The 72,089-nt window shown below is 38.2% G+C and overlaps 1 protein-coding gene across 1 annotated transcript; it reads left to right on the top strand.

The window, feature by feature from the left end:
* Positions 1-46,326: 46,326 nt before the first annotated feature.
* Positions 46,327-49,959, top strand: LOC149239436 (laccase-4-like). The gene is made up of 6 exons (XM_089367143.1): positions 46,327-46,492; positions 46,612-46,763; positions 47,528-47,772; positions 47,906-48,031; positions 48,197-49,159; positions 49,391-49,959. The coding sequence occupies exons 1-6, from the start codon at positions 46,370-46,372 to the stop codon at positions 49,519-49,521; spliced, it is 1,740 nt and encodes a 579-aa protein (XP_089223269.1). The 5' UTR covers positions 46,327-46,369; the 3' UTR covers positions 49,522-49,959.
* The last annotated feature ends 22,130 nt before the right edge of the window (positions 49,960-72,089 follow it).

Here is a 72,089-nt window from a genome sequence, read left to right on the forward strand (position 1 = left end):
CGGAGAAAATGATTTTGTAGAGGTGAAGACGATCTGATGATACAAGGTTGAGAGTGGCAATCATGAAAGAATGAAGTGTGAAGGTATTACAGTGGATGAGACACAAGCTGGGTAGGTGAATTATCTGAGCGAATTCTCTTGAACATATCGGTGACACTAAAATGGATTGGTAGCATTAACCCCAAAAGTGGATGGTACGGTGGACCAATGGTGATATGACCAGTGAACGGAATAACCCAACCCGAATCAATCATGGTGATGGAGTGAAAGTGTCATGGTCAAGAATGACCTGCTACCAATAAAGTTTCTTCATGTTTTCTTCCTAATTTTCCCCAGTCATTTATGACCAGTACCTCTTTATTTTTGTCAAGCTTAAGGAGGATAACATATGCTTGTTCTATAATTTTCCCTTCGGGCAAACCCGTCGCTATGTTTTAACGAGCCTATCGACAGTGAAAATCGCTCTTATCTGAATGGATAAGTTTTTTGCTATTGTTTTAATGAGTTTAATGACAAGGATAACTTGGTCCTTTTCAATTTTAGAGAGTCTAAAAAGAGACAGAAAGGAAACTCCAATATTCCTTTTTCGTAGTATAATCCCTTAAGTCCGAAAAAGTATAAAACAATGTTAAAGGGATGACTTTTTGATACTTTTAACGAGTCGAACAAGACAAACACTTGATATTTTTGTGTAAAAATCCCTCAGGTCCAAAAAGATTAAAATCTACAGGAGGGATGGCACTTCCAATCACTTTAACAAGCTAGAGAGGCCAATTGCTCAACAATCTTTTCATATTTTACGAGTCAGATGAAAAGAGCTTCAAGGAGACTCGTTTTTGAGGAATGAGTGATATTTCGGGTAGAAGTTGGTTCCAGGTGAGGGTTGGAACTTTCCAATCATGGCAGTGTTAAGAAGATGGCTAACAGAATCACTCATCGCAACTGTTCCTCAAAAGGGGTAAACAATCAAATGGAGGAGAACGATCAGCTAAAACAAAGTGGAGGTGATAGTAAGAACACGACCAAGGCTCAAAAGCTGATGATAATTCGTTCACAATGGTTATTTACCAGAGGTGGGTTCATTTTTTAATGAGCTTGAACTCTATGGAAACATTTGCTCATTGCTAGGTTTATTTTTGACGAGCTTGAACTGCGTGTAAAACTGCTCATGGTGAGGTTTATTTTTTTAACGAGCTTGAACTTTGTGTAAAACTGCTCATGCTAGTCATATAATAAGGATGTCTCATCGATAGGTTCATTTTTTAGGGAGCTTGCACCATTCGAAATTTTGCTTCGACTCCTTTTATTATGTGAGCTAGGAACGACCAATCCTACGAGTTTAAAGGGTTAAGAACCTACAAACTAAGAAAATAAATGGTCACTTTTCACATTCATGCAAAAAGGTTTGCATGCCCCCAAGTATAGCGAAGTAGAGTTTCCAGGTTACCCTTCAATTTGCAGATAAAACACTTGCTCTGTCAGGGAAAGCATACCCAAGTTACCCTTTAATTTGCAGACAAAACAATCACTCTGTCGGGAAAGGCATACCTTCTGATGGAGGTATCTTATTCTAATCTAATCCCATTTTCCTAAATGGACGGGTGTGTCAGACTAGTCATATATCCTCCGCAGAAACCTACCCTATACCCAAAGTTTTTCTGCTGAAGCAAACCAGGGTGCAGCCCCCGGGTTTCAGTCACCACCACCAAATCACTCGCGCTCATCAGGTGGATAGACTAGAGATTGGTGAGACATTCCTTATGCAAAAAGACTAGTTATGGATGGCACTTGACTATTAGCTATGTGTGAACCAGGGAATGAAAGCTGGTCTACGAGCTGGACCACTCTGCCTTCATGTGGAAAACACATCACTCGAAAGAGTGAGGAAACAATAGCTCCCATGATATAAATTTAGTCATGCCCAAGGAGTAGATTCTAATCTAAAGGTCCTTGGACTACCATTACATTCAGATAAACGGTTTTCCTTCTCAAAGTTATAGGAAAATTTGGAAGGATCCCTAACGGTCGACTGGTTCCTTTGTCGAAGCCTGTCAGATTTCGCATCTCAGGCAAAAGCGATGGTGAACCAAGCACTTTCCAAGCAGTTGAGGAAAGGATACTCACATAAGCCCCTTCATCTATGATGGTACCAACCATGACCATTCTGTAAGTTTGCACTATAATTCAGAATCGTACATTAGATGGTCAACGAGGTCTGCCTAGTAGATTCCAATCGAAGGAGACAACTAGGTTGCTTGGAGGTGGGACCAAATGAATGGCTGGATACATCTCTGACAAACATCCTTCTTGCGGTAAAGGAATGGGTAGATTTCCCCCATGTTCATCGGAGTCTATCTTTATGAAAAGAATTTGAATGGTGTCGTTCTCATTCTCTTTGGTGATTGTATCATCTGAAGTTGAATCCTCTGAAGACAAGATGGGGTCGACTACTGTCTCGACCTGTTGACTTTGGTCCGATGTGGACTCAGAGGGTTTATCTTCAATGATAGGTGCTTCGACCGACAACAAAGGTGCGTCAGTCGTGTTTTCAACTAGCAATGGACTCGGCAAGAGTTTCTTGTATCTAGGAGGGAGTCGCTGCGGTGATGCAGGACGGTTATCCAAGACTCTTTTAGCTTCATCCAGGAAGGGACAACGGTGGAGGGAATGATCGACTTCACACATTCTGCAAGGAAATTTAGATTTTCCTTTCTATCCAGTGACTTCATTTTCACTAGTTGACGGTGTACTCTCAACATGATCGTCAGAGGTTGATGACACCGAATTGTGAAAGCGGGGAGACTAGTCCCTTAAGATCCATGCGATGCAAGGACAAGATCGATGATAGCTGTCCGCTTTGCAGATGACACATGGAGATTTAGATTTGGATGGTGGAGTGTGTGGATTTTCACTAGACGATGTATGGTTGCCCCTTTTTGCCATTGGCTCCTTCTTCTTCTTCTCCTTCCCTTTCTTCTTCTTCTCAATTAGTTGGCTTTTAGTATTACTATCTTCAACAAGCGAAGAGGAAGAAGGATAGGGAGAATCAAATGAAGTAGAAGGTTGGGGGGGTAACTCTACTATCCTCTAGTTGCTGATTTGATTGCTTAGGAATCACAGTGATTTGAACGACAGAGGTCGAGAAAAACCATACCGGCAGGCCAATTGTCAGTCCTGGAAGGGACAATGTGGCCATATGAGGTGCACCAACATCTCCCTAAGAGGATAAAGGACTAGGATTTCCCCCAAGGGGAAATCCTTGGTTGGTGGACTCCATTTTCTCAACCTAAGATCAACGAGAGAACAGTGATGTTATTTCAATTAAAATAAATTTTAGACACTTTGACACAAATTGCTTTTTCAATTTTTAAGAATCGAGAAAAAGCTAAAGATGACTCTAGTCACCTTCGAATTTTAATGAGCCTAAAGTGACAAGTGCTCAGATGGACCTTTTCTTTTAAGGAGTCTAAAAAGGAATGAAAGAGACTACTCTGGAAATCTAGACAGAGGGATTACCAAACCAATCGCAAAACTGAAGAATATTTTTTATGGTATGGCAGTCAATCTTCGTGAATGTTGTGCTCAGTGCATTGCAATCGATAGGGCGGCAAACACGGCTTCCTAAGGATAAAGGATATAGCCTATTATGGTCACCCAATATATACTTGACGGTACGTGGGAGCACAAGTCCGTACTAGCACTTATTCTCTCAAAGAGGAGGAATGACCTAACCTACGATGAAAGCGACAGTTACTAGGCTTTACGATGCCGGAATATGTCTCTAGCCTAGACTTCTAGATGTTGTACGTTAGGTTCCAAAGTGTTTTTATGTTCATTGAATTTATTTTACAGTTGATATTTCTTAAGAAGTTTTCCTCTAAGGTTCACTGCGTGATGTAGATATACAATTCATAAATATACAGCCTAAGATGATAAATAGCCGTTTACTCTTCTTTTTGCAATGAAAATCCTAGCTACTAAGGAAAAAGAAACGAAATCCTTTCAACATAGAGCAGAGAGCACACACTAGATGCACTATCTTAAATCAAAATCAACAAGTAGTCTAACTGAAAATGCACATGCATGTATTTGTTTTCCACTTTCTTAATGTGTGAAAGACAAAAAGAATGCTAAGTACAAATCTGAATTATATCTTCTTTCAAAGCGACAATATTAATGATTTTCTTTTCAAAAAACGAAAGGGAGACAAGATGACACTTAGCGATTTTGAATTGAAAATTTCTTTCGACACTTGAAATACTATTAATTTAGATCAAATATAATAGTAACAGTGTAATCGACTATCAAAAAGAGAAAGATTCTTTTCATTGACTGAAAATGACACTTGCGACACTTTCAAATCAAAAGACGACAATTCAATTAAGCTACTATTTTGTAAATGAGAACTGTGAATGGCGAAAAATACACAAAAACATTCACAAATCTTTATACAATGGAGGCTGGATGATGCAAAGGAAGGGGGTTTCAACAATGGTCTACTGATCACAGATAGCAAAACTTCTAAATAAAGTTGAAGAGAGTGAAGAAAAAACCAAAATCTAGAGGCAGAAAAAGTCTTATCTGATCATCACACCTGTAACACAGGGAAATAGGGATGCATCTCACCTACTGCACACAAGAGGTGTGATGCATCCAGATTGCCAAGAAAAGAAGGTGTGATGGTCCATGGACGAGACTTTAACTTGGTTTTTGGTCATAGTTTGCAGCTTAGTTCAGGGATTTAGGCCGAGCTAATGATAGTCAGTAACTACAAAGTATAGGGGCTAATATAATGAGGTTACTTGAGCTACCTATTGGGCACTTAGGATGTTTGCAAGTCAATTGTTCAGTTCATAAACAAACTTGGAGATTGACTAAAGCAGCATTGATCTACTTTGCACTTGCATAGAAAATGCAGTTCGAAGGCTAGCTGGCTTAACTTTAGGCTTTGTCTGTGGTTTATGAATCAAACAAATAGAGACAAGCAATCAAACTAATCACTCCCCAGTGAAGTCACCATTTTGTTACTGGGAAATCTAGTGTCTATTCAAAATGGTTAGTCCCACTAAGACAGGTGGCTATCTTAGAAACAAACAAACTAAAGTCACTTGTGTTTTCCTTTACGAGAGATAGATGAGAAAGAAGCAGAGAGTACCAACCTCAATCTTTCACTTGGCTCCTTGCTTGTTTCCTTTCCCATTCAACAGAATCTTGCCACTGCTTCCTTACTTGTCCCGCTTCAAATAGCACCTATAGAGTCATAGCAACATAATACCATCAAAGCATAGAGATCTATCACTGTAAACAATATAGGATCAGATATATATTGACCATACAAATGCATATATCAACACAATATTCATAGATACACAAGAATATGGAGGAAAAATCAAATAGCTTTATTGATAAAAGTAGTAGAAGAGAGGATTACAACCACTTGGTTTGACCCAACACCATCCTCCCAGCTTGAAAGCCCTCTTCACCTCATACAAAGAAACATCACCCAACAATGTCTTCAAAGAGAAACCAACAGCACCTCTTTGCAAATTACTAAATCCCAAACTTTGGATCTCTGGGATGAGGGATCCATATATAGATATTTGCAGGGGGGTGAGTCAGGTTCTGGGATTTTGATTAGTGTCATCTCTCTGATAGTTCTTGGTTCCACTTGGAGATTTCATGATCTCTTACTCATCCTTGGGTGAATTCAGGGAGGCAAGTGTCAAATGAGCAGCTTCTAGAAGATTCTTAGGGTCTCCACCTAGAAAATTGCTTATGCCATTTGTCTTCTCTCGTTCATCGCACCTTATAGAAGGGCTTTCCAGTATGCATCGCACTTTTTACATGTGGCAGGTGAGATGCATCGCACCCTTTGGACTGGGAAGTCTGTATGGTCATGCTTTGACCAGTTCTGAGTGGTTTTTCATGGAACACTTCTAGGAGATGATGTAATCAGCTGACCTTGCTCCTTTAGGGTATGAAACAACACTTTTAGGGACTTAGAAGCCCTTGGTTTATGGACATATGTGATTGGGTTTGCAGTGCCCAAATATGTCTATAACGGTTGGACCCACCAACATTCAGGGGATCACCCCGGTAAGTCCCAACTAGACCTCACACTGTTTGGTGTGGGAGTTCCATCCATTATGATGGCCTAGTTGCCATTATCTTAAGGATTTTTCTCAACTCTTGCTTGTCAACACAAGAGAGTGGTATGCTTTATCTTCAGGAAGTGAGGTTCACATGCCTGGTGAGTGTAAGTGTACTTCTGTCAATGGTTCTTTCACTGTGAAGGGAAGAGAGTGAAGGTGAGTTCTAGGTTCAAAGGGATCACTCCCAACTTGTCTAGGAACACACAACACAATAGGATGTACATAGCTTCCGGTGGAGCAACCCACACGGATGCAGCAGTCACAACATACAAGGTAAGATAACACGTACAACGCTCACGGATCAGTCCAAAGGAGTGAAACGGTTGTTACAACAAGGTTCATGTGAAAGGTTTGTTTGATGCTCGGCATAGAATTCGACATGGAAAGGACAAGATTAACAACATATACAACACATTTACATTAATAGATTATGCATTACAACAAATGAATTAGTTTAGATGTAGAACACAGGTTAAAGAAACATACATTACAAGTGTTAAAGATCAGTCTTACAACAAATACAATACATGTCTGAAAACTTGTTGGTCTGTTAACAAGCTTCTAAATTAAGCGAAAGTTCCAACACACATAATTACACCATACATCATTAACCCTGTCAGCGAGGCATTGGAGCCACTACTTACTCCTCAAAGAAAAGATTATAGACTCTCTTGGCTATGTGGGAGGAGCTGAGGTGAAAAAGTCCTTTCATGTACAAATGAGGGGGTATTTATAGCCAAGGGTGAAACTGACCCTTGTGGCTATTTGACTACCCTCATGATCATTTGACTTCCATGACTTTTTGTTTACATGACTCTATGTTCAAAAAGTGGGTCTCTTCGACTTCCACGTTATGTCACATTGATTGACAACATAGCCCATAGTGGAGAAGTGGGTGATATGACTCATGACATGACTCGACAACACTTGACATGACAGTGTTGGTCCACTCATGTTGCTGCTGGAGTGCATGTCGAGCTACAGTGTTGCTGAGTGATGGATGTCTTCATGGTGTATCATAGCTTCACCTCTGCATGGTGAAGCGCGCAGATTCTTCGATGGTCGTTGGTTCACTTGTTGAAGCTTTAGCATGTTCTTCCTCACTTGCAATGCTAGAAGGCCTGACAGGCTCGACTGTTCATGAAGGTGCATGTTTGTCACGTTCATCCACTTCATGTGCTTTGTTTTTTCATTCATTGGTGAACCTGTCATTCTTCATGTGCTCCTTTCATTCATCCAATTTTTCATCTTGCCATGTTCGTTGGTGTACCTATACCTGTAGTCACTCATGAGAAGATGACATCAAATCCAAAACCTCCTAGTCTACCATTACACATGGTCATTCGGATGCAGGTGATCAGGAGAGGCAGCAAGGCTATGATGTGGGATGATGGCTCCAAGCACTGCTGATGAAAATTATGCAAGAGTCACTGAGTAATGGAGACGAGAAAACTAAGTCGACAGTGACTGTCTGCAGAGTCTAGCTCGTCTAGGAGGCAAAATTGCGCAAATTTTGGAAGGAATAGTCTGGGCTACAGGAAGGCAAGGCAGACATGCTCTGAGCATTTTCTAGAATGAACAGTCAACAGCGGCTAGACAGTCATATTTGTGCAACTTTCCAGAGGAACAGGTCAAGCTGCATGAAGGATCAACAAGCAGGAATTGTGTAGTTTTCTAGGGGAACTGCCCAGCAGACTGGCAGCCAAAAATGTGTAATTCCTAGAGGGAACTGCCATTTTGGTATTGGGGTCACTGGCAGTGAAAACTGTGAAATTCCTAGAGAGAAATACTAGTTGGTTGTTGGGATCACTGGCAGCCAAAACTGCACAATTCCCATAGGGAACTAGCAGTTAGCCGCTAAGTCACTATCAGCAGAAACTGCGCAATTCCCAGAAGGAACTGGCAGTCTGCTGCTAGGAGTTGTTGGCGGGGACATTGCATTGAATCTAGGAAGTTAGCCTATTGATCACCTCTGCATAATATCTAAGCTGAGTGGAATGCTAGATAGCAGAAGGCCTTCTCATGAAAATTGTGCAATTTCTTGGATGAGCAGCCAGTCAACGGTCTGGATGATTGACTGGGAAAATTGCGCAATTTTCTGAAGGAGATAGGGATGAGCACTTGGTGTTTGTCTGGCCCGTCTCTGCAATTTCCTCAGTCAGTTGAGTGAGTGAGGTCAATGGCCTCTACACAATTTTTGAGTGGAGTCAGTCCCGGGGTAACTAACAGTTCCAACTGTCTAGGTGGCTAGCATGAGTGTTGATTGAGTTGCTTGCAGGCAGTGCAGCTTGAAAGGACTAACTTGGTGCTTCTACATTGTTCTGGTAGACAGTCGATTGACTCGAAAGAAAGGTGATGGTCTAGCTACCAGTGGGGATTCTGGTCATCATAACTTCAACATAAGTGACTAAGTGTTTGAACAATCAAAAGATGCATAGGTGATCATATGAACATACACTGGCATGACTTGATGATGAATGAGAAAAACATCTAGACACACATGTTCAACATGAATGACTGACAGTTGAAGTGACAAGTGCGACACTCGTGATTGACCATTCATTAATCGAGACAATGCTTACGTGAAAATGAATGTGCCTCCATGTGTGAGTGTGAAAAATACTTTCATAGCGAACACAACAAACACATACGAAGTGAAGACTTTGAACATAACTAGAACATGGTCACAAGCATGACTTAGATATTAGAATGTAGAGACTTGAATGCAATGAACAAGCAAGGCGAATGTAAAGACTCACACGAGCTCACACAGTGAACCTGAGTGTGTGCAATCATCAAGTGGAACCCTTCAAGGGAGGCTCTAAAATTGGTGCAGGCCAAAATTTTAGAGGGTGGTTTTAGCTGCTACAACACTTGACGACACAATGGTAGAACTCCAGCTTCTCTTTTTTAGTTCATTGCTAGCACACGGCCTTGGTTTGTTAGGGAGTATTGAATCACTATGCAGGTTACTTTAGTTTCCCCACTTACCCCATGGACATACATGGTCCACCCTTTTCCAACTCAGTCAAACACAATCAAAAGTTCAACTTAGATCTTAGTGTTTCGAATCTGGGAAGGGAAGTTTAGCTCACAAATTAAAGATTTTCAGACTATAAGTTTTCATCTCTGGTGTTGCTCCGCTGTGAGTAGGCCTGGATAGTACCCGGCGGAGTCACATGGAAACACATATATTGCTCCACTTCCAGTGAGCCTGGTCAGTACCCCGGTGGAGTTTCATGATTCACCTCTCTGTGTAGGAAGCCTTTCTTTTCTTTCGCCTTTGTATTTTTCAAGAGGACTATGCATAGGCACTTATTTATTTTTGGGGCAGAATAGGGATCCCAACTTATTGACAGAAGAAGAGGTTGTTCCTTCATAAAAGCACGTAAGACGACTGACATAGGTTTTCTCATTTAGATTTTCCCCTTCTCCATTTCTACTAGTTGGATTAGCTTAAACACATAGAGCAGAAGGTTGAGTATAGGCGTGGGGCTTCCTAGTGTGGACACAAGTTCACGGTTGGACCAAAGTTTCCCTTAGAGATGGCTTGTATTTTCTGTTACAACTTCATCGGCCGAAGGTTGTAATTGAGCACAGAGAAGACAGACACAAGACTGGCCAAGTCCTACAGTGTCACAAGTCTCTTCAAATTTCAGCCACATGCTCTATTCAAAAGGCAGAATGCAATAGTTGGAAACACTTATTTTCAGAAACAAAAATAGTAATATATCAAACAAGCAAAGCGAAACGTGAAAAAAAAATAGTAAGAAGAATCAAACAAAGAAAAAGGAAAGATAATAAGCAAAACAAACCAGATGAAAAGCAACAAGTAGCAAGAATACTATGTACATGGCATGGGCACGACCCGACCTACTAAAACTAATGTCTAAGGACTTTGCCACTTGACAAGAAGGTTGTCAATCCTCCCATCAAGTGATTGCAAATGATATGTGTGTGGGCCTAGTTTCTCGTGGACTAGTGCCGGTCCACAGGCTCCACTACCGAACCTGGTGTCATTCTGGAAGACCTTTAAGTGAAGACAACACCACTATTTTAGGTACTGTGTGCAACATGCACTCGGATAATGGAATGGGGTAGTTGTTTTTATTCTAGGAAGGGTTCAAGTTTCTGAATTCAATGCAAAAGCAAATTTTCCCAGATTTCTTACGTGCATGATTTAAATTAGAAAACCAAGTATGATGATGAACTTTGCAAGTAATCCAAACACTTAAAATGTTACTCAATCTTTTCGGTGAAAGGAGTACAAACAAAATGTATGTGTTACATGCTCTTTGCTACAATGGCATGTCTCCTCCTTTACCTAGAATCTCATGTTGGATTCCTCGTGTGCAGTGCATACTCAGGTCATCATACACTCATGCAGACCCATCCTAGTACTGTTCGATCAAGTGGTCAATGATTGGTTGCTACTGCAGTGTGTAACTTGTACTGAGATTGGCCATCTTTGGATCATGGTAGATTCGTAGTTTGCTTTGTTCATTCGTAGTGTTGGTCCTTTGTGTGTTTAGCATGAGTGCTTCATACTCAGCGTCATTGTTTGTGGTTTTGAACTTCAGAAAGCTTGAAATCATGCATTGACCATTGTTTCGGATGACTGAGATACACTTGGTCCTAGAGCCATCATGTTTTCTTGAGTTATCAAGACTCATGGCCCACAACTTGTTTGTACATGGACCATTTGGCACGCTAGTACTTCTGCTACTACTGCTACTATCATAAGAAAAAACTGTACAAGTTTCATTATCATTAGTTGGGCAAGGAAGGTGTCCCAACGGCTTTTTTTATGAGGTTGGAGTTGGCCATGCAAGATAACACTCCAATGTATTTAGTAGGAAGCAGTTGCCAAACATGAGTTCTGTGAAGGCCAATAGTTCATTCTCGCCGTTAAGGGGAGTGACATTGTGTTTCATATAGCTCTCTGATAACACTAGGATTTGGTTGCATCTGCCCTTGTATGGAAGCCACATGTGAGACCAGTCTGTAGAAAAATATCCATCTAGCTTGCTAGACCAGTCGCTGCTGAGTAGCAAGCCATATGCTTCCAGTATGTCCACAACAACCTTGTTGATGCATTGGTGGACCTGACTATCATGGGATAGTCAGATGATCACATCTCGTAGTTCACTAATGGTTGCTACTGATGTTCTATCAAGTTGGATGATTCTTGCAGATGTTTCGCTCCATCGGGGATGTACAGAGACCACTTTGCAAAATCCAAAAGGGGGTGACAATGGCATGACAAAGCTTTGGCATTCCTCTTCAAAATATTTTTCATGGGCACAAAAATAACAATAAAAATAGGGGGTTACACTAACAATAACAATAGGGGGAAACTAATGCTTTTGAACATTTTAAAGAGGCAATGTGCCTATACAAACTTAAGAGGTCTCAATGCTATATGCACAACAAGAAAGATTCTACTTAAGCTATTCTGAAGAAATTAATTGAATTGAGATGTACAAAGACCACTTTGCAAAATCCAAAATTGCATAATGATGCCATGACAAAACTTTTGAAGAGGTATGACAAAGATTCATCATGCCATATATAGGGGGCTACACTAACAATAATAATAGGGGGATACATCAGAAAAATAATAACAACAAGGGGCTACATTAACAATAAGAATAAGGGGGATACACTAGTGTTATAGGGACCTTATATGCCCCTCTCCAAATTATCTCTAATGGAATGAAAAATCTTTTGAAGAAATAAAAATAGGGTGTAATTACACAATTATGCTCACTAGAGGTTCAAACATTGAAATCATATATTTTTCCAAATCTCCAAAAATTATATTACAATCATTCCAAGGTATTTGAGACTCCCAAAGGCCTCCCACCTATTCGTGATTATGATCATTCTATTCACTTGATTTCAAGAAATGTCCCTCCAAACATCCGACCTTACAAATATCCCTATGCCCAAAGGATTGAAATTGAACTTATGGTTGCAAAAATGCTATAGGTTAGTATAATTCAACCTAGTCAAAGTTCTTTCTATGCTCAAGTAGTATTAGTGTACAGGAAGGTTGGATCATGGCATATGTGTCTGGAGTATAGAGAGCTCAAAAAGCTCACTATTAAAGATAAATTTCTCATTCCTGTCATTGATGAATTGTTGAATGAATTACATAGAGAAATTTACATCACCAAGTTAGATCTTCATTTATGATACACCAAATTAGAATGAAGATTGAAGACATTCAGATAACAACTTTCAGAACTCATGAAGGTCATTATAAATTTTCGATCATGCCTTTTGGCCTTACTAATGCACCTTCCACATTTCAAGGTTTGATGAATTCCATTTTCAAAACCTTCATTAGAAAATGTGTATTAGTATTTTTTTATAATATACTAATCAACAACAAGTCTTGGAAGGATAAGGTTCAACATGTTGATAGGGTGCTCAAACTATTGGAGGAGAAACAATTATATACAAAAATTTCCAAATGTTTTTTTGGAGTACAAGAGGTGGAATATTTGGGTCATATTGTATCTCATGAGGGCATCAAGGTAGACCCTAAGAAAATGTTGTAGCATCTACAACCACCCTCCAAAAGTTTTCCTTAGGTTCATTTTTAAGCCTCCCTACCAACCTTTCATAGCAGCATGTCTTGCTTCATCAAGTACAACCTGTCTATAAAATCTTTTTGAATTCCCCTCACAGGTTGTTTCTCCAGACTTGGTCCAGCTGCAAGCTCAGTAGCTCCCTCAAGAAATTGCAAAATTCTGGAGGGCACCCAGCCTTCCCTCTAGAAATTGCACAATTATGTCTAGCAACCTGCTATGTTCCAGAATTGCGCAAATCTGTCAGTCAAGCTTCATCCAAAAAATTATGCAATTCCTCCTAGCAAGACTGCTCAGCTAGGAATTGGGCAATCCTGGGCAATAGTCAGCTGCTCTGCCTAGAAACTAGAGCAAATATCCTAGGTAGTCACCCAAGCTCCCTTCTAGAAATGCGCATTTTCTCCCAGCAGTTGAGCAAGTCATTGCATGTGTAGTTGGTTTGGCCAGTTCCACCCGGGACCAAGGAAACTTGCCTTACATGCATGAATTTCTTTTTCTCGGAATATAAACATGCAACATGCAAAGGCATCCTATGATTTAGGGAGATATTTTTAGCAGCTAGAGGTTACATGCAAAGATCGTTTTAGAATCTTTCCTCCAAGTGTTTCTTTTTCCTAGATTTGTGGCATGCACGTCATGAGATTCAAACTTATATATTCGACACTATAGAGCTAGACTCATCAACGTGTCTGGGGTGGAACAGATGTTCATGCTATATCATGGAGTGTTTTGTCACTTGTTGCTCATGGATGTATTCTTATCTTTCATTGTCTTCCCAGACTTTGTTTGTGTTTGTTGCTTGGAGACAGCCGGTGGATCATCCTTCTTTATCAGCTATCTCACTTTCTTTTGCATTTCACCAAGTGTAGGGAGAGCCCCTTTACTCCTATTATTGCAATGATCATTTTTCTTTTGGGGCTGCTCCTCGGTGTTCATCTTCGAGATTACTTGTGAGCACTGATATGTAGTCACTGCATGCCTATAAATTGGTGCTTCATCAAATGCAACCTCTTCGTTATCACAATTGTCTTCCAGCTGCTCCTGTATGTTGCCATCCACATCGAGTGTATGACTGCAAACAGAGGTAACGAATCGATTCCAATTTTAACAAGAGTTATCGAGGTGAAACTCTTCATGGAAGAAGAAGAAATTAGGATCAATGTACTGCTCCAGTTGGAACACAGGCTTCTACGCAAATTTGGAATCGAATCAGTTGTTTCTTGATAAGTTAGTTATTGAACTGCTCGCCTATCTCTATATGGGTGGATGACTACTCGTGAATGTGTTCATCTCCCATTGCTTGAGTTCGAACATTTTGATGGTCAAGTTCTTGACAAGGCGAGTAAGGGTCTCAATATCAGTTGTTTCCTTGTCTTTACCCTTTCTCGTCATTTCTTGGGACTTTCTACTCGCATCCTTGGAGTATTTCATTGATTCGTCATCCTTGATGACTCCAATGGTGTGCAAGTCTTTCTCAACAGCGATAGCCTCTTCATAGCTTTCTAAAAGTGTTGGCTTTATAGCTCGCTTGATGAAATGCACAATGGTGGTTGGTAGTGCAAATGTGTAATAGTCGATAGTGATGGAGTCATGAGGTTTGGTGTCTACTGCAAACTTGTTCAAAATATGCATAAACCTCTGATTGAAATCTTTCACTTTCTCTTTTCCTCCATCTTGAGGCTTCCTAATTCTTTGAGTAGCATGGTTGGGGTCTTGTCATCAGCAAACCTTTCAAGGAACATACGTTGGAAAGAACCCCAGTTCTATATGGAGTTGGGTGGAAGGTTATGATACCTAGCACCTGCACAGTCATCTAAGGTACATGGGAACAATCTACATGCTACGTCATCATAGCATACCTCAAGGGTCTGCAGCTGTAGGTAGAAGTTGTCTAATTGGTCTTCTTCCCTCACCGCACTGCCAAGGTTAAACTTGATGTTCATTCTCTCTGCTCACTTCGGCATCTTGTGCAGAAAAGCTTGGAGAGCCAATGATCCCTGAGTCATCCATTCAAGATTTGGGTCAGCCATATCTTCGTCTTCTTCATCCTCTTTGACTTATCCCTCTCCTTTGGAATATGATGGTTCTGGATCTGAGTCTATCAGTCCGTCTCTGCCTCCACCTCCTCCACTGCCTTCCCCTCCACCTCCTATACCGAAGTTCGATCCCAAGATAACAAGAGTGCCTTGTTCATCTTCAAGGAATATTTGAGATTGCTCTCCATCTTCAATAGCCTCTTCCAAACCTTAAAGAGTGGCAAGCACTGCTTCTTCCACCGATGATACAACAACTCCTATGGGAGTGTCTTTTGGCTTCTTAGATGTGTGTGGAAGATGTTGTATGCCTGGGATCAGTGTGACTGCTTTCATGGACTAGCGAGTGATGGGATGGATGGAGCAAAGGTGTTGATATGAAATATCGTGCTCAATTCTAGGAGGTGAGGAGTAACCAACTACATAGTCGTGAGAGAGTAGGTGCGAGTTACTACCTTAACCAAATGGTTGATGAGTGAGTGTGAGGATAATTTCAGCCATGTACAATACGCTACCCTTCTTCTAGTGCCATAAATGTTGATAGTGCTTTACCCGCCAACATTCAGGGGATCACCCTAGTATGAAGTCCCAACTAGACCTCACACCATTTGGTGTGGGAGTCCCATCCGGTATGATAGCCTGGTTGCCCTTGTCTTAAGGATTTCCCTCAACTCTAGCTTGTCAGCATAGGAGAGTGGTCTACTTTTTCTTTGGGAAGTGAGGTTCGCATGCCTGGTGAGTCTAACTGTACTTGTGTCAATGGTTCTTTCAATTTGAAGGGAAGAGGGTGAAGGTGAGTTCCAGGTTGAAAGGGATCACTCTCAACTTGGCTAGAAACACACAACACAACAGGACATACGTAGCATTTGGCAGAGTAGTCCACATGGATGCAAAAGTCACATACAAGGTAAGATAACACGTATAACACTCACGGATCAATCTAAATGAGTGCAGTGTTTGTTATAGCAAGGTTCATGTGAAAGGTTTGTCTAATGTCCGGCAGAGAAGTCGACATAAATGGGATAACATTAACATTATATACAACACATTTCCATTAATAGATTATTCATTACAACAAATGAATCAGTTCAGATGTAGAAAACCAGTTAAAGCAACATTCATTATAAGTGTTAAAGATCAGTCTTACAAAAAATACAATACATGTGTGAAAATGTGTTGGCCTATTAACATGCTTCTGAATTAAGCAAAGGTCCCAAGACACATCATTACACCATACATCAATAACCTCATGAGCGTGGCATTGGAACCACTACTCAAATAAAATATTATAGACTCTCTTGGCTATGTGGGAGGAGCTAAGGTGAAAAATTCCTTTCATGTACAAATGAGGGGGTATTTATAGCCAAGGGTGAAACTAATTCTTGCGGCTATTCGACTACCCTCATGACTGTTTGACTTCCATGACCTTTTGTTTACATGACTCTATGTTCAACAAGTGGGTCTCTTCGACTTCGACGTTACATCACATTGATTAACAACATAGCCCATAGTGGAGAAGTGGGCGATATGAATCATGACATGACTTAACAAGACTTGACATGACAGTGTTGGTACACTCATGTCTCTCCTGGAGTGCATGTCAAGCTATAGTGTTGTTGAGTGATGGATGTCTTCATGGTGTATCATAGCTTCACCTCCACATGGCAAAGTGTGCAGAGTCTTCGATGGTCCTTGGTTTGCTTGATGAAGCTTTAGCATGTTCTTCCTTGCTTGCAATGCTGGAAGGCTTGACAGGCTCGACTGTTTGCGAAGGTGGATGTTCGTCACATTCGTCCACTTCACATGCTTCGTTCATTCATCCGTTGGTGAACTTTCCATTCTGCATGTTCTCCCTCCGTTCATCCCATTCGTCGTCTTTCCATGTGCATTGGTGTACTTGTACTTATATTCACTCATGACAAGAAAACATCAAATCCAAAAACTCCTAGTCTACCATGACACATGATCATTATGATGCGGGTGACCAGGAGAGGCACCAAGGCTATGATGTGGGATGATGGCTCCAGGTTCTATTGATGAGAACTGCACAAGAGAATTGAGTGATGGAGATGGGCAAACTGAGTCGACAATGACTGTCTGCGCGGTCTGGCTCGTTAGGGAGGCAAAATTGTCCAAATTTTGGGAGAAACAGTCAGGGTTGTAGGAAGGCAAGGAAGGCATACTCTGTGCATTTTCTAGAATGAACAGTCAATGTAGTATGGACAGCTAGATTTTCACAATTCTGTAGAGGAACAGATCGGGCTGCATGAAGGATCAGTAAGCAAGGATTGCACAGTTTTCTAGGGGAACTACCTAGGAGATTGGCAACCAAAACTCCACAATTCCCATAGTGTGGCAAGTTGGCTGCTGGGGTCACTAGCAGCCAAAGCTATGAAATTCCCAGAGGGAGCTACCAGTTGGCTGCTGGGGTCACTGGCAGCAAAAACTACGCAATTCCCATAGGGAACTCGGAGTTGGTTTCTCAATCATTCGCAGCAGAAACTGCACAATTCCTAGAGGGAACTGACAGTCTACTGCTAGGAGCAGCTGGCGAGAAAATTTCACTGAACCTAGGAAGCCTACTTATCATCTTTGTGCAATCTCTAAGCTGAGATGGCTGCTGGTTAGCAGATGGACTGCTCATGAAAACTGCACAATTTCTTGGATGCGCAGCCAGTCGACTGTCTGGATGACTAACTGGGAAAACTGTGCAATTTCCTAAAGGAGACAGGGACAGGCACTTGGTGTCTGTCTAGCCTATCTGCACAATTTCCTCAGTTAGTTGAGTGGGTGAGGTCAGTGGCCTTTGTGTAATTTTTGAGGGGAGTCTGTCCCAGGGTAACTTTCGGGTCCGATTGTTCGAGTGGCTAGCATGAGTGTTGATTGAGTTGCTTGCATGCAACGTAGCTTCAAAGGACTAGCTTGGTGCTTCTGTGTTGTTCTGGTTGACAGTTGATTGAGTTGAAAGCAAGGTGATGGTCTGGCTGTCAGTGGGGAGTTTGGTCATCAGAACTTTAGCAAAAGTGACTAAGTGTGTGAACAATCTAAAGATGCATAGGTGATCATGTTAACACACACTGGCATGACTTGATGACGAACAACCAAAACATCCAGACACACATGTTCAACATGACTCACTGACAGTGCAAGTGACAAGCGTGAAACTTGTGATTGATCATTCATTGATTGAGATGACACTTGTGCAAAAATGAATGTGACTCTTTGTGTGAGTGCGACAGATGCCTTCATAGCGAACACAACAAACACATATGAAGCAAAGACTTTGAGCATAGTTAGAACATGGTCGAAAGCATGAATTAGACATCAACATGCAGAGACTTGAATGCAATGAATAAGCAAGAAGAATGTAAAAACTCACACGAGCTCATGAGTGAGCCCAAGTGTGTGCAATCACCAAATGAAACTCTTCAAGGGAGGCTTCGAAATTGGTGTAGGCCAAAATTTTGGAGGGTGCTTGTATCCGCTACAACACCCTGCTATAAATTAAAGTGGAGCTACTAAATGACACGTTTTCTCCACAAGAATACGAATAAATTCATGCCCCTAGAGTTCAACTTGAATTAATACTTATACAAAGTGATGAGGAAGCATTCTCCTTGAAAGGAGGAAGCTTTCCCGTCTAAAATACCTCAAAAAGTGGTGATGGTTCCCAACACTGGGAATATTCATTATATGATAGGAAACACATTCCTAGGTTTTCTCAATTAGTAGAGCTCCATAATTTTTCAATAAATTCACGATATTTTATTCATTTATTATCCAATATTGGTCCATCCTGTAGTAGGGACAAAGTCCCTTTATTATCTCATTCAAAATTTACTCCATATTCTCTCAATATTCTACAAAAATAAATAATATTAGACACATAATATGTAATTATCTCTAAACCTTCCTAATAACATATTAAAGCTAAAAAGACATTATTAAGTGTAGAAGGAGAGATTTAATATAGCCTTCATGTTCCTAAGAAAGGATAGATGGGCCTTAATTTTTATCGAATTTGGATGCCCATCAACAACATGCCTCATATATTTTTCTCTATTGATCCTAATTTTATTGGGTTCCCCTTTCCAGTGTAGACACAAGTGAGTTAAGTTTGTATCCATGTACCCATTTAGATGTTGCATCTAGTCCTGGCTTGGGAATAAACTTTATGCTTCGAAAACGTCTGCAATAACTATTTCAATAGTTTACTGAACTATGGGATCTGAGGACAGTCTAATAAGAACATTAGTAAGTTCTCCTACTACCTTTATATTCATTTTGTCAAGTTGAACAACTTTTACTCTAGAAAGCTTCATTTAGGTATTAAGTTCCTTACTTACAAAAAGAGGCATGAAATTTGAGGAGGCCATGAAATTGCGAACATTGAGGTTAAATATATCATATGTAATAAATAATGGAGGTGGGTTTTTTTCTTGTGTAGGAGGAATTTCTAATACATGTTTTAAAACATTCACATGATCAGTCAAGGGTTTTCCAAAACTAGATATATTTTTGTTTGTAGCGGCTTTATTTTTAGCAAAATGTTGTTGAACGTTTTGTTGAATTAGAGGGACTTTCAGTAGCTCAAACAAAGAAATGTTAGCTTTCTATTTTTTCAAGTTTTTCATTGGATCGTATTCAAAGTTTATAAAAACACTTTCTTGAACATTTATTATTTATTTTTTTTTCATTCTTTACTTTATCAATAGGAGGAGAATCTTTTCTTTCAAGCAGGATTTTAATACATGTGTTATATTTCTATTGGTTGGAAATAATGGGATCATGATCTTCTTCAAACAACATGTCTGAAAAATGACCTATAGTAGATGGTGGTTGATCATTATCTTCTTCAATATTGATTTCATGCTCCTTTGCATCATTTTCATTAGAGGTAGAATTAGCAATAATTGCGTGTATAGTATCTAACAAGCCTTTAGCAGTGAGGACTTCATTTGGACGAACAAGTTTATTTTGAAATAGATTTCTTTAATAATTTTTAAAATGTATTATATTAGAAGTACCCTTCATTGAAAGTTTTCCAAATTTGACAATTTGTTAAGATTGTTTTAAAGATTTTCCTTATTAAAAGGGTATGTGTCTTTCTCTTTGGGAGGTTGTTTTGATGTTTTTGATTTTTTATTGGAAGAAGAGGTTGTGTCACTCTATTTATCAAAATTGGGTTTTAAACTATGAATTTCCTTTTCTATGGAAAAAAAAATTCTTCAAAAGTTGCTTTTAAAGTAGCTTTCTAGGCTCTCTTCACCAACATGGAAATTTTGGTAGGTAAGGCTTTAACATAGTAGGAAACAATCAAGTTCTAAGTAGGCATAAATTCAAAAGGATCTTTATATTTTAATGAAGGACCTTACATTGAAATCATTTACCTTTTCTTTTCTTTCCATATTCATGTTTGAAAAGTATATAAATAGCACCTATTAGGGTTTATTATCTCTAAATTTCTCTACAAATTCAGTTTCCAATTTCACCAATGAAGTAATTATTTCAGGGGACTAAGCGAAGTACCAAGAAGTATCCTTCCCCATAAATGTATAAGGGAAAAATCTAAAAACTATCTTCACGTCAAGCACTTTTCTATCTAATAACCAACATAAAAGCTTTAATATGATCCTCATCTAGCTTCTTACAATCAAGGTAAAACTTGGGGAGAAACTTGTGAGGATTTGAGGGGAAAGGATGTTGCACACTAGGAAAAACAACAACATCTTGATCAAGCCACAAAGATGTAAGAATTTCTTGTTGGTTTCCTTGGCTATTAGTCATTCTTAGGGATCCCCTAGATTCTGTTGACTTAGAAAAGTCTTCTTCACTAAAGTAATCTTTTGGAGAATATGACAAGCTAGGTGGGGAAGGAGGAGAACTAAAGCCTCCAAGAAGGGTTAGTTCACTAGATTCACCAACAAGTATTTCAAATGTTGATTGATTGAGATCAATGAACCTACCAGTCAATATATCATGAAATCTACCATTGAAGGTAGTGGTAGTGCGAGGGGTGTCTGCATGGGGATCCAGTATTGTGGGTTCTTGCAATTGGAGATCAAGAGGAGTAACTAGATGTTGACATAATCCTCTTTTGATGGACCTAGTTCATTCTAATTTATCCTGAATGCACGAGATCTTTGGAGAAATTTTCAATCTCAGATTGAATGTGTGATTGGGTTGGAGTCATTGGCTCATTGTTTGTTTGTTCAGGTTAAGCTTGAAAACTAGTGAAAGTCTCATTAGGTGGAGGTTCTATGTGACTTCTTGTGATAATAGGGGACCTAACGGTTTGATTCTTATGGATTCCCTTTGCCATTTAAATTTGGGTATGCCCTCCTTCTAGTGTCATTTTTTTGACATGGGTTTTATGACCTTAGTTAACGAGGGAGAAATGATGCTGACTGGAGCTCTTTAAATAGCCCAAGTTGCTTGGGATGGTCACTATCGATGGGTTTTAAGGCTCCATTAGCCTTTGAATCCTTCTTATTATGAAGAAGAAAACCAGGAGAAAACTAATCCTAACACATATTATCTATGTAAAACCTAAACTATTGTTAATATACCTAAAACTACTGGTTAATAATAAAATGCAATCTACACATTAACTATCATAATGTGTGTAGTAAATCTAAACTACTAGTTATATATGCAAAGTTATCAGTTAAATAAATACAATAGATAAATAAGATATACAATGAATTTTGTACAAATAATATCAAAACTATAATACAACAGAAGACCATAACTTAATGTAATTGGCTCGAAAGGTTGTTATATATATCTTTGCAAAAATGTTATAAAATATGATTTAATTTTAATGTATATATGAAATTATAAATTAAAATTAAAGATAATCCTTCTTGCAAATAAACAAAAGATAGATAACTACAAAAGTGCAAGTTACTTACCTTTAAAATGAGTGTAGTTCAAACTATGCTTGTTTTAATAACTATCATCACTTACCTTTAAAATGAGTATAGATCAACTATCCTTGTTTTAATAACCATCATCAAGAATAAATGCAGAAAACTAAATAGTGCATTTTATTTCCTATATCTCGATCGAGGTGTACATAAAGGGTAAATGTAACAATATCATTAAACTTAATAGATTTCCAATCACTTGTTTATGAATCAAATAAATAAATACAATAATGAAATAACATTACAAATAAGGAATTGTTACAACAGAGACATCAATTCAATTCATACAGAAAACATGACATTTCTTTGTAATCTAAATCTTTGGATTTAACTCACAACAATCTAGATCAGATGAATGTTCAGATCAATTATCAATCTTAGGACACAAGTCACTGGAGAATGATACTAACTGAGTATAAACAAACACAAATTGAACTGATGTGAATCGGAAATGCAATAAAGATGCTAATTGTTAATGGATCTAAATCATAGAAACAATACGATTTTTTCCTCTAAATCTTGAGAATTCAAATTACACAAAACCGAAAAGACAACTAAAAACAAATGACTATGGAAGATAGAAACAAAGGGAGTATATTTGACTGAATCAAACCAAGTCCAAAATTTACAATGATAACTAAAGGTATTCCATTGTCATAATAAAATTCACCATCATTTATTTTCTCAAAAATCTCGCCCACCTAATTGTTCAAATTATAGAGCTTATATACAAGCTTGACAACCTAATTCTTACTCAAAACAAAATTTAGAAAATAAAATCGTGTTTATAAAATTACATATTATTTTTTACTTGACTAGTTGGTCTGATCTCGGTGGATATTAGTGGCCACCTACCTATTCCACTTGGACCCCCACTATTGTTTCTTTTAATTTTCCTTAATTGTAGCACAACTTAATATTGTTTGAAGTTTTGCAGGTCCTAAACTTTCGGAGTTGTTTTGAGGGACTAAAAGATGTTTTTAGGGAAAATTAAGAGACGAAAAAAGCCCCAAATTAGATAGCCACTTTTTTTTTGGCCTCCTCTTTGACATCTCTGAAATGAGGTATTATGATAATCAAACAGAGATTGTGTGCCAAAGTTATGACCTTGTGAAGTTGATGTACTAATTTACCCAAGCAGGGCCCACATTTTTGGCACTTCACCTCGTAGGGTTAGCTTTTTGGATTTTTAGGGTTTTCCATTATTTCTTAATAATAAATAGGCCTTTGAGCCAAAATTCAGAGGAATGTAGCTGCCACATATCTTCTTAGAGATAAGCTACCATTGCTCGACCTAGTTTATTTCCATTTCTATATGTAACCATATTTCAGTTCTTTGATATTAATGAAATGAAGTTTTATTTCTACTACATCTCTATGTTTATGTGTATATCTATATTTTTTGCATTCTTTCATAAGTCTGGATTAGTGGTATCAAAGCAGTCTTATCTTTCTCTGTTTTTCTTTATATGTCCATAACGAGGTAAGGGTATAAGGAGTTTGGTCTTGAACTAGTTGAAACTTCACAAGATCAGCCTCGCAAACCCTGACAAAATACCATGGTGGAAGAAAATAAATATGAGGGGGTAAGAGATATTTTCAAAATATTTCTCAAGGAAGCCCTCCGATGACAAAGGAACATGATGATGGATAAATTTTCCCAGATCCTTCAGCGGCTACCCACAAGCGACACATCTTAATCCAACAGCCTCTTTGGAGGTGCCACTCCTTTTAAGGTGTAAGTTAACTTTGGCATTCCCATATTTGAAGGTCAGATAGATGCAAACACCATAGATAGATGGTTAAATCTATTGGAAGGATATTTTTCAGTTCCTGGCTTTTCCAATTGGGAAAATATTACTTTTACACTCCTCAAAGTTGCCCCACATGTCAAGGACTGGTGGGAAACCTAATGTGAACAAAATGACAAAAGGGAATCCTCATTGTTTTTAGCCACACCCACTTGGAATTCTTTCCGAGACACCATCAAGGAATAATATTACCTTGTTGGGAGCTATGAAGATAAAACATAAAGTGGACCACGCTGCAGCAAGGAAGGGACTAAGATGTGTCAGAGTTCACAAATGTTTTCCATACCCTTCGCATGAAGCTAGGTATCAAGGATTACGAGCAGAATTTGGTACTAAAGTAATGCAGATTCCTACACAAGTACATCTAGGACAAGATGGAGTTCCTAGAAATCTCCTTGCTTGTTTCCGCCTATTAATACACTATCAATATCAAGTAGAAATTTAAACAGAAGAGGCGAGATTTTGGATCTACGAATCTTAAGTAAGGGAAAGGTGACCCCAAACCACAGAAAAAAGGACAAAGCCAAGGGGGGGTGACCTAAGACAACCCATCGAAGATAAACAAGGACACAGGGAAATGGTGTGAGTTCCATAAGAGCCCCACTCACAACACAAGTGAGTGTCGAGCGAAGAAGTCGTGGCCGAGATGAAGATGCATGTTCCAACTCTGAGTCAGAAACCTATAAGGGGAATGACAAAGTGAAGTAGATTATCGATGTGGAGCCTAGTGCCACCTTTTCCACCACCAAGGTCCAGAAGGATGAACCTGAAGATCCAGAGTAGGGGGAGTTAATCTTCCACTCACATATGTGGGTGAAGGGTTCTCTACTGCAGTTAATTTTCGACAACAAGATCCAAAAGAACCTCATTTTAACAGAGGTCATGAAGCGGTTGGGCCTACCGACCATACCACACCTGCAATAATACACCATCAGGTGGCTTAAACAAGGGAGATATCTATGTGTTATCCAACAGTGTTGCCTTCCCTATAACATCAAGCCCTTCACAAATGAGGTATTGTGTGACGTTGTTCCTCTTGAATTTTGTGATGTATTATTAGGCCAACCATACTTGTGGAATTTACATGTTGTGTATGAGTCTAGGCCTCACATTGTTATTATTAGTTTTGGAAATAGGTTCCACAAGATACCAGAGGTAGCATCGTCTACCATTTCTTTTATCACTGCGAAATAATGCAGTAAGAGCATTTCCTAGATCGGGAAATTTGTTTTCCTTATGATTTTCCCTCAGGCCAAGAAGAAGATTGTGGCCACAACCTCCAGATAGGGCTCCTCCGCATGACAATAGTAGACGGACAAGGTTGTGGAGGATTACAGGGATATCTTCACCTCAACCACAAGGGTACCTCTACACTTCCAGGTCAAGCACTCCATCGATCTGACCTCAAGCATGCCGCTACCTAATGGATTGATCTATCAATACTCTGTTCTGGAGAATGATGAAACCAAGAGACATATTGAGGAGATGTTGCAGAAAGGGCACATCATGACAAGTTCATCGTCCTGTGGGAGCCCGATCCTATTGGTACATATGATTTATGGGACCTAGAGACTTTGTATTGACTATCGGGTGCTAAACAAGATCACTGTCTAGAATAGGTATTCAGTCTGATGGATTGATGACCTTCTAGATCATCTCAAGGGGACCAAATATTTCAGCATGATTGACTTGAAGTTCAGTTATTACCTGGTACCAATCAAACCCACTAATGTGTGGAATACTACCTTTAAATTCAAGGAGGACCTTTTTGAATGATTTGTCATGCATTTCGAGTTGACAAATGCCCATGCAACCTTTAGAGGATGATGGAAAAAATATTGCGACCCTTAACTAACTCATTCATGGTGGTGTATCTAGATGACATTTTTATATTCAACCATAGTTGGGAAGAGCACCTCCACCATATTTGTCGGGTCCTCCAAAGCTTGTGGCAACACAAGCTATGTGCCAATTTGGAGAAATGCACTTTTGGTATGAACCAAGTTTAATATATGGGGCACATCATTGATAAGCGACCAGTGCATGTCGACCTAGCCAAAATACAAGTCATTCGAGATTGGCCAACCCTAGCCACTATAATAGATATCTGCAACTTTATGGATCTTTCCAACTTCTACCGCAGGTTTTTGTTAGGGTTCTCTCATATCACTTGACCTTTGAGTCAAGTCACCAATGGAGGAGTGAAAGAAAAATTCTTTTGGTCTAAATCCCAATAGAAAGTGTTTGTCAATTTGAAGCATCACCTCTGCTTTGCATCAGTGCTCATATTACTAGACTTGTAACAAGCATTTCAGATCAAGACATATGCCTCTAACTATGTTATTGGTGTAGTTCTTAAGCAGCAGGGGCATCCCATGGTGTTACACCAGGCAAATCCCTCTTGCGGACAAGAGCAATCTGCCCAAATCTTTGACGGAAACTAGAAAAAAGAAAGATAATTGAAATGACTCTTTCCCTAAGTTGGACTTGTTTGAATTATAAAAATTAAGGCTAATGGATGAGCCTCTTACCTATTTCACAAAATACTAGATGAAGATTCCTTGTTGTCATTTGATGCAGCTCCTCAATGCTTGAAAAAACCTACAATAATAGACCATAAAAGGATAAAAAGAATATGCGATAAAATAATCCAAACAAACTTAACCTAATGATCAAGGAAATTAGGAATTGAATTTTCCTCAATAAACATTATAAACAATTATAAACCATTCATTATTCCAATAAGACAAATCAATGGGAGAAATTGTTCATTTTTATTAATCAAAGATAAAGAGGAGCCTTACAAACTTCTCCTTCATGCCATGAGATTCCTCCCAAATGACTTCAATATCCTCCTCAGATGACAAGATTTCCAATCTCAAACTAACAGCATAAGTTTATCTTCCTTGAGTTTTGACCTCCTCAATCCCTCTACCCTCTAGTTATTTTATAGGCCAAGACGAAGAAGTTTAAGATCCAAAAGAGGAGGATGAGACCCCTTAATTGAGGGATTAGGTTTCCATGAGGAAAGGGATTAAGATGCATCATCTAAGAGTTATAGTTCAAATAATCATCGCCTGGAAGCTTTCGGTTGGAAAATATTCGACCAACTATGTTTCTATAAAGTTCTTTTTATTTTTACTTTCTTGAATTCACCTGCGTAGGTATATAGTGGCACACAGAGTGCATCTCTGCGCTATTCTCATCGTTAATTTTAGAGAATGCACGGGAAAATAAAGGAAAATCAGCACAGGTGAAACTTGACAAGGTGTGATAGCTATTTTCTCCAAATTTCTCATCTCCTTCAAGATATTCTTGGTTTTTTGAATTCTAAGGGAGTTCAATCAAACATGTTCATGGATGGTAAAAAGACCCATAAACTGATCAAGTGTCACAATGACAAATTGACATGTAACACATGGCATATCATAGTGAGACACTTTTGTACACAGTCTGAAAGTATCCCACCTATGACAAAGAGATGTATTCCATTATGCAGTCCTACCAGTAATGGAAGCATTACATTTTGAGAAAGGAAACAATCATCTACACAAACCACCGACCCTTGTAGTTCATACAAACAAAGGGGAAGTTGTAGAATGATCACCATTAGAAATGGTCCACATACCTGCAACAGTTCCATTTGAACATCAAGTACAAGAAGGGTAGCAACAACAATGTTGTATACTTCCTTAGCTGACCTTCGATCATTGCGCTGACAACTGTGCTCAACTCTTGTGGGCATGAGACTGCGGGGTGGTTACAACTTTACAAGAGTGATCCAGAATTCGGTAACACATACCAGATGCTCCTGAAGGAAAGAAAGTTCCAAATTTTCACCTCCAAGATGCACTATTATGCCACCTAAAACACCTATGTGTTCCTTCAAGTGAGCATGCCAAGATGATTTCGGAGACGCACTACAGTCGAGTCACTATACAATTTTGCGTAGAGAAAATAGTGACAATGTTGCAGAACTATTTTTATTGGCCGAACCTTCGTCAAGATCTTGGAAAGTACATCAAATCCTACACTGCCCACACCATTGCAAAACCAACCATCATGAAGCAAGGCCTATACACTCCTCTGCCTAATCCTCATCGACCTTGGGAATCCATCTCCATGGATTACATGTCAGGCCTTCCTTCTACTAAACATGGCAATGACTATGTTTTCATGGTCATAAACAAATTCTCTAAGATGTCCATTCTGATGGCCCACAATAGGAGTATCACAACATAAGCCATTGTTAAGATCTTCTTTGAATGAGTGTGGGTAGAATTTTGGATCCCATAGTCCATTATCTCAGATCAGGACAGTAATTTCCTAATTATATTTTGGTCAAGTCTCTGGTCAATGCTAGATACTAAGCTCACTAAGTCCACAACTTTCCACCCCCAAACTGATGGCCAAATAGAGGTCATCAACAGGATGATCATACACATTCTTCATATTTACAACTCAAAGCATCCATGCACATGGGATGATAGCCTCCGCTATGTCCAACATATTTACAACAAAGCTCTCCATAGCTTAACTAGCCATAGCCCCTTTTAGGTGGGGTTGGGATTCCATCCACTATGTCCCATTGATGTGTCTATACCATTTGCAGATACCCAGGCATATTTGGTTCATGTCCAATCTGAAGCTAACAGGGCTAACAAAATTATTAAGCGCATTCAGCATGTCTGCTAGTAGGTCCATGACATATTGGATAGAGTCAATTCTAAGTACAAACAACGTCATGATTAACATCGGGTGCCACACAAGTTCCAAGTGGGTGACAAAGTTTGGTTACATTTGTAGAAGGAGTGCCTCACTGGGCCTTACTACAAGCTCTTCCCATTCTCATATGGGCCTTACACCATTACTAAGGCTATAGGGGACAATGATTTTGAGCTTAGCATTACACCATTCCTTGGCCTCCACCCAATGTTCAATGTGGACCACCTTTGACCATACTTTCCACCATTACTAGACACATCAAACATTGCAGAACAATTCACACCAACAAAGTTAAACCCAAACTGCATGGAACATGGCACAACTAATCGGATCATGGACATGAAGATCATGAACACTCATTAGTAGAAGATCCAATTGTATCATGTTGCCAAAGCTAGCCAACTCCTGCACCAAGGTAAGTGGCTCACCAAGGACCAAGTTCAACAGAAGTTTCACCATCTCATGGAGGCACTCAAGCCAATGGGGACCATTGCTTCCTAATGGGGGAGGACTAATCCAAGTGGATATTGGTGGCCACCTAACTATTCCACTTGGGCCTCAACTGATGTTTCTTTTTAGTTTCCTTAATTATAGCACAACTTACTATTTTTGGCAGTTTTTCAGGTCCTAAACTTTCGGAGCGATTTTGAGGAACTAAAAGACTTTTTTAGGGAAAACAGAGAGATGGGAAAATTCCTATACCAATTTTTTATTTTAATTTCAGCCTCCTCTTAAAAATACTTGAAACGAGATATTATGATAGCCAAACGAAGATCGTATGCCAAAGTGATGACCTTCAGAAGTTGATGTACCAATTTACCCAAACGAGGCCCATAGTTTTGGTGCCTCATCCTAGGGTTAGGTTTTTGGATGTTTAGGGTTTTCTATTGTTTCTAAACAATAAATAGGCCTTTGAGCCTCATTGTAACACAGTAACTCAGAGGCATGTATTTGCCACACCTCTTCTCAAAAATAAGCTACCATCACTCGAGCTAGTTTATTTCCATTTCTCTATGGAAGCATATTTCAGTTGTTTGATAATAATGAAACGAAGTTTTATTTCTACTACATCTCTGCGTTTATGTGTATATTTGTATTTTTTTGTGTTCCTACATAATTCAGGATCATGAGCATATCCTAACTGATTGAAATAAATAACATAAAATCACTAACAAGTGATCCTCACATAGCTAAAAGACATCCCCAGCAATAGATTCATTGGAATCGATATCACCAGATGGACAATCTATCAACTAAAAAAGTGAACATGATTAACAACTTATGGTAATAATAAACCATGGACTACTACAAAATCAAGATTCTATAGAAACCATCTTAAATTTAGTAAATGAAAGAAAAACCAAAACATATCTTAAAAAGATCTGTCGAAACTTAAATAAACACAAGTCCAAATTAAGCAGGATTCGAATCTAGACAAATAATAACCTTTAGATTTGAAGATTTAATAATTATATGAGTTTATTTAGATTGCGTTTTTACATCGGCTTTAGTATGTTTCTATTTATTTTGACTTTCTCTTCACCAATTTAAGGCTCTGAGCTATTCATTTTCTTGTAACAATTGGTTGAAATGATTTTCCAAGCGAGGCACAATGAATAAGAATTACTAATGCCAATATAGGTCAACCAAAGTAGGGTCAGAACTAGAATGTCTTTGAGGAATCTCGTTTGTGTTACTATTTCCATGGGGCTCAACTTTATCATTGTTAGAACAACCTATATATTAAGTTCAATATTTTTCATCAAAGGCTTGACTAGGGCTTCTAAATCGATGAATACCTCCTTTACAAGGGTATTCCTTCATTTATTTCGCCAAGCTTAGGAAATATTTCTTTTTGCTTCTTTGGCCTTCACTTTAGATTGTGAATCACAATCCAGTTGTCCGCACCCTTGACAAATATTGAAAGTAAACCTTCATTTCATCCAGCCGGTTGAATGCAATGAAGCCTGGGGGGCATGTACCTCACTTTGCATCATTATGCTGGGGGCATGCGAACTTCTGGAGCATAGTTCCTTGTCTTGTGTCAAGCTCGTTAAAAAATGAAACAAGGATAGGTTAAGTAGGTAGAGTGTAGAGTAGTCATGAGCATAGTTCCTTGTGTTAAGCTCATTAAAAAATGAAACAAGGATTTTTGAGCATAGTTCCTTGTCTTGTGTCAAGCTCGTTAAAAAATGAATCAAGGTTTTTAGAGTAGAGTTTCTTGTTAGGTAGATTGTAGAGAGTAGTTACGAGCATAGTTCCTTATCTTGTGTCAAGCTCGTTTAAAAAATGAAACAACTCCCACAAGTCTTTCCCAGATCTGGAAAGTCAAGCTTCATTCCATCCACCTCATTGAATGCAATGAAGCTTGGGAGGCATGTACCTTGATTTGCGTCATTATGCTGGGGGCATGTGAACTTATAACAAGCATATTTTTGACAAGACTTTCTCTCTTCTTTGAGTTTGAGATGGATAGCAGAGGCATAAGACTTGCCTAAGAGGGTAGCATGACTGTTGATTTGAGCCATACTAACTGTAAGTGGTCATGGTGACATTTTTTAGTGTAACAGATTGCCCCCTAAAGTGCGAAGCCTGGAATAGATTTAGGGTTTTGTAATTCTAGGAAGGGTGAAGCGCTTTATCATTTCAAGGATTGTCTTGTGGATGACCTGGTTGGAACCTACAATTTTCAACACAAAATACATGGATAAGATTATATCATCACTGAGGTAGGCATTCCCATACTCAGATTCAAAACTTTAACTAATGGACTAACTATTCTGGTACAGGAATGATCTTGCAGTACATCATTTTTATAGACTTTTGTAGACACAGTATGGATGCAGCCATCTGTTTATGATTAGTCTACATAGATAATGAATACAAAACTCCTCGCAGCCTGGATGGTAGAAACTAGATCCAGGGTCTTCACTTCTACTGCCCGAATTGGTACGATTCTAGCCATGTGATTAAATGATTTGATGTCGAACATGTTAGAAACCACTTGATTACCAGTCGATGATGTAAACTGTTAACAAGCGTGAGAGAGACCACCAGTAATGTCAATGGTTCTCAAAGTACCAAGCACAACCCGTGAAATGTGAATAGATGTTTTGATGTCGAACACTTCACGGAATCCTTTGATCGAAAGTCAATGATGTAAACTGACGTCAAAGGCGAGAAACCTGCCATTGATGCATGCAGACTTCAAGGTACTGTCGATTCCTAAGTCATCTTTCTAGATAATGTGCTGATGTCGATAGAAAGCGACCCGTTGCAGGCAAGCCCGCAACACGAAATCATTGTTCAAGTTGAAGAAATGTTGCTGTAAGGACTGACTCAGGGATGGTCAAATGGATGACAAGTATTTTGCAGATGAAAGTTTTGCTTGCAGACCTCTTGAACACATAACGACACAACAGATGGCTTGGTGACGAATAATTCAAAGTTAATCCCCGGAACCCGGTTAAAGACTTTCAAAGTGGTTTGGTCAACTGTGAGGTAAAAGATTTCCCAACCCAGGTGAATAAAAAGTGTCGTGTTCAAGAGCGGTAATAAAGTTTCTTTTGAGACAAAAGGTGACGAACAGGTTCATTCTTCTCTCTTTTCCCCCACCATTTCTGGCAAGTACCTCTTTATTTTTAACAAGCTTGAGGAGGATAACATATGCTCGATTATAAGCTCATCCTTCGGACGAGTCCAACCTAGTTTAAATTCGAACCCTAGGAAGGAGTGGTTCGTTCCTGTTTGTAATTGAACAGGTCCTCTACTGTAAAAGTTTAACGAGCCCAGTATAGGAGAAACTCGGCGTTTTTCAATTTTAGAGAGTCTGAAAAAACTAAAGGAGACTCCACGTTGAACTTTTTCGTACATTTGTGTCCCTCAAGCCCGAAAAAGTATAAAATAATACCTGGGGGAACCGCTTGATCTTGCGACCAAGGAGTACTTTCATAATTAGTGCCACTGACCTGAAAAGTAAAAAGCGATCAAGGACACGTCGTTTTATTTCCGTATCGAGTTTGAAACGACAAAAACCCGGCAATCTTTTCCTGTTTTTTACGGTCATAAAAGGGCTATAAGGGGACCGTCTTTTAATTCCGTTTTAACGAGTTTAAAAGAAAAACTCGGCGATCTTTTCGTGTTTTAGGAGTCTGAAAAGGGCTTAAAAGAGAACTCCAAGGTTTCACTTTTTCGTAAGTTTTAACGAGTTCGAAAAAGGGATAAAAATGTACTCATGGTTTTCACTTTTTCGTAAGTTTTAACGAGTTCGAAAAAATGATAAAAATGTACTCATATGGCCGACTTTCAATTTAATTTACGAGTAGGAAAAGACGGAAAGAACTCGGCATTTTCATTTGTTTTACGAGAATGAAAAATAGCAAAATAATCTCGGTATTTTCATGAGTTTTAACGAGTCTTGAAAATAACTAAAACTGACTCGAGATAGGTTTCATTTTTACAAAAGCTTGAAACAGAGAAAAACTATGCTTCAGAGTAGTTTCATTTTTTCACAAGCTTGAAACAGAGATAAAACTGTGCTTGATGCCCACTAAGCATAACTGCTAGAGTGCATGCCCCCCAGCTTCATTTCATTCAACCAGTTGGATGAAATGAAGGTTGAGTTACGAGATCATTTGAAAGACTCGACCTAAAACTGTAAGAAAATTATGCAAAAGACTGAAATAACTAACCTAAATATTTAACATCTATAAGATCTAGTCAATCTCTCGACTCAAGTAGAGGAGGATTTGTTTCATTTTTTAACGAGCTTGACACAGGAAAAGAACTATGCTCGGATTCAGTTTCATGTTTACGCAAGCTTGAAACGAAAAACTATGCTTGTTATAAGTTCACATGCCCCCAGCATAATGACGCAAATCAAGGTACATGCCTCCCAAGCTTCATTGCATTCAATGAGGTGGATGGAATGAAGCTTGACTTTCCAGATTTGGGAAAGACTTGTGGGAGTTGTTTCATTTTTTAAACGAGCTTGACACAAGATAAGGAACTATGCTCGTAACTACTCTCTACAATCTACCTAACAAGAAACTCTACTCTAAAAACCTTGATTCATTTTTTAACGAGCTTGACACAAGACAAGGAACTATGCTCGAAAATCCTTGTTTCATTTTTTAATGAGCTTAACACAAGGAACTATGCTCATGACTACTCTACACTCTACCTACTTAACCTATCCTTGTTTCATTTTTTAACGAGCTTGACACAAGACAAGGAACTATGCTCCAGAAGTTCGCATGCCCCCAGCATAATGATGCAAAGTGAGGTACATGCCCCCCAGGCTTCATTGCATTCAACCGGCTGGATGAAATGAAGGTTTACTTTCAATATTTAACTTGAAAAGGGAGTTGTTTCATTTTTAAGGAGGTTGACACAAGAAAAGAACTATCCTCACAAATCCTACTTTCTAACTATCTATATAACCTAAAATCTAGCTGATTCATTTTTTAATGAGGTTGACTCAGTAAAAGAACTATCCTCATAAACTGATTCATTTTTTAACGAGGTTGACACAGTAAAAGGAACTTTCCTTGGACCAACTGATTCATTTTTTAACGAGGTTGACACAGTAAAAGGAACTGTCCTCGGACACACTGATTCATTTTTTAACGAGGTTGACACAGTAAAAGGAACTTTCCTCACATACACTACTTTCCTATATAACCTACTATCTACCTAATTCATTTTTTAATGAGGTTGACTCAGTAACAGGAACTTTCCTCATAACATCCAATTTCATTTTTTAACGAGGTTGAGAGAGGAACAAACTATCCTCGTTCACACTGATTCGTTTTTTAACGAGGTCGACACAGTAAAAGGAACTTTCGTCGTACATGATTCATTTTTTAACGAGGTTGACTCAGTAAAAGGAACTATCCTCGCACCTGATTCATTTTTTAACGAGGTTGACTCGGTAACAGGAACTATCCTCATACCTGATTCATTTTTTAACGAGGTTGACTCAGTAAAAGGAACTTTCCTCGTACCATCCAATTTCATTTTTTAACGAGGTTGAGAGAGGAACAAACTATCCTCGTGCTCACTGATCATGTCAATGGACACACCTTGATCATGGCTTCCAAGAGGTCTTCATCAGAAGGAAGAATAGTTCTCTGGAAGGAACACATGTCAAGGGACTCAAAAGGGATAAGAACATCGTGTTCAAGTAATCCCATAGAGTTTTCCATGTCAATTACCGTATCTAAATCAAAGGAAGATGAGCAACCAGTGAGAGGCTCACTTACATCGGTAACTGAAAACATGGGACCAATTGCCACATAATTAACCCGTGGCAGGGTAGATACCACTTTAGAATCAGGAACATTTAGGGGTGTCATATTATTGGTAGTTGAAACAAGACTAGGGAACGAAAGCTGGTCTACAGTCACAATACTGCCATTGTGAGGGAAAGACATCACGCGAAAGAGTGTCGATACGACAGCTTTCATTGCATAAACATAGTCTCGCCCAAGGAGTAAATTGAAATCCAAGAGACCTCGAACTACCATAAGATCAATACAAACAGTCTTACCTTCCAAGGTAATTGAAAACTTAGGAAGGATCCCTAAAGGTTCACTAACGGTTCGGTTAAAAGCTTTCAGATTCTGCGTAATAGGCGCAAGCTGAGGGGAACCCAAAGCTTTCCAAACAGTTGAGGATAAAATACTAACAGAAGCACCTTCATCTACCTGAGTACGATGTATGTCCCTACCACCAGCCTTGACAATGATTTGGAAAGGGATGGAGGAAGGAAGACGAGGTTCTGTCAGTTTATTCCAATCAAAGGAAAAGACCTCAGTGCTTGGAGGGGGTTCTGTAGAAACAGGTGAAATGCCCCCCGGCATAGAAGAATCTGATGTAACAAGAAGAACATCAGCGGTATGAAATTTACTCTCGAAAAGGAGAGTGTGATCGACCGAATGTGAAATTGAATCGACCACTTGATCAACTAATGGATCATCAACCTGAGTGACATGAGTTTCACTCTCCAATGGGAGAGTGTGATCGACTGTACTTGAATTTAGATCAATCACTCCGTCAGTTGACGGTAGGTTGGGAGAAAGTTTACAGTAACCAGTTGGAAATTCTTGCTGTGGAACAGTAAGGTTTTCCAACAATGTTGAGGCTTCATCCATGTGAGGGCAAATGTGAGTTTGATGACTCCCTTTGCATAACTTACAAGGAAACCTAACTTTACCCTTTTTCCCAGGAACCTGACTATCACTGGTTGATGGATCAATGGAAAGTTGATGAGATTTTTCTGACCATACTTCCAAGACCTTTGGAATACCAGGACAATTGACAAGGAAGTGGTCACCCTTACAAAGCCTGCAAGGGTATTTGGGTTTACGGTGCATGTCGGAATTTTCCTCAACACAACTAACACTTACAGCCATGGTTGGTTGGTTGACTTCTTTCTTATCTTGCTTCTTCTTCTTCTTCTTCTTCTTCCCTTTCTTCTTCTTCTTAACCTCCTGGTTACTAGCATCAAGGCTTTTACCAGGCGAAGAGGAAGAAATGGAGGAAGAAAAATTAGGCGAAGAAGGTAAAGGGTCAACAGAAGGTTGGTGATGTTGAGATGGTGAACTCTGTTGAGGTGAAGCATCCGGTTGAGGTGGAACAATTGGAGTACTTTGGGCCAACGAAGTTGAAAATAACTATATCGGTAAACCTATTGTAAATCCAGGTAATGACAAAGTAGCCATATAAGGAGGACCAACATTTCCAAAGTAAGGAAAAGTACTAGGATTCTCATTAGGAGGGGTTCCTAGGTTGATAAATTCCGGAACATTTGCCATTATATTCAACTTCAGTGAATTTTATTAACAATTTAAAACTAAAATTAACAATTCACAATTCACACTTAACAACTAAAATTCACAATTCACACCTATGGTCTCTAAAAGTAAAAACAAACAAATTAACACACGCTATCAAATCTAGGAGTCAAACCATACACAAACAGTAGCCTTCCGGACCGAAAACACTAGTTGGTGATGAAGCCCAACATCGCCGAATTCAGTACAGAAGTGGTGGGTGGAACAGTTACCCCGGCAACCTGCTTAATGAATAGACCGGACCAAGTTCCTCCACTTTAACCGTCTCGAAGTGAAGTGAACCCCCCGGAAAATCCAAGTGAGTATAACCGACGTCTGCTCCAGGTACAGTGGGACCTTCCCTCCACCGTCACCTCGGTAGAACCCTAAAGATTATGGTCACTAGGGTCACCAACAGTAACAAATACACCTGGGGGAACAGTCTAAACTCCGACAGCACGCAAGGGCAGAGTAGCAAGCTCAATCCCCTTACCGGCTCCTTGACAACAATCCAAGGTTTACCGATAAGTGACCCCTGGCTCCTCGACAATGGTTAATCCGAGGTTTACCGTTTGTAATACGTACTATCTGGCGTCGTTCCCAACGAGGGAGGAATGATCCCCTCACTGGTTCGGACACGAGCTCGTGCGTCTCCTTTAAGAGGAGCTTTCCCAGAATGTAACTGAAACAATTGGATTTGTTCTACTCAAGATAGACTATCTGTTTGGTTTTGTAGTCTTGGAGAGTTAAGTACTCACCTACTCCAAGACCCTAGCCTAAGCTATGTTGGTGTTTCAGAGCCCTAGAAAAATAAAGATTACTAGATTGATTTTAATTTAAGCGTTACTTTTAAGGTTGTTTCTTAAGTCAAAAGGTGATGGAAGTGAAACCAGTGGTGTGTTGACTCGACTCGAAACCACTACAAAATGCACCTAGAATGATTTATCCACTACTTTACTTTTTCGATGAATTGCTTAACTAAAAAGTTGAGAGAATGCAATCTTTATAAAAGCAACTTCTTAATTGAAGACAATCAAAGAAACAATTCGTTTGTCTTTTCCAAGCATAAAAACATAACCTCTCTTTACATGCACGAAAAAACTCTTTTCTTCTTTCGAAAACAAAAAGCTACTTGAAACAAGACTTTTTAAGAAGATGTTTTTGTATTTTTCTTTTAATAAAGCAAATAAATCTAATATAACCAAAAATCAATCTTAACAACTCTTAAAATCTATGAAAATGCACTCATAAGCAAACTAAGGGCAAATTTACTCTAAGCAATCTTAACGAGGCCAAAAATAACAATGATTATTTCTAAGGTGTTTTACTTGATCACAATCAAATCAAGGACTAGCTTATTGCAGAACCAAAAACTAGTCAAAACAAAATTCTAATCTTTTTGTTCTTTTTGTAAAATGGAAATCAATACTTTATAAACAAGCAATTCGAAATTTGACCCAACACAACTCAAATGGCAAGTTGCTCACAAAAGGAGACTTTACGACAGGCCCGACTTCTAAGAAGGTTGACTAACCAGAGAGATCTAAGGCTGGACAACTTTCTACTATCAAAGTCACTACAAAGCCTTTCCAAAAATCAAACCCTAGGTCTAAACTTCGTTGAAAACCACTAAAACACTCAAAGCTCACAAAACTAGTTCAGGTGAAAATTCTTGACAGGGTACTAAAGGATCTGGGCAGAAAACACTAAGGAAAAACAAAATCTAAAAGCAATTTAAAGCAAAAATGGAATTTTCTTAAAGTTTACAGGAAGACGCAGGCAACCCGTTGTCACAGGTGCGGCCCCGCTCTGTGCAGACGGCAACAGCGCGTCCAAAGACGCACTGTGCAGTACTTAGAGGGTGCGTCCTTCTGGAAAAATGAAGAAAAATCAAATCTAACTAAATCTAAAGCTAAGCCACCCAAATACTAATTCTCACAGTCAAAAACCAGAAAATAAAAATGATTTTCTCAAAGCAAAGTTCATATAAAGGAAAAGACTCTCTCATTAATGGATTCCCCAGCGGAGTCGCCAATTTGTCACACGGAATTTGTCAAGGGTGCGGACACGACTGACCTTCCTAGAAGTCTAAGACGTTCTAATGACAAACAAGACAAAATGGAGTGATCTTTCTCTAAATACACCTTTTACAACATGAAAACTACAAGTGTTTAGGCTTACCTTATTCCAAAACACTGTTGTTGAAGTCCGTTCTTGACGATCCGGATGAGCTCCTCCTTCAAGTCAATTCCTGCAACCACAAACAATCAAACAATTACCAAGCACTTGCATTTCATATAATAAAACATATATTCAACATGCAGACCAAGGAACACATGAAATAACTCATTAACACAAGCTATTGAGAAAAATAAACCAGTTTGTATTAATAACGAAACAAAGAAACTCTTACAACCTGGCCTTGGTGTTGTGCAAGTTCCTCCCAGGGTCCATCAAGGGTTTTCCTCTACTTTGACAAAGCTCACCCTCTCCCAAGTAGAATCAAGTGAAGACAATCTCTCCTCACAAAGGCTCTAATGGAAGACCTAAATCCTGCAGCATTTACCCAAAGAAAATGTATAGCTCCAACCTCTTCTCCTTCTGGCTCAATGCCTTTATTTATAGTGCTGTAAAGAGGTTATTCAGGTCCACTATCAATGGGATCATCCCCCTCTTTGGGTGGGATAGCTCCCTTATTGATGGGATAAGTTCCCCCTTAATAGAGATACATGAACCAACTGGAGGCGCATCCATTTCATCAAACCGACCTCTAGAATGTTCTAGAAGTAACCACAAGTAACTTCTTCAAGATAAAACTCGCGCATTTTGCCTTTTACAGAGGGACGCACCTGTCCCTTAACATACAGAGCGTCCATGGACGCAGATTTTGTGAACATGGTCAGCGTCCCCGCAGGTAAGGCTAGAGAGAACCTGCGACCCCAGAGATAAACATATTTTTGACAAGACTTTCTCTCTTCTTTGAGTTTGAGATGGATAGCAGAGGCATAAGACTTGCCTAAGAGGGTAGCATGACTGTTGATTTGAGCCATACTAACTGTAAGTGGTCATGGTGACATTTTTTAGTGTAACACTCTGAGCTATTCATTTTCTTGTAACAATTGGTTGAAATGATTTTCCAAGCAAGGCACAATGAATAAGAATTACTAATGCCAATATAGGTCAACCAAAGTAGGGTCAGAACTAGAATGTCTTTGAGGAATCTCGTTTGTGTTACTATTTCCATGGGGCTCAACTTTATCATTGTTAGAACAACCTATATATTAAGTTCAATATTTTTCATCAAAGGCTTGACTAGGGCTTCTAAATCGATGAATACCTCCTTTACAAGGGTATTCCTTCATTTATTTCGCCAAGCTTAGGAAATATTTCTTTTTGTTTCTTTGGCCTTCACTTTAGATTGTGAATCACAATCCAGTTGACTCGTTGGTTCTTGTTTTGAAATTCTGAACCAAGGGCTAGAAGGTGAAGGTATTGACCATTGCTTTTCCTTAAATTCTCATTTTAATTCCTCATGGTGGAATTCAACATTTTTTGCCATACTCTGAGTAACAGATATAGGTATGATTTTAGGGTTTACCTATTTGTTACTGTAAGAATCATCTACTTGGTATGCATGGAACAACCCTTGAGGATTATCATCAATATGAGAATTAAACAACATTGGTTTGGCAAGTGAAGGATTAGACAAAACCTTAGTTGTAGAACTTGGTTGTTCATAAACTTGGGGTTTATGAAACCCATTCTGCAGGAGAAACAAATTCCGTTCACCTCCATATTGACTAGGTAATTCTTGACCAAAATACAAATGAATCCATGGTGAAATAACGACCTTTCTAGGTTATTTCATTGGGCTTGGTAATCTTTAGCAATGTTGTTTAGGATTTTACACGGAAAATAAAGAAGATTTAATTTATGCCCCAAAAACACCATAAGGAGGCATATATGGTAGATACAAACTAGACCAAAATGCCCTTCCCATGAAATATAACAATGCAGAATAAGCAACATGTCCTGCCACTTAGGATTCAAGGAGGCATACATACCTTTTACATCATATATGTAGTCATTGTCAATCAAAAAATTCTTCTAGGCTATATCATGGACTCGATATTATTTTGACCATTTTTCTCCCTTTATGGGAAGGTAAGCCACCTCAACGATGAAACTTACATCAATAGGAATTTCCAAGTCACCAACTCTTGCCTTCTTACCATCGAATGTGGCTACAGAATCTTCGACAACTCCCTCGTTGTAACCTTGAAATAGTTGGAGAAATCTCTACTACCCAACTTGTTGGAATAATGGTGGATATTCTTCATATGTCTTAATAAGATCAACTCCAATAGGTTCAGTTTGAATTATTGGAGGCATAGTTGAAATTTGATAATTTTTAACAAGGATACGGATCGAAAAGGTATATAGATAGAACAAATGGTTGGAAACCCTAACAGCTCGCATAACAAGCATGAGGAGGTCAAGAATTGAAATGAAACTCATTGGAGGTAAACCAAAACCATAAAATTTGAATTGGCAGGTCATCGAGTTCAAAAGTACTAGACAAGAACTGTGAAAACCTGGGGAATACTATGGCTCGAAAATGAAAGTCAGGACAATGGCGAGTAATAGTAACATGTGGAAATAACCATAGTTGTGGGTTTAGACGTGTCCCACCAAGTTATCAAAAATGAATAATATTTTTTTCAAAATAAATATTCCTGAATCCACTTACACTTGGCACATGTTGTTTCATTATGCAGTGGATCAAGAATTTTTAGTATCACGCTTAATGGCACAAAAAACTAGAAGTTTCATTAATAATTGCGATAGAAATAAATTCAAAGTTACAAATTAGTGCATTGAGCAAAAATATTTGATAATGATCAATAGTATAACAGGGTCATGAAATGACAAAGTTCAGAACGCATAGACATATAAGCCTATTTCCAAAACCATGTAACCTCATATTAATATATAATGTGGAACCAATAAAACTTTTAAAATGTCAATACCATCATATATAATAATACAACCTTTAATCATATTGCTGATAAATTAATTTTGTTACAAGATAGAAATTCAATGAAAATTCATAAAACCTATTGCAATGCAACATAATAAATATTTATATAAAGGAATGAAATGTACACAAACTAGAATGAAGGCTTTTGTAACAAGAGATTGGCTAGGTTATTGCGATTTGTAACCACACATTGTAGTGTAAGAGCATATAGGTTACATCATTGTTACAAAATCAAGATAAATAACCCAAATCCATATATTAAATACAAGTGTCATATTTTGGTTAAAGCATTGTGTCAATCACAAACAATAGATCTTATTAAAGTCCATATTAGAATCCATGCTTCAAATATTAATTATGAAAATCCAAAATAAAAATCCAAGTGAAAATAGTGGGGCCCATATCATTTTGAAAATGAGAGGGGAATCAGTCTAGTAGCCAATAGGCACCCAATCAGTGTACCCACAATTTGAATTAGTTGGTTATCTCAAGAAAGAGTTGACACTATGCATTCAATGATCTTGGCTCAGAGGACTAGGAAAAAAACTCAAATGACCTAAACAATATTTCAAAAAAACAAAAAATACCTCATCTTGACTCTGCATTCGACATACACAACTCATTTACTATCAACTCTTTTGAAGAAGGGTACATTGACTAACTGACATCTCTCTAGTGGATTAATGGCTAGATGGAATTGCATTTATCGAGTTGATTAATCGATCAATCATCTCATGTTTCTTTGGTTGACTAATGCATTGAAGTATACTAGCTAAAGTGAGTTGATTGGCTTGTATTGCGGATGATTTGACTCGACATTTTACTATCTACAGAGGTCCCTTTTCAACTAGATGCCAAACCTTTAACTCAACTTAAATACAACTTTTCATGCCTCAATTAAGCATGAACTTGGCCTCATTCAACTAGAGGTACACCCACTTGGTAATCAACTTGTTTCTTTTCCCGCTGTAAAAGGGTCTAACCATATTTGTGGTGAATGAAAACTAGATGCCCATCATGGATTGTGTAGGTGCAAAACTTCATTTTAATTAAGTTACAAGATTTCTTTATTTTTATTGTCCCAACATTACTTTGTAATGATGCATCTAATACAAAACATATTCAGTTTAGGATCAGCCTCATGCAAGGCCTCTAGGTGGGTTGAATCTAGGTCTTAAAAAAATATTACAAACCACCTTACTTAGCAGTCAACTTAACTCTTAATTGCACCCTTGTACACTTTCTCATTCGATTACCAGATGCTCAACTTAGTAACCTTAGTAACGGATACTCTCATCCATGCATTAACAGACAAAGGATGATTTGCCAAAAGGTAACCTCGGCAAAGAAACATTCATCAATAAATCGAAGAAGTCATTTTCACACGAAGAAGTCATTTTTGCACTTGAATTGAATAGAGGGGAACTGAAGAAGTTGTTTTCGCAATTGAATTGAGAGGAGCTAAAGAAGTGATTTTTGCGGACCACGATGAAAAACCAATAGTATTGTTTTCGTAGGCCACCACTAAAATGGCTAGTAACATTTTAGTTTTTCTAATTTATAACATTCAAGCTATTGACTGGGATTATTAACAAAAATCTTGATTTATTTGCCGAGAGTTTGAATGGAATCTAAACTCTCGACCCAGATATTTTAAGTAGAATCTAAACTCTCAACCCATATTTTGGGCTTGAGAAATTGCTTTTCCAAAAACTTTTGGACGAGAAAATTAGCTAAGAGTTTAAAATGGAATCTAAATTTTCGGCCAAAAATTTTAATTAGAATCTAAATTAGAATCTAAACTCTTACGTGAAAGTCTGTTGAAGAGATTTTTTTTACCAAACCTCTCTACTGAAACCTTTTTAAACTCTCCGTCTAAAGTTTGAAACCCCACATTAACCCACCTAAACTAGTAGAGAAAACTGGGCCAAGAAAATATTTTGAATATTTTCCTGGGACTAGACTTTCCAATCTCCGTCTAAAGTTTGAAACCCCACATTAACCCACCTAAACTAGCAGAGAAAACTGGGCCAAGAAAATATTTTGAATATTTTCCTGGGACTAGACTTTCCAATCATAGTGTGACTTATCTCTATATACGAAAATGTGTTTCCCATTTTTTTTTATTTTCACTCTTTGGAATTATATTATATTAAACATTATTTATATAGAAAATACATCAACTAAACATCTTCATCAAATAAGGTTATAACAAGCACATATCAAATATATATTATGTTTTAGGCTTGAAACATAACTTGTTTAGTGTTAACCAATTTATTGAAAAAGAGTATATTGTAGTATTTAAAAGAGATGATTGATTCATATATCATAAGCTTCCTAGTAAAAAATGTTGATTACTAAGGTAAAGATTACAAAGCTCAATGAGAAAGGAAAAATAGAAAATTACAAGGATATATTGGTATCAAAAGGATTTTCACAATAACCCCAAGTAGATTATGGTGATACCTTTGCACTAGTTGTAAGATTATATACATTTAGAGCTATCTTAGCCATAGCAGCTCATTGCAGGTGGAAATTTTATCATATGGACGTAAAGTCAACATTCTTGAATGACATTTTAGCAGAAGAAGTATATGTGAAGCAACCACAAGGATATGTGATAAAAGGTATTGAAAATAAGGTGTATAGACTGAAGAAAGCTCTATATGTACTCAAGGAAGCTCTTAAACCTTGCCATAGTAGGATTGATTGATATCTAATTAGCATTGGATTCACTAGAAGCATTAGTGTGCCTGCATTGTATCTAAAGGTGAATCCTCTACTCCAACAACTCAATCTACTCCTACTACTTAATCAAGTAGAAATATGATTCCTTAAGACCTAGAAAGACTAGAAGTTTGAGAGATCTATGAAAACTTAGATGTGAATTCAAATTTTGCATTGTTTACTTGGAAATCAACATGTTTTTAAGAGAGATTGAAAGATGAAAATTGGGTCAAAGAAATGGATGAAGAGATGTATTCCATAGAGAAGAATGATACATGGGATCTAGTAGAATCGCAAGAGAATAAAAATTGCATAGGTGTAAAATGGGTTTACAAAACAAAGCTTTGTTAGTACTGTGAAGAGACATAGGAGAAAATCAGACTCAAACACTCGCAAAAATATCACACACAACTTAATAGAGTTGTCTCTCTAACTCAAATTTTTAAATTAGATTGGTTGATGGTACATGATTAAATACCTAAAAACATTAATAATAGATATACTAATCTCAGCTCACACATGACTAACTATCTCTAAATTTAAACTTTATGTAAACTGTCAAAACTATATAAAAATAATCATTTCCAACCATATAACATATAATATGAACACAAATATAATATGAACACAAATATATGAAGAGAGAAAAATTATTAAAACTGGAAAAAATAGTTCAAACTGAGTATAAATTTCAAATGGAAAAGCACCTCATGTGTGCTGGTTTTGAAAAATCTATAACTTATTTTTGTAAGTTTCATATAATATAAACATAAATATATGAAAAGTGAAAAATTATAAAAACAGAAAAAAATAATTCAAACTGAGGATAAATTTCAAATTGAATAACACCTCATGTATGCTGATTTTGAAAAATCTATAACTTATTTTTGTAAGTTTCAACGCTGACAATTTCCAAACACATATTAATTGTATTTAAACAACAAATCACCCCCATAATAAACCATTTACCTGTCTAATTCATCCCTATCCCTGTTCAAACCACCCGGTGGTTGGTTGATGCCTTCAACCGTCCTTTCACTACGCTCTCCAAATACCGTTATACCGTAGCTGCTAAACAAATCAAAGGAATCGTTTTATAAAATTTTAATTTCCGGGCAAAACTAGGTACGCGTTCGATTCCAAAAACGCACACCGATCCTTTGTACAGCGATGTTTAGTTTCATGACGAGTTCATAAATGGCTAGACTCAAATTTTGGGCAGTGTTTTGGTTTTTTAAAGTTGAAATGAATCAAAAATTTTAAGAGTTTTATTTTGAAAATATCAAGTTTGTCAGAATTATATTTTTATTATATTTAATATATCATTTTGATAAGAATTGAACTGGTAATTTTGATATCACTTTGATAGAAATTGAATTGGTGATTTCATATTAAGGAGTGCTTTAAAGAATTACCTTGATAGGAATTGAACTAGTAATTTCATATTAAAAAGTGCTTTAAGAAATCACCTTGATAGAAATTGAACTGTCAAATCCATATCAGAGAGTGTTTCACCTTCATAGGAATCAAACTGGTAATTTCATATCAAAAAGTGCCTTAACAAAGATAGGAATTAAATAGGTAATTTCATATTAAAGAATACCTTAACAAAACAGCTAATCACCTTTTTATGTTTAATATACCACCTTAATCCAAATTAAACTGAGAATGCTTTAACAAAGCACCAAATCACCCTTTATCCAAAACCCAAAACCCATATATTCTGTTTTAAAATTATACTAATTAAATTTTTATTTTTAAATGTTCTCATAAACCAAAATCTCTTTCATCTCGAAAAAGCATGGGAAATATCATAAATAACGTATTTGGAAGATAATACGTGAATTGGAAGAGTTTTTTAAAAATTCATTTCAACTAAAATCTTTCATCTCGCAATGATCATAAGTACGAGAATTATAATTATAACTTCAAATAAAATTCTTCTTACCGAATCTGAAAAACATATTCTCCCAAAAACAAATTAAAATTTTCTCATTATTCACATACACCTATCAGCTTACACCCCTGACTAACCTGTCCTAACAAACATATCCTGAACACCATACTAGATAAGGATTCATGCCCTAACCTTCACCATTAAGGCTTCATTCATCTCCCACAGCTGAACACTGATGACTCAAGCCAATCTCCATTCGCCTTCATTACATCAAACCAAAAACTCCTGGCCCAGCTTAGAACGTACGGGATCTATGGAGTTGGTACACCTGAACGGAAGGAATTAGGTTTTTTCTCCTTTTTATTACCATGCTTATCTATGCAGACGTTCATGCACAGGCTGGCTTAGATTTCATGAGTTGAGTTGGTCAGGCTGGTCTGTTTTCTTATTTTCTACTCCATGGAATCAACACCAAATTGTACCCCACTTCTAGAAGCATTCTCTGCGGGCCTGAATACGAATGATGGGTGTATATATATGAATATATACACTAAAGCTTCCCAGTTGATCTCAGCAATCTCAGCTATATTTTCATAGTTTATAAAATTTTGTGATCGAAGATGTTGCTCTGCGCTTGCCCAGGTGTGAAGTGCTGGTTAATTGTCATCCTGCTAATGGTGATTCAGTACCTGGATATAGCAGCAGGAAAGCATGAGTCTACAACCAGGCATTACAAGTTCAACGTAATAATTATAAAGTATTCATACTGCAAAATAATATATATATATATATAGCTAGCTTTGGAGTTAATGGCGTGTTTGTTTTTATTGACCTAGTTTTAATGGTACTGCGTTGCATTCAGGTGAGGCTAAAGAACGTGACACGTCTTTGCCACTCAAAACGTTTGATTACAGTCAATGGACGGTATCCAGGACCAACGATTTTTGCTCGCGAGGGAGATCGGGTCATTATAAAACTTGTAAACCACGTCAAGGACAACGTTACTATTCACTGGTAATTATACCAATTCTATTCTTTCATAGTAATTGCAGGCTGACTGCAGAGCTTTAACGGGATTGCAGTGTCTGGATCTGATGGATATGATCAAATTTAATTGTTTAATTTTGTTTTCGTTTATTTTATTTCAAAATATTTTTAGAATCTGCAGTTTAGATGACAATAGTCTGCATGTAATAATGTGGTTAGGCTATTTGCAGCCAGAACTTAACTGGATTGCATTCCCAAAATTTGATGAACAAGATCAAAATTAATTGTTTTGATCTTGTTTTTGTCAATCTGATTCTAGAATATTCTTAGAATCGTCAATCCACTTAAACATATTCTCCATGCAGCAATACAAATACAATCCACTGAATAGTAGTATTAAGTATTCATTATATCTTGCATACAACAATGTGCTTAGGTTTTTGCAGTTTTTAACTTAACTTGATTGCTTCTCAGAATTCGATAAACAAGATCAAAATCAATTGTTTAATATTGTTATTATCTATCAAATTTTAAAATATTTTTAAAATCTACAATCAATATATAAAATAATCAAATAATCTTTATGAATAATGTAAATACAGTGTACTAAATAATCGTAGCCTTATATTAAATAGTAGTATTGAGTATTGGCAATCATAGTCTATTAAATAGTAGCATTCAGTATTGGTTGATTAATTGTAGACAACATATTGCTATTGGAAATCATAGTCCATTAAATAGTATCATTCAATATTGGTTGATTAATTGAAGAGAGCGTATGTCTTTTTCAGGCATGGGGTCCGACAGCTGAGATCTGGATGGGCTGATGGTCCTGGTTATGTCACCCAATGTCCAATTCAAACAGGAAAGAGTTACGTCTATAACTTCACAATCACAGGGCAGAGAGGAACTCTATGGTGGCACGCACACATATCTTGGTTAAGAGTTAGTGTATATGGGGCCATCATCATATATCCTAAGCTACACGTTCCCTATCCATTTCCCAAGCCACACAAAGAAGTCCCCGTCCTTCTCGGTAACATTACTTTTAAGTCCTTTCCAATACTTTTATGAATGATATGTACCTTGTGACTATGGTCCAAGGGCTAATCTTATGAATGATATGGACCTTGTAACTGTGGGCCAAGGGCTAATCTTTGCTGTTGCAGGAGAATGGTGGAATGCAAATACTGAGAAAGTTATCCAGCAGGCTCTTCAAACAGGAGGTGGTCCAAATGTATCCGATGCCTACACTATAAATGGACTTCCTGGACCACTTTATAACTGCTCCAATGGTAATGGAAATTGTGCTCACATCTATATAAGTTCTGTAAAAAAGAGGATTAAGTATGAATGTGTTTACATGAGGGTTAATGACTAATATGTTACATGATTTTTTCATATATTGCATAGAAATGAGGATGGCACTCACTAAATGATTTCCTGACCAAACATTACAGAGACATTTGTTTTGAAAGTGCATCCTGGAGAGACATATCTTCTTCGTATCATCAATGCTGCACTCAATGATGAACTCTTCCTTGCCATTGCAAATCACAGTTTAACAGTTGTGGAGGTGGATGCAGTGTATGTCAAGCCTTTCCGGACAGATATTCTTCTTATAACCCCAGGGCAGACTACCAATGTTTTACTTACTGCTAATGCTACTGGTGGAGGAAATAAACAATTTGTCATAGCTGCTAGTCCTTTAGTTACAGGTTCAGGGACATTTGATAATTCCACTGTTGCAGGTATTGTGAGTTATAATTCTCATAAGTTTAAAAATTCTTCCACCATTATTCTACCAAAACTCCCATCCTTCAATGATACAAATTTTGCAGCCAATTTCAGTGCCAAACTTAAAAGTTTGGCAAACTCACAATTCCCAGCATTGCTTCCTCAAAAGGTGGACAGAAAGTTTCTTTTCACAGTTGGTCTTGGACTGAATCCTTGTCCAGTGGGGGTGGGAAATACCACATGTCAAGGACCCAATGGAACCAAATTCACTGCCTCTGTCAACAACATTTCATTTGTTCTCCCAAGCAAGGCTCTTCTTCAATCTCACTATTTCAACCAGATAAAGGGGGTCTATAAAACCAATTTTCCAGACAATCCTCCATTCCCTTTTAATTACACAGGCACTCCACCCAATAATACAAAACCTATTAATGGAACCAGAGTAAAAGTCCTTCCCTTCAATACTACAGTTCAACTGGTTCTTCAAGACACCAGCATTGCTGGCACAGAAAGCCATCCTTTCCATCTTCATGGTTTCAATTTCTTCGTGGTTGGCCAAGGTGTTGGTAACTACAACGAATCAAAGGATGCACCAAAATTTAACCTCGTTGATCCTGTCGAGAGAAACACTGCAGGAGTTCCCAAAGGAGGTTGGATGGCAATCAGATTCAGGGCTGACAATCCAGGTACGTTTTTTTTGGTAGCTAAGGTAAGTCAATCAACATATATAAATATAATCTCATTTCATTATATATTTAACATTCATCACAGTTTAAATCAAATTGAATATTATTTTTATTTCTCCTGACTTTTAGATTTCGATATATTTTCAAAATCTATGTGTAATGAATATAAAAAAGTGTTTTCATTGATTTCGTTTAATCTTTATTGATATAAAACCCATGGAATGGATGCAGGAGTCTGGTTCATGCACTGTCACTTGGAAATTCACACATCGTGGGGACTGAAAATGGCATGGATTGTGAAGAACGGAAAAGGACCCCTTCAATCGCTCCCTCCTCCTCCTTCTGACCTTCCTCCTTGCTAATCTGATCTCATCACCTTCAATTTTCTTAATGGTCCTCTCATTATCGATGCCATTGGATTTTCGATTCCATATTCGATTCCAGTCAATTGTTGCCAGTAAAAAACGTAAGTGTGACTGAAATAAATGTTTCCGAATAATGGACACAATAAAGCGACTGCGGCCAGCCTCCGGAACAAAGGAAATCAAGCAGGTACCCAGAAAGAAACGAAGATGCCAATCTCTAGCTTATGCAGAGCTTGATCATTCTCTAAGTGGTGCCCGTTATGTATTTTACATGTATATAATGTCAATGTGAGTCAAAGAGTTTGTAATTGTGATAAATTATAGTTTATTACAATTTTTCAGATGGTGAGAGTAATTATGGGGTAATGTATTATTTCCAAAGACATGACGGAATTCAGTACAAAGAGATGGTATAAATGTAGGTGGCGTACCAACTTCTTTGGATAATTACATAACATATATTTGGCTTAGCATTTATGTTTGAATGCACAAAACAAATTTGGTTTTAATAATTTGAAAACCAGAGAAATGAGACACATCAAGAGAGTAACCGCAGTTGATGCAACACATTTGGAAATAAAGAACCGTAAACATGAATATATTGCAATTTGATTTGTGTTTTTAATTTTTTCCTAAATATGGAATAAATAGAAAAATAATATATTTCTTTCTTTCAGATAGAAATATATTAAGTAATAAAACAGAAAAATAATATATTTATATTTTCAAATACAAATATATTAACTAATAAGATAGAATAAAAAATAATAATCAAATTATATGAGAAAATAAATATGGGATATAAAAGATTATTGTAAAATCAAAATAAATAAATAAACAAAAAAAATTGAGATAAAAGATATAGAATAAATATTTTCAATTTAGTTTTATTTATAGTTAACAAATTAGCTTTTATATATGTATATGGTTAATAGTCTTTTATAATACTAAATTGTGAATATTTATTATTTTTTTCTAAATGTAAAACTATTAAATAAATTGAAAAATATTTTGTCAAAAAATATATAAATTACTTGAAATAAATTACTTGAAATAAAATAAAAACAATTTCATTAACTTAATGTTGGATGTGAAAAGTTATTGTAATACATGTTTTTTTCATTCCTATGTAATTATTGAATTAAAATTAAAATTATATATATAGAAAGACTTAAAAAATAAAACTATATATAAAAAGAAAAGAAAAAGACTCACTAACATACAAATAATAAAAAAAATATACAAATTTTAATTTAATAATACCATAAACACAAATTTTAACATTATCGAACAACATTAATCCCACATAATGAATTAAAAATTAAACAATTCTAAACATCAATATTTATTTATAACCTTACTCACTTGAAAGGGTATAGGATTCCCAATGCTCTTACGATAGTGTACTTAAACTTACTTCAAAAAGTTTCCAATGTTGTCACCACAATAACTTTACATGCATCAACCCTATATTTCCCTGACTTCATGGATTGTGTGCACTATAAAATATTAGATGTTACCTCAAAAATTTGTTATTGTAGTTGCACAACATCTTTTCAAAATTTAGATTGAAGTAGGTCGACACGTTGATAGTAGTTCCTGACCTATAAAGTGCAAATACCAATATATATTTTCAAAACGTGAGGTGTTATTCTTAAAAAAAAAAAAAAACACCACTACTGAATAACTTCTCTTCAATAATATCAAAGTTATATATGACTCCATGCTTTGAGAAAATGGAAGTTAATTAATATAATGAAGAATAACTTCTCTTCAATAATATCAAAGTTAAATATGACTCTATGCTTTGAGAAAATGGAATTTAATTAATATAATAAAGAAGTGTGTTTAGTTTATATGGAAGATTTAACTTTATATGAATTTAGAGAAAAAAATTATATGTAAAACAAAGTTTTCGTTGATTTTTTTTCATAGTCCTCTTGATATCGAGAGGATATATATATTTTTTCCCTCATGAAAGAATTTTGTTGATCACAAAAAGCAACTTGAATATAGATATTTTTTCATACAATTTTTTTTCCAATCCAAGGGTGAAAAACCCTAGGCTTTCATTTGATTGGGAAGCCAACGGCTCCTGTTATCAATGTTTGAGAAAATATATAGGTAAATATCCTCATTGACTAGTATTGAAAAAAGCCAATATATAAAAAAGTGTAAACCATATTTATTCAAAGAAACTATTATGCATATTGAAAAGGATATAATTTTTTTAGTTGTTTTATTAGGTTGGATTTCTCTTCCGTGTGATGTCGCATTCAGATTTCGAGTGATATTGCATTTAGGTTTGGATAGATGATAAGTGTTTGAAATTGATCTTTCCAATTATAGCATTAAAAAATGATTAATTCTAAGCTTATAATATATATTATGTCTCTAAAGTTAGGGAGATAGTATTTGTTTTGTCAGTTTTTAAGATCATTATTGAGAGAGGCAGGTGAGGTGAATAAGTAGTGATAACACTTATAAATTTTTTATTATTATTTTTTAAAATCAATAAATAATTGTGCATGTCATAACATTAGTAAATAGGAATATAACTGTAAAATAAAATCAACACACGAAATCCATGATAAATATCAGTACAAGCATGCACAAGGGGACACATATATTTTTGGTAGAAACTTTGAAGGGACAAAAACCACCATGTTATTGTTGCGCTACTATGAATCTTTTATTTTTCAAATCAATGTTACACATGCAAAAGGGGACACACATATTTTTGGTGGAAACTTTGAAGGGACAAAAACCACCATGTTATTGTTGCGCTGTTATGAATCTTTTATTTTTGAAATCAATGTTACATTTTTTAGTTGGCCACCACGAGCAAGGAGCCACTATGCCCATAATGGTTTAGCTGGTCACTACCCCTCTCTTGGCAAGCCACCACTTGTCACAAGTCGTGACCTCCTCAAACTCTTTATTGTCACTTTTCAAAATATTTAACACTGGGCCCCAATCACCAAAGCAGCTCCCTCTGCATCACAATCTTGACAAATCAACAACAACATATCTCCATAGCAAGTCTTCTCTCGATCAAACAAATCCTCTGCAGCTTCACCTCAATCCTGGATATTACTACTTGCATACAACACTTTGATCCATGCTCTTCATTTCCTGGAAAACAATCTCTAGTTTACTTATGATATTCAATAAGCTACTACAACCACATTACTTCTCTCTCAATGCCTTGCAATGGCTCACTCTCTCAATACATCCAACTAACTTCTCCTATAGAGAATCTTACATAAATATTTCTCCGAAGCAATTAAAGCAAATCCTTTGCAACTACACCTCAATCGTGGATATTACTATTTGCATACAACACTTTGATCAAACAACAACATATCTCCATAGCAAGTCTTATCTCGATCAAAGAAATCCTCTGCAACTTCACCTCAATCCTAGATATTACTACTTGCATACAACACTTCGATACGTGCTCTTCATTTCGTGGAAAACAATCTCTGGTTTACTTATGATATTCAATAAGCTACTACAACCACATTACTTCTCTCTCAATGCCTTGCAATGGCTCACTCTCTCAATACATCCAACTAACTTCTCCTATAGAGAATCTTCTCACATAAATAATTCTCCGAAGCAATTAAAGCAATAAATACACAGGAGTACTATAGTATACTTAGGGGTGGATAATACAGGGTACCTAAGGGTGTACCCAAGGGCATGATGAGATGTAAAAATGGGACCACAATTAGTTAGGTTAGTAAATAAATCTCATAAGTGGTTAACCACATTAATGATGATTGTAAGTGGTTGGCCCTCATTATATAGGGACCACGAATAGTTAGTTTAATTAAGGATGATGAATAAATATGCCATAGTTAATAAATAAAGTGGTTAACCTATATTATGGAAGGGACCATAAGTACTTAGGAAATAATGTGATATAAAGAAAATAAGCCCCTGGTATTGGATGTATGGTATTGAGAGCTCATGGTATTACCCATGGTATTGTATGTATGCAACCTATATAGAGGCTAGAGACTCTTCATTTGATGAAAAAATCCATGCAATATAGTTAATAAAGGCAAAATAATAACCAAGGTCATGGGACACATTATCCAAGTTGAATGTTGGGTAAAAACATAGTGATGGAGATCACATGTGATTAATTAGTGCCTATGAAAATTCGCAAAGGCAATGACAAAGAATTTGAAAAGGAAAAGAGACATTAATTAACATTTTATTTATGAAAATAATGGAAAATAGTAGAAAAGGAAGGTGAAAGGTCACAAGTTGCATGTGAGGATGAAAATGAAGAAAAATAATGGAAAATGAAGAAAATAGAGGCCATTAATAAAAAGGATTATGAGGATCAATACACAACTTTTGTTAGTGCAAGCTTTTTGTCAGTTTTAGCTTGGAGCTCTCTCTTCTATTCCCTCTTTATCATACCCTTGGACAGTTAGAGTTTTCCTAGAGAACCCTTAGAGGAGTGTGGTATACTTGGTATTTGGAGAAAGAAGGAAAATGAAAAGTAGGAAAGCAAAACAAGACATCGAGATCAAAAACTACAATGGGTTTTGCTTGCAAGTATTGAGTTGTATGTATGATTTCCTTTTAGTTTTGGAATCCATGGCACATGCATGCAGTTTCTTGGTTATGATATGTCATGGGCATGGAGGATTTCTTGGATTGAGTGTGGTTTTTCCTAGCCTTGCCATTTCCTGGATAGCCATGGCGTTGTGGGTTTTATCTTTATTTTATGGTTGGTGATCATGTTCCTTTGACTGTGGGTGGAGTTATTAGTTCCTCGAGCCTTGGTTGGACAAACACTTTGGATGTCATGTAACAACTTGGGTTGAGTCACTAGTCCTAGAAGCCTTCATTGGACAAATGCACTGGATCCCTTGGTGGGTTCAGTTACTAGTCTTAGAAGCCCTAGTTGGAAAAAAGCTCTAGATCCCGATAATAGATGTGGGTTGGGTTACTAGTCCTTGAAGCCTTGGTTGGAACAAATGGCTGGAGCCCTAGACAACTTGTGTAGAGACTAATCTGATGATGGTTAGTGATATCCGACCTTGAGGTGAAATCACTGGTTGAGGGTTTTGGCCTCTGGAAGCCTTAGTTTGGTTTTATCTGAGTTATTTCATGAGATCCCACATTCATGCTTGGAATATGGTGTGGGGGTGATTAGATGAAAGAGAGATTTGGTTTAGGCCAATCTATTGTTGAGTGGTACATGGAAGTCCTTGACTTGGTTGGATTTGTATATGTTAATAAGAGCTCCTTTCCTTTGGTATTTTCATGAGTAAATGTGCTTGTTATTATGTGGCTTTAGTAATTGTTTCATCATTGATATAAATATGGTTATTTGCTAGTTATGAACATGTTTTATAATAATCTTTATTTATGGCTCTAATCGTATTTTGGTTAGTAAATGAAATAATAATGAATCAATGACCTAATAGATAACAATGCTGCTATTGGGAGGAGATATCAATTCTCCTTGATGATTCTCATATAAGTATGAGATCCCTATATTCAGATTTGTTGTTATGCCCTGTAGATTTCATGTTTACAATATGTTTGAAGAAATGCTTGTCATGGCTAGTAGGGGTCAAATTAAGTCCTTGGTCAAGTGTTTGCATCAGTAACCGTGTTTCAGTGTTAATCATCTTTCTTGGAAGTTTCATGATGTTTTGGGCAGTGGCCTAAGCCTTGGCCCTAAAAATGTGACACAAAATTCGGGATCACTGGCACAAAACTACTTAAAAAAGGCCACAGTCACATGCATTCCTTGCTATGGGAGTGACTAGAGAGTCTCAGTCGCATGCATGGATTTTTATGGGAGAGACTAGAGGGTCTTAGTCGCATGCATGGATTTCTATGGGAGCAACTGGGGATCTAGCTCAGCAAAAAATCAAGTTGTATCAATGGTTGGGCACCTAGAAGGGTTGATTGCCTCTTGAAGGTTTTGTAGCTCATGAGGAAGGTTAGATTGGTCTTGTCTTGTTTGTTTCACTTCCTTAACTATACTTGGGAAGTTGAATCAAGTCATATTAACTCTTCATCTCATGCTTAAACTAGTGGACCAATTAGCTTCGATAAATGTGGGAGGAGGGTGTTACAGAGTGGTATCAGAGCATGGTTTCATTCTCCTTGGGTGATGTTTATTTTTCATTCTCCTTAGATGAATATGTTGTCATGTGTACATGTCGGTTTCATATGTGTCCTTATGGTTGTGGTCTATGTTCTTGTTTTTTATGCATGGTGACGTTCATGGTTATCGTTGTGGTGTCATGCAGAAGTGATGTCATTCATATTAGTTTTTATATGTATAGTTTATGTATACGTGTCATACATATGTTGGTTATGCATGCATGGTACATAGTTGGTGTTGTAGTTGTGGCATAATGCATGGTAACTGGGATGATGATGTCTATATACTGTGATGATTATGATTATATATGTATTATGATAATCTGGTTGATCTTGCAAACATGATATCCTCCCTTCAACTACACTGAGGTATGTTGGTTTTTTTATAATTTGGTTGAGCTGACATGAAATACCTTGCAATAGGAGAAGATCAAAGATGACTAACAAGATGTTAGACTACATCTCACGATATTCTCCCTATAGATCAAGTGTGGAACATGATGAGGGATATTCTCCTAACATAGCAGACACTTTGAGAAGTTTGAAGGTAGAAATAAGTAGTTGAAAAGAAGATAATGACCGAATCATTCAATCACAAGAGATACTTGTTAGGGCACATGAGAAATAAGCGTAAGTCAATGCAGTGATTCTTCAGAGCTTGTCAAACTTGCAGATACAATGATCACCTATTATCAGTGATGGGAAAGATGATAGGACTAATGGAGCATATTGTAGTAGGTCACATGTGGGCCACAGGTTGGAGAGAGTTGACACAGTTAGAGATGGAATATTCTTGGATACACTTGATAGATGAGGAAGTGGACTTAGGATTTATTTTAGTTTTGGTTCTGACAAGTATCATGGTTATCATCGCTATCATCCTTACAGGACGAGTGATAGGGGATATTTTCCAGATGAGTTAAAGAAAGAAAATCCACTTACATTCGATTGAGAAATGAAGAAGTCACAGGATGTAGAAGCTTGGTTGCTTGGGATGAATAAGTTCTTCAGATTACATGATTACTCTGAGAACATGAAGGCCATAATAACTACATTCAATCTTGAAGATAAAGCAAATATTTGGTGGGAATATGTAAAGAATGTCAGAGGTATTCATGAAGAGGAGTTAACTTAGAGTGAGGTTGAGAGACTTTTCAGGAAGAAGTATCTACCAGAGAGATACTATGATGATAGAGAAAAATAATTCTATGAGCTAAGGATGGGACCTATGATTGATGAGGAGTACACTAGCATATTCTTGGAGTTATTGAGGTATATGCCTTATCTTAAGGAGGAGAAAATGAATATTCACAGATCCATCAGTGGGTTGTGGATAGCATTCAAAGATAGGATTGGGTTTGATGGGCCTATATCATTGGAGGAAGCCATCAAGAAGCTAAATCATTGTTATGAGCAATCAAATCATAGATATGAGACTAAGTAGGTTTGGAAAGGTAGTGAGAAGAATAAAGGAAAATGGGATAAGAAGCAAATAAGACTTCAAGACATAGGTAACAAACAAAATGCAACATCGCCTAAGAAGTTCAATGCATCTAACAGAGGGTAGGGATCAATCTTAGGAGAAGGATATGGATGATGATAGGAAACCTTTATAGTGTTTGAATTATGGAGGAGATAATTGCAAAAGATATTTTCCATGGAATCAGAGTGGTAGGCCTCAAATCTACAGTGCTCAGGAAGTGCAAACAGTGGGGGATGTTGGATAGAGAATCCCACAGATCTATGCAGCACTAGATAATAGGTAAGCAGATCACCAGGTGTTTATTATCAAGATAGATGGTAAGATTTCTGATCAAGTTGTTTATATTTTGATTGACAGTGGATCTAATTATAGTTATGTTAATCCTAAATTGGTGGATAAGTGTGGTTTGAATCATAGAAAATTTGAGGGGTGAATATTAGCCCGTGGGAGAAATTTAAGGGGTTTTATGTTTTGGAGGGGCGAATTTTTTTATTACACCCATTTTCTATAGTTAGCCCAAAAATTATTTAAAAAATAAATATTTATTATATTTTAGCCAATGAAAAAAAGTGCAAATAAACCTTCAAGCCCAGAGTCGCTTGGTTTGCAAGGAAATTTTGATTCAATCGCCTCGATTTCATGTTGGGTTTGTTTCTAATCACCCAATTTCTAGCAATGAAACTGGGTAGGGGCTATTTCTCCCTCAGCCATTCTTGGAAATTGAGGGTAGGACTGAATTCAAGGGTTTTCTTTTTTATTCACTTGTATAAATTTCATACTACAATCCTCCTCATTGTTGAGTTATGTGTAGGGGTCCCTATCAAACTAATTTTTTGTCCTAGATCTGCTCCTGCATGTGTCATATTCTTGTTCTATATATTCTTTGTAATTCGAACCCAAGTCAGTTGATTTGTGTATATTATTGTTTTGTATATTATTTATGATTCAAACCCAAGTCAACAAAATGAAGAGGCAAATTCAAATTGGTGCTTCTTTTGGTCTCTTTCATGTTTGCCTTTGCAAAAGAATTATCTGCAACACATTAACTTCTATATGTAGAGGTAGCCATGAGGGCCAAGGCTACTTTGTCCATGACTGGTAATACCTATGAATGGAGTGAGACAGTGCAGGGAGAAAAGAGTAGGAACATTGTGCTGAAGATAGTTCGCAGAGACTTACTGAGTAGCAGTATTAGCAACACAAGTTTCATGAAGGGGGTTTTGTAGGAGAGGATGAAGTGAGATGATACAAGAGTTGATTCCTTTAATGCACGTGTTTTCTTTGACTAGTTTTTAGTTATCCTTAGCATGGCTCACGTGACCATGGTTCAAGTAAATGAGCTATTCATTTTTTGTTTCATTTTGATTTAGTTTATTTAGGCAATAGTGTGAGACCACTTAGCATCAAACCATTACTTTATAGCTACCCCAGTGAGAGTCAGGCCATGTGAAGAAGGTAGGCAATAGAGCCCCCATCCATGTTATTAGACTGTATTATTGGGACTCTTTGTTTGCTTCCGAGAAGATTTGTAAATACAGACATGATAGGGGATCAACAATTTATAGGATGAAAAATTCAAGGCATGGGCAATTAGCGTTCCACTATATCATTTTGTATGTAGTCTTTCAACCAAACATCACAGACCCTCTAGTGTATAATGAGAAATATCTAACCTATGATAATAGGTCCATTCCACCTTAATACATTTTTTATTGGATGTACCATGAATCTCAAGCAAATCCAAACTCAAAGTAGGGAAATTTCAACATAAAATGATATCCCCACCAGAGTATAGATGCACCTGTAGATGCTTGCAACAACATGATTTCTTGGCTTCATATTTTACAACAACATCTCTTTGCAACTTTGTCAATTTGATGACTTTGGATGACGATGCCTTTTAAGAGGAATTGGAATGCAAATTTCTCATAAAAAACTAAGTCAATGGACAAATATGTGATCTTGCATTAAATTCAATTATTCAAGTAAGTATAAATACAATGGGTTGTGTATTTATGATTGTCATGAAGGCCCCAAAACTCATTTCTAGCATAATGGCTATGTTAACTTGTTTCATTTGTGTTTTGACACTCACAATTATGAGTTGTTCATAATAAAATGGCTCAAATATTATCCAAAATATGGCTTGAATGGAAAAGGAAACCATTACAGGGAAACACATCCTAGAACCAATATTTAAATAATTTCACATGGGGAAGAATTGGTCTCTTCACAATGGATTGTTTATTTCTATTCTTCGTGACATGTCATACTTAATGCATAACACAGGAAATGATGATTGTCTCTTGTATGTCGTGATCATAAATCTTGATCACAAAAATATAGTACACCAATCTTAGATGGAAACTGATAGAGTTGAATTTTTTGTTATCTTGGCTAGGCAATCTAGACCAAAAGCAATGGTTTCAGAAATTAGTGCAATCAATGATCTGTCTAGGCATTTATCATAATGTATTGTTTGTTTATGTTCTTCGTGACATGTCATACTTAATGCATAACACATGAATTATTATTGTCTCTTGTCTGTCTTCACCATAAATCTTGATCACAAAAATGTAGTACACCAACCCCATATGAAAATTGATAGAGTTGAAATTGTTGTTATCTTGGATAAGCAATCTAGACCAAAAGCCATGGTTTTAGAAACTAGTGCAATCAATGATCTGCCTAGGCCTTTATCACAATGGATTGTTTGTTTCTATTCTTCGTGACATGTCATACTTAATGCAGAACACAAGAAATGATGGTTGTCTCTTGTCTATCCTCATCATAAATCTTCATCACAAAAATTTAGTACACCAACCTTAGATGAAAAATCATAGAGTTGCAATTGTTATTATCTTGGCTAGGAAATTTAGACCAAAAGCCATAGTTTTAGAAATGAGTGCAATCAATAATCTGTCTAGGCATTCAAGGAAAATTCTTTAGGCCACAATGGAGGTTGTGGGTCCACTAGAGGCTAGCTGGAACATGTCTCTCCAAAATTCCTTAAGGCATGTTAGGCCATTGGCCTTGATAAGGGAACATCTTACTCATGGATAACAATGTGGTAGCATGACAAAATTGAAATTATTTTCAATGATGATAAGGGAAACATAACCACTCATTCCATGTTTTCTTTCACCCCATTAGAAAGATTGGTTGGAGTTTCCACCAAAAATGAGGTCTCAACTAATCCCAAAAATTTGTCTTCATTTCCAAGAGACTCATCTAAGGGTGATACAATGATCCTTGTGTACAGAGTGACACAATACACTACCCCTTCACTACTGCTGCAGGAAATGATGGTCAGCCCATCATCCAAGTGGAGTACAAAGGTGAGATAAAATATTTTGGAGCTGAGGATATATCTTCTATGATTTTAATGAAAATGAAAAATATAGATGAAGCTTTCCTGGGTTGTGATGTGAAAAATATGGGGCTCATGTGCCTACCTATTTTAACATTTTCCAGAGGAGGGTTACCAAAGATGCGAAAGACGTTGTTGGTCTTAGTGTAATGAAAATTATTAACGAACTCACAACTACAAGTATAGCTTATGGATTTCACACAAATTTTTATTCTTCCAATAAAAATAAGACAATCCTGGTTTTTAACTTAGGTGGAGGCATCTTTGACATCTCCATTCTTAAATGTTCATGGTGGTAAATTTGAGGTGAAGGAAAATAGGTTGTTCAATCATTGTGTTCGACACTTCGAAAGAATAATCAAGAAGCAGTTGAGCATGAGTGTCATAACTCTTTAGGGAGTTCATTCATAATGTGAGAAGGAAAAGAGAATTATATCTTTTGCAGTGGAGATTGATAGATATTAATTGTCTCTACAAAGGGTTAAATTTTAACATGAATATCATAAGACCCAAGGAAATTTTGTACCTAATTTCAAACATAAGACAAGGCCTTTTTGTGTGATTTGAAGATATTGATGTGCATCTCAAATTGTAAAACTAACTATGCCTATACAATACTTAAGCCAAAATGCCCTTTGTCAACTCCAAATATATTTTTCCAAAATTCCCCAATAGATGATAGAGATTTTTGTAAAGTTTCATTGTTAATGTGATCCAAAATGGATCCTAAAACCCTCTAAGTCTTCATATACTTAAACACTATCACAAGGGAAAAACATTAGAAAATGGCATAAAACACTATCGCATGGGAAAAACATGAAGAAATGGCAAAAACAGAGTTAAGCGGAGGCTAAAGAAACATTGCACAAGAGCCGTTTGATTGGACCGATCAACGGTCTAGATCTAATCGGCATATCGTAATTAGAGGTGACCAGCGAAGTACATTGGAGGAAATCCTATGGAAATTGTGATAGTGATCAATGCAATTTAACGAGGACCGTTGATCAGGCACGCAGATCAACGGCCCAGATTACATCGTAATATCGCATCGCTCAAACACAAGGGAGGACTTACCGGGGGTCCGAAGACCATGCGATATGCGATTGTGATATATCACATCGCAACGATACAAAGGAGCGGGGCCGATACAAACATGCAACTTATGATAACTTGACCCAATGGGTTTTATGGATGCGAATATATATATATATATATATATATATATTTTGAGTTCCAGTAAAAAGGGTTTTTGTTATAGACATTTTTGTTCCTTACAGCATAGAGCATGAAATGTCAATAATCTGAGGGATCCAAAGTCCCTAAACATGTTGTTCCTACCCTAGAGGAACAAGGTCAGCAAACCACAGCACTTCAGATCAGTTCTCCACTGAAAAACACTCAAAAACAGGTCAATTTTGGATCAAAGCAGCTGCTCCACTAAGCATCTGCGCTGAATGTCAAAAGCTCCATGGTGTACCTGCGCTGCATAGCAAGTGCAACAAAGGCTACCTGCGTTGGGCGTACTTTGACATGTGGAGGAATCTTTTCTCAATGTGCCAGTGCCCAGGAAGCTTCCAAAATGACACTTGGATCAGAAGATTCGCCTAATGATGAGTTAAGAGCTTCTAAAACTCCAAGTGGAAGGTAGAAACTCCGAGTGGACTCAAGGACTGAAGAACAACTGGAGTTGAAGAGGACAACAAGTCACACATCAAGCTGACTTATCTTCACTCCAAAACTCTATATAAGGATCTCATCCCATGGGATCTGGAGGCCGGAATTTTGTGCAAAGAATTGCCGTTGGTTTACAGTTGAGAGTATTGGGTGATTGCTTGAGGGAGGTGAAGAGGAGATTTCTTTCCGTCGGGAAGGTGATGCTGGATTGGACCTCTTATGGTTGTATCACCGCCTGAACCTTACTTTCTTCCATTAATAAAGCATTTGAGGTTCTTCTATTCACATGTGTTTCAATGATGTGTTGTCTTACTTGCGTATTTGATTTATGCTAATCCTTGAATCAATTATGAATGCATGCTTCTTGTAGTTTCCTTTTCTCGTCTTGTTTGCAGGATCTTGTGTAGCTGGGCCCGTGAGAAGACTTGAAGCTGGGAGCAAGCGGAAAAGAGAGAAGATTGGATCGACCATTTGCGCAAGACATCGGTAAGTGGATCTCTTCCTTTCCTCTTTTGCATGTCATAAAGAAGTAATCTTAGATAGCTTTGCTTCGACTGTTGCTAAGGAACTATCACCCTTAGAGTGGGATAGGGTCATTCCGTGTTGGATACTTTTCCCCACAACAGACTGGCGACTCCGCTGGGGACCGTGTCTTGTTGGTAGCTTGCGTTTCTTGCTATTCATTTCCTAAACGAAGGGAGTACCGAATCGAACTGCATTCGAATCCTTCGAATGCAAGGTAGAGGGCAGCTACTCTAGCTCAGTGCTGGGCATGTTTATGATTTGAAGAGCTGATCCACAAGGACTATTTTTAGCTCTTTGTGATAGTGTTCATCTTCCTTAATCATCCTCTAGTGTATACTTGGCTGATAGCCTCTGATTTGGCCAAAAACCATTGATTTTTGAGCAAACTGTGACCCGGAATCTGAGAGAGACGAGAGTTGTCTCTTCAGTGCAGCTGCAGAAAAGGCTACCTACACTGCAACGCAGGTCCCGAAGGGGCTACCTGCGCTGCATGTCAGATTGACAGTGCAGCACCTGCGCTGATCTAGTTTTGCCTTGTGCAACTGGGGTTCCCCACTGTCTGTTGCCCAGTTTTCAATACTGTTTTTGCAGCCTGCTGTCAACCTGTATACCCAGCTGAAACTACCTTTCTTTTCCTTCATTCCGCCTCAGTTGTATGCAGAAACCGTGATTGTTCTTATTGTATTTCTTGCTTTCATTCACAGTTTCCCGTAGCGAAAGTGAACTAGTCTTGTTGTGACCTCTTGGATCTAGACCTGTGATAAAGTGTCGCCGTGATTCTAAGAGCTAGTTTATTGCTGTTCATAGCTGCTTGAGCATTTGCTTTCGTTATATGGTTCGAATTTCAGTATTTCTTGTGTTCAAACGAGTGAATCTTAAGGTGTTCTTTTGATTATTGGACAAAAACTTGTTTGCTTTCGCTTGAAATTGGATTTGAAATTATACAACAACTTTCTTTTTGTAATACATCAACATTAAGGAAGAAGAAAAGAAATACTTGCATTGTGCATGTGCATTTTGACAGTTTTCATGTCGATTTAGGAAAGTGCATCAGTGTGTGCTCTATGATCTGTTTGAAAAGATGATGTCTTTCTTTTCCTTCAGTAGTTAAGATTTTCATAAAGTTGAAAGAATTGAGAAAAGCTTGCTTATCATTCTTCGACTGCATTTGGGAGTTGTATCATACATCACGTGGTGATCCATAAAGGCAAACTGCTAAGCAAGATCAACCTAAAAAGAACTGAATTTATCTAACAACGCTTTGAAACATAACGAAACACAGTAGAGGTCTAGGTAGAGACGTGTTTCGGCGTCGTTAAACATAGTGACCGTCGATCTCTACGAAGGTGGGTGATTCCTCCTGAGGGACGATAGCACTAATACGGACTTTTGCTCCCGCGTACCGTCGCGTATATTGGGAGACCCCTATAGGAACAAAGCCTTTATCCATAGGAATCCGTGTCGGCCGCCCTACTGATCGCGATGCAGTGAACACAGCATTCACGAAGATCGACCACTCGTACCGTAAAACGTATTCTGTGGTTTCGCGAAAGGTTTGGCACACCCGCTGCCTAGAACTCCAGAGTAGTTTCTTTTGGCCTTTTTCAAACTCTATAACTGAAAAAGTCCATCCGAGCATTTGTCACTTCGGGCTCGTTAATACATCGAAGGAGACTAGAGTCATCTTTAGCTTTTTCTCGACTCTTAAAAATTGAAAAAGCAAGTTGTGTCTAAAGCGTCGTCATATAAAATTCATTCTAAACGGAACATAATCACCCCTTATTCCTACGTTGATCTTTAGGTTGAGAACATGGAACACACCAACCAAGGGATTCCACATGATGGGACCCCTAGCCCTTTCTCCTCTTGGGGAGAAGTTGGTGCGCCCCACATGGCCACGTTGTCGCTTCCAAGACTGACAATTGGCCTGCCAGTTTGGCTATTCTCAACCACTGTAGTTCAGACCACCACGGTTCCTGAACAGTCGAGTCAACAGTTAGACCAGTCTAGAGCTACCCTCCAGCCTTCCACTTCTTATAAGCCTTCCTCCGATCCTTCTTCTTCGAAAGGTCAACCTGCCGAAAGCGGAGCTCCCATAGAAAAGAAGAAGGAAAAGAAGAAGAAAGAAAAGAAGCAGAAGGAGCCAAAGGCGCCTGGGGGCAAGCAAAAGGCATCTAACAAAAATCCACACACAACACGAACCGGGCCCAAATCGCCATGTGTCATATGTAGAGGGGACCACCTCCACCGTGATTGTCCCAGTATTCCCCGGATACTAAGGGACTGGTCCCCTCGTTTGCACAGTTCGGAAGCGTCAACCTCTGACAACCAGGTTGAATGCTTACCGTCGACCAACGAAAGTGAAGGTTCTAGACAACGAAGGGGAATGAGATTCCCCTGCGAACTGTGTGAAGGCAATCACACCCTCCGCCGTTGTCCCTTTTTAGACGAAGCAAAGAGAGTTTTGGAAGATCAACTGGTTGCACCGTTGCTACTTCCTCCTGGATACCAAAAACTCGCGCCAAGTCCTTCGTTGGTCGAAAATACAGCTGCCCTGCTCATAGGGCCAGCTGAAGTGTCAGTCACTGAAAGTGAACCTACTGAATCCGGACCGGACGAAAGTCCAAAGGTCGAAACGGCAGTTGACCCGGTTCTCCCTTCAGAAGTTTCATCTTCAAATACCACAGTCACTGAGGATTCATCTTCAGCTGACACCCCTACCGGAGAGAGTAAGGACGACACCGTCCAGATTCTTTTCATCAACACCGATTCTGATGAACATCAGGGCAATGTGCCCACTCCTTTATCGCAGGAAGGAGCATCGTCAGGATCATACCCGGCCGTATATTCGGTCCCACCACCAAGCAACCTGGTTGTGTCCTTTGATTGGAACCAACTAGGCAGACCCCGGTTACCAGCCAGTATACCATTTAGAATTATAGTCCAAATATACAAAATGGTGATGGCTGGGACTATCATTGATGAAGGGGCGTCTGTGAGTATCCTGTCCTCTATTACTTGGAAAGCACTGGGTTGCTCGGCGCTTCTGCCTGAGATAAGGAATCTCTCGGGTTTTGACAAAGGAACCAGTCGACCATTAGGGATTCTACCTAATGTGCCTATTACCTTGAAAGGGAAGGCTGTCAAGATGAATTTGATGGTCGTCCAAGGACCCTTGGATTATAACCTACTCCTTGGACGAGACTACATATATTGCATGGAAGCAATAGTCTCCTCACTCTTTCGAATAATGTGTTTTCCATACGAAGGAAGAATGGTCAAGCTCGTAGACCAACTTTCATTTCCGGGATCACGCATCGCAAATAGTCACATACCTATCCTGAATGGTCTTTTCGATCAAGAAAGGTCTCTACCTCCGGTTCTTCTTCCTGATGAGTGTGAGTGATTCGGGAAAGTAGGGCCGGAACCCAGGGGGCATGCATCCTGGTCTGCTGGGGTCAGAAAAAACCTTGGGTGTAAAGTAGAATTTCCGCGGGAGAATATGACTAGTCCGTACCCCGTCCCCTCCTTCATCTTCGTAAAACAGAAGAGCCGACAAGAGCTCTCATGCAGAAGAAGGGGCAGTTAGGAATGGGGTTGTTCTGGAAAAAGATTCTTTTGTTAAAGTTATGTGGGAGGACGGGAGCCCGTCATTCACCTTTGTCTAAATAAGTAGGCTCTGCCAAAGAAGGGGATCCGTTTGCGGCAGCAAGTAGTAACCATCTTTGGGTAAAAGGCAAGCCTCACCCATTAAAACAAATGTTTTAAAGGATAAGTAGGGGCAGCCTCCAAAGAAAGAGATTCTATTGCTGCAACAAATTGTAACCATCTTTGTAAAACCTAATGATAGACATCGTCGAAGAAAGAGTTTCATTTGCGGCAGCAAATAAAACCATTCTTTGGGTAACCAGAAAGAGGCAAGCCTCACCCGTTGAAAACAAAGGTTTTTAAACGGAAAAGTAGGGGCGACCTTGAAATTAGACTTTATACCTGGGGGCATGCAAGCCTCTTGGAATGCAAGCACGGGCGGCTATTTTGTTTTTTAGTTTTTTAGGTCCTCCCTTTAAACCTGTAGGTCTAACCCGTTAAACCCGTAGGATTAGTCGATACCCAGCTTGCATAAAGAGAGGATATGGAGCAAAGCATAGCGAGATGAAGCTCCTTAAAAAATAGCGAGCAATCTACCAGGAGACCTTCCTACTTTATGACTGGTAAAAACGAGCAGTTTTGGCATAGTTCATGCTCGTTAAAAAATAAACGCAAAACCGAGCAGTTTTAACGCGGACTTCATGCTCGTTAAAAAATAAACATAAGCATGTGAGCAAGCTTCCCCCCAGAGTTCAAGCTCATCCAGAAAAAATGAACTGGTAAATAACCATTTGAGACCGTAAATTCATCAGCCATAAAAGCCTTGGTCGTGTTTGTGCACCGTCACCTCCACTTTTCATTTGGCCGATCATTCACATCCACTTGATTGTTTACCTATTTTGAGGAACAGCTGCGAAGAGTGATTTCACTTAGCCATCCTTGTAATACTGCCGTGATTGGAAAATTCCAACCTGTACCTGGAATCTGCTGCTATCCCTGTTTATCACTCGTTCCTCAAAATACGAGTCTTCTTTGAGCTCTTTTCACTGACTCGTAAAATATAAAAAGTTTGCCGAGTTTTGGCCTTTCGGCTCGTTAAAAGGACAGAAAGAGCTATCCCTCCTCTAGATTTTAATCTTTTTGGACCTGAGGGATTATTGCACAAAAAGATCGAGCGCTTGTCTAGTTCGGCTCGATAAAGATATCGAACATTCATCCCTTCTGTATTGTTTTATACTTTTTCGGACTTAAGGGATTAGATGACGAAAAAGGACCCCTGGAGTCCACTTTATGTACCCTTTTCAGACTCTCTAAAAATGAAAAGGACCGAGTTGTCTTTGTCGCTGGGCTCGTTAAAAATATTAGATAGCGACAAACTTGTCTTTAGACGAGAACGAGTTTCCCTATCGTTAGGCTCGTTAAAACATAGCGATGGGCTTGCCCGAAGGGCAGGTTATAGAACAAGCATATGTTATCTTCCTCAAGCTTGACAAAAATAAAGAGGTACTGGTCAGAAATGACTGGGGAAAAATTGGGAAGAACCTCAAAGCTTAATGGTAGCAAGTCGCTCTTGAACATGACACTTTTTGCCTCCGTAAATATCGGGTTGGGTTAGTTCCATTCACCGCTCCCTTCACCATGGTCTCGCCATACCATCCATATATGGGGTAATGCTACCGATCCATCACATCAGTGTCGTTATATGTTCAAGAGATGTCATTCAGAGAATGTCAACCGGGTCCCATCCACTACCATACACCATCTTTCATCCTTCCATGACCGCCACCCTGAATCATATTTCACAGATCGTTTTCACCATCATCACTAGCTCTGTTCCGTGTCACTGATGTGGGATTCATTAAGGCCCTCCTTTGACGGATCACTTCTTGTCGACATCAGCTCATTATCCAAGAAGTTGATCTAGGAACACCCCCTCAGTACTTTGAAGCTTGCATGCCTCAATGGCAAGTTTCTCACTTTCGGCGATAGGTATACATTAATGACCTTCGACCAGGAGACTTTGCGTGGTGTTCGCCGTCAGATCCTATATTCACGCCACGTGAATTGTGCTGCAGTACCTTGAGGGTCATCATCATTATCGGTGATTCCTCTCGCGCTTGTTAACAGTTTACATTATTGACTGGTAATCAAGCGATGTCTTTCCATGTTCGACTTCAAGAAATTCTCACATGAATCGACTTGTACTAGAGTGGAGATCGGACAAGTTTGAAGACCCCGGATCTAGTTTCATCCATCCGGGCTGCGATATATATTCAGGAGATAAAAACATAGACATGTGCAGCAGATGATCATCCTACTAAAGGGATGATAATTAAAAGCAGAGAATTATCAGTCTATTATCAGACGATCGTCTGTTTATGTACAGCAAATGTATTTATAAAGCTGAGCATGGGAAATGCCCGCATCAGCTAGATCATGAAAAGAAAGTATGAAAAGATAATGTATTGTATTGTATTTTGTTACAGGTCACCTCCCGACGATTGAATGAACTTCGGATCCTCCTAATAATGCATTTCACCCGATAAACGACCTCATACTTTAGGGGGCAACTGTTATAGACATTTTTGTGCCTTACAGCATAGAGCATGATATGTCAATAATCTGAGGGATCCAAAGTCCCTAAACATGTTGTTCCTACCCCTAGAGGAACAAGGTCAGCAAACCACAGCACTTCAGATCAGTTCTCCACTGAAAAACACTCAAAAACAGGTCAATTTTGGATCAAAGCAGCTGCTCCACTAAGCATCTGCACTGAATGTCAAAAGCTCCATGGTGTACCTGCACTGCATAGCAAGTGCAACAAAGGCTACCTACGCTGGGCGTACTTTGACATGTGGAGGAATCTTTTCTCAATGTGCCAGTGCCCAGGAAGCTTCCAAAATGACACTTGGATCAGAAGATTTGCCTAATGATGAGTTAAGAGCTTCTAAAACTCCAAGTGGAAGGTAGAAACTCCGAGTGGACTCAAGGACTGAAGAACAACTGGAGTTGAAGAGGACAATAAGTCACACATCAAGCTGACTTATCTTCACTCCAAGACTCTATATAAGGATCTCATCCCATGGGATCTGGAGGCCGGAATTTTGTGCAAAGAATTGCTGTTGGTTTACAGTTGAGAGTATTGGGTGATTGCTTGAGGGAGGTGAAGAGGAGATTTCTTTCCGTCGGGAAGGTGATGCTGGATTGGACCTCTTATGGTTGTATCACCGCCTGAACCTTACTTTCTTCCATTAATAAAGCATTTGAGGTTCTTCTATTCGCATGTGTTTCAATGATGTGTTGTCTTACTTGCGTATTTGATTTATGCTAATCCTTGAATCAATTATGAATGCATGCTTCTTGTAGTTTCCTTTTCTCGTCTTGTTTGCAGGATCTTGTGTAGCTGGGCCCGTGAGAAGACTTGGAGCTGGGAGCAAGCGGCAAAGAGAGAAGATTGGATCGACCATTTGCGCAAGACATCGGTAAGTGGATCTCTTCCTTTCCTCTTTTGCATGTCATAAAGAAGTAATCTTAGATAGCTTTGCTTCGGCTGTTGCTAAGGAACTATCACCCTTAGAGTGGGATAGGGTCATTCCGTGTTGCATACTTTTCCCCACAACAGACTGGCGACTCCACTGGGGATCGTGTCTTGTTGGTAGCTTGTGTTTCTTGCTATTCATTTCCTAAACGAAGGGAGTACCGAATCGAACTGCATTCGAATCCTTCGAATGCAAGGTAGAGGGCAGCTACTCTAGCTCAGTGCTGGGCATGTTTATGATTTGAAGAGCTGATCCACAAGGACTCTTTTTAGCTCTTTGTGATAGTGTTCATCTTCCTTAATCATCCTCTAGTGTATACTTGGCTGATAGCCTCTGATTTGGCCAAAAACCATTGATTTTTGAGCAAACTGTGACCCGGAATCTGAGAGAGACGAGAGTTGTCTCTTCAGTGCAGCTGCAGAAAAGGCTACCTGCGCTGCAACGCAGGTCCCGAAGGGGCTACCTGCGCTGCATGTCAGATTGACAGTGTAGCACCTGCGCTGATCCAGTTTTGCCTTGTGCAACTGGGGTTCCCCACTGTCTGTTGCCCAGTTTTCAATATTGTTTTTGCAGCCTGCTGTCAACCTGTATACCCAGCTGAAACTACCTTTCTTTGCCTTCATTCCGCCTCAGTTGTATGCAGAAACCATGATTGTTCTTATTGTATTTCTTACTTTCATTCACAGTTTCCCGTAGCGAAAGTGAACTAGTCTTGTTGTGACCTCTTGGATCTAGACCTGTGATAAAGTGTCGTCGTGATTCTAAGAGCTAGTTTATTGTTGTTCATAGCTGCTTGAGCATTTGCTTTCGTTATATGGTTCGAATTTCAGTATTTCTTGTGTTGAAACGAGTGAATCTTAAGGTGTTCTTTTGATTATTGGACAAAAACTTGTTTGCTTTCGCTTGAAATTGGATTTGAAATTATACAACAGCTTTCTTTTTGTAATACATCAACATTAAGGAAGAAGAAAAGAAATACTTGCATTGTGCATGTGCATTTTGACAGTTTGCATGTCGATTTAGGAAAGTGCATCAGTGTGTGCTCTATGATCTGTTTGAAAAGATGATGTCTTTCTTTTCCTTCAGTAGTTAAGATTTTCATAAAGTTGAAAGAATTGAGAAAAGCTTGCTTATCATTCTTAGACTGCATTTGGGAGTTGTATCATACATCACGTGGTGATCCATAAAGGCAAACTGCTAAGCAAGATCAACCTAAAAAGAACTGAATTTATCTAACAACGCTTTGAAACATAACAAAACACAGTAGAGGTCTAGGTAGAGACGTGTTCCGGCGTCGTTAAACATAGTGACCGTCGATCTCTACGAAGGTGGGTGATTCCTCCTGAGGGACGATAGCACTAATACGGATTTGTGCTCCCGCGTACCGTCGCGTATATTGGGAGACACCTATAGGAACAAAGCCTTTATCCATAGGAAGCCGTGTCGACCGCCCTACTGATCGCGATGCAGTGAACACAGCATTCACGAAGATCGACCACTCGTACCGTAAAACGTATTCTGTGGTTTCGCGAAAGGTTTGGCACACCCGCTGCCTAGAACTCCAGAGTAGTTTCTTTTGGCCTTTTTCAAACTCTATAACTGAAAAAGTCCATCCGATCATTTGTCACTTCGGGCTCGTTAATACATCGAAGGAGACTAGAGTCATCTTTAGCTTTTTCTCGACTCTTTAAAATTGAAAAACAAGTTGTGTCTAAAGCGTCGTCATATAAAATTCATTCTAAACGGAACATAATCACCCCTTATTCCTACGTTGATCTTTAGGTTGAGAACATGGAACACACCAACCAAGGGATTCCACATGATGGGACCCCTAGCCCTTTCTCCTCTTGGGGAGAAGTTGGTGCGCCCCACATGGCCACGTTGTCGCTTCCAGGACTGACAATTGGCCTGCCAGTTTGGCTATTCTCAACCACTGTAGTTCAGACCACCACGGTTCCTGAACAGTCGAGTCAACAGTTAGACCAGTCTAGAGCTACCCTCCAGCCTTCCACTTCTTATAAGCCTTCCTCCGATCCTTCTTCTTCGAAAGGTCAAGCCGCCGAAAGCGGAGCTCCCATAGAAAAGAAGAAGGAAAAGAAGAAGAAAGAAAAGAAGCAGAAGGATCCAAAGCCGCCTGGGGGCAAGCAAAAGGCATCTAACAAAAATCCACACACAACACGAACCGGACCCAAATCACCATGTGTCATATGTAGAGGGGACCACCTCCACCGTGATTGTCCCA

Source organism: Pinus tabuliformis, chromosome 8, assembly GCF_031772625.1.
Source record: "Pinus tabuliformis cultivar Carrire ecotype Pingquan chromosome 8, CPIR1, whole genome shotgun sequence".
NCBI classification, from domain to species: domain Eukaryota; kingdom Viridiplantae; phylum Streptophyta; class Pinopsida; order Pinales; family Pinaceae; genus Pinus; species Pinus tabuliformis.

Coding starts and splice junctions, on each gene's coding strand:
- LOC149239436 (XM_089367143.1), top strand. CDS start 46,370: ATGTTGCTCTGCGCTTGCCCAGGTGTGAAGTGCTGGTTAATTGTCATC. Junction 46,764..47,527: donor GACAACGTTACTATTCACTG/GTAATTATACCA, acceptor TGTCTTTTTCAG/GCATGGGGTCCGACAGCTGA. Junction 48,032..48,196: donor ACTTTATAACTGCTCCAATG/GTAATGGAAATT, acceptor CAAACATTACAG/AGACATTTGTTTTGAAAGTG.